The 72,089-nt window shown below is 41.6% G+C and overlaps 1 protein-coding gene and 1 pseudogene across 3 annotated transcripts in view; both read left to right on the top strand.

Annotated features, from left to right (window-relative positions):
• LOC102925554 (fructose-bisphosphate aldolase A pseudogene) overlaps nt 1-2,345 on the top strand; it is a 2,981-nt pseudogene extending 636 nt beyond the window's left edge. Inside the window, exon 1 of the transcript XR_013045179.1 lies at nt 1-2,345. This exon is cut by the window's left edge and continues 636 nt beyond it. The product of XR_013045179.1 is annotated as a fructose-bisphosphate aldolase A pseudogene (transcript).
• Nucleotides 2,346-45,028: 42,683 nt separating this feature from the next.
• Rgmb (repulsive guidance molecule BMP co-receptor b) lies at nt 45,029-71,400 on the top strand. 2 transcript variants are annotated; one of them, XM_042261966.2, is made up of 5 exons: nt 45,029-45,156; nt 46,093-46,168; nt 49,455-49,714; nt 54,960-55,468; nt 68,242-71,400. In XM_042261966.2, the coding sequence occupies exons 2-5, from the start codon at nt 46,164-46,166 to the stop codon at nt 68,899-68,901; spliced, it is 1,434 nt and encodes a 477-aa protein (XP_042117900.1). In that variant the 5' UTR covers nt 45,029-45,156; nt 46,093-46,163; the 3' UTR covers nt 68,902-71,400. The 2 variants fall into 2 exon arrangements, with proteins under 2 accessions (XP_042117900.1, XP_076409106.1); XM_076552991.1 differs by lacking the exons at nt 45,029-45,156; nt 46,093-46,168 and adding an exon at nt 49,144-49,208.
• The last annotated feature ends 689 nt before the right edge of the window (nt 71,401-72,089 follow it).

Raw genomic sequence — 72,089 nt, 5'->3', positions numbered from 1 at the left:
GATGGGCTGGCTGAACGCTGTGCCCAGTATAAGAAGGATGGAGCTGACTTTGCTAAGTGGCGTTGTGTGCTAAAGATTGGGGAACATACTCCCTCAGCCCTTGCTATCATGGAAAACGCCAATGTTCTGGCCCGTTATGCCAGCATCTGCCAGCAGAATGGCATTGTACCCATTGTGGAGCCTGAAATCCTCCCTGATGGGGACCATGACTTAAAGCGCTGTCAGTATGTAACTGAGAAGGTACTGGCTGCTGTCTACAAGGCTCTGAGTGACCACCATATCTATCTGGAAGGCACATTGCTGAAGCCCAACATGGTCACCCCAGGCCAGGCCTGTACCCAGAAATGTTCCAATGAGGAGATTGCCATAGCAACTGTCACAGCGCTTCGTCGCACAGTGCCCCCTGCTGTTCCTGGGGTCACTTTCCTGTCTGGAGGGCAGAGTGAGGAAGAGGCGTCCATCAACCTCAATGCTATCAACAAGTGCCCACTGGTGAAGCCATGGGCCTTGACTTTCTCTTATGGCCGAGCCCTGCAGGCCTCTGCTCTGAAGGCCTGGGGTGGGAAAAAGGAGAACCTGAAGGCTGCCCAGGAGGAATACATCAAACGAGCCCAGGCCAACAGCCTCGCTTGTCAAGGAAAGTATACCCCAAGTGGTCAGTCTGGATCCGCAGCCAGTGAATCTCTCTTCGTCTCTAACCATGCCTACTAAGCAGAGGTGACCTAAGGCTGCCCCATCCACACACACTCCAGCCCCCTGCCTACCCACTTGCTATTGAAGAGGGGGCCTGCAGGCTCTTTTCCATCACTCTTATGCTGCCCTCATGACTGGTGTGTGGTGTTGTCTGTGAATGCTAATTCTGCCATCCCTTCCAGCCCACTGCCAATAAACAACTATTTAAAGGGGGGAAAATGAGAGAAGACATTCCAAAATAAACACAAACTAACACAATTCATGACCAGTAAGCAAAAAATACTAACATATTATACACAGGGGAAGAAGAAAGGTAGTCCCAAACATGAGAGAATAAAAAAGAATAGATATTATAAGAGAAACGCATGAACAAAAAGAACTAGGAAAGAATAAATCATGACCAACTCAGTAACCAAGTAAATGGTTATAAAATTAGGGCAGGGCAAAAAGAACGAGCTCAGAGGACACCGTGCACACAAACTTACCAGAAGCAAACTCCTCTCAATTAATAATCCTAAATGTAAACTGTCTTAACTCAGCAATCAAAAAGCACAGACTACCTGATTGGAGTAAAAAAGAAAAAAAAAACATCTATTCGTTGTCTACAAGAAGCACATCTCACTGGCACAGCGTAAGAACGAAAGGATGGAAGTCAATATGCCAAACTTCGGGGGAGGGCGCCAAATCACATGTGGGGCAATCAGAGGGCAACTTGCTCAAGGTTATTCCCTCCTTCCACCGTGTCTGTCTGGCTACAGCTGAGTCCCAGGTCAGCTATCAGCATCAGAGATCAACGGTAAGCTCCAGCATGGCACCAGTACTGGGGGTGACCAGCCTGCAACCTGGTATTAGTTGTCTACAAAGGATCACTTTTGTCATAGAAAGGACAACCCCTCTTCTTTACAAGAATAGATACTTGTTCTGATCGTGGATTTGCCTTTCCCACATATAATTATTCTGCCCAAACTACCACCCATAGACTTAGAGAATACCTACCCACCATTCTGGTATTATTATACATGGTATTACTTCTGACCAAGGAACTTACTTCATAGTCAAAGAAGGGCAACAGAGGGAAAATAATCAAGAAATTCATTGGTCTTCCATGCTTGACAGAAAAGTGGAGAGACCTCTTCTGAATAAGGAGATGCAATGGTGTATCCAGTTGACAAAGGGTGGACTTTTGATGGCTAATCTTAGTTCTCTACTGGATTGCAACTGGAATCAACTAAAACACAGCTATGGTATATTCTGGGAGGAGCTTGATTGACCCAGTTATTTAAAGCAGGAAGACCCGCACTAAAAGATGGCAGTCCCTTCCAAGCGGCAGCCCAGACAAGGACATGGAAGAAGGGAATCTTGGTTTTGCCTGCTTGCCTTTACTCCTTCTGTCAAGCTCATCTATCTTGTCACTGAGACATTCCATTGACAATGTTAAAACCAGCTACTGCTGTCTTCCAATGTCTACTGAAGACCAGGAGCTCTCCAGGAATCTTCTAGGCCTTCAGCACTAGATTGGGCCTGCTGAGACATCCAGCTTTGTGAACTAAACAACTACTAAGTTCTTGACCTCCCCAGCATGAAACAGGTAGTGTAGGACTAGCTGAACCGTACTGCATGAGCCAATCTAATAAATCCCTTTCTCATACTTATATTCATTCTATCAGTTATGTTCCTTTAGAGAACCCTGACTAATACAATGACACTTTAAGAAACAGGGTCAACGGTGAAAAAAGAAAAAAGAAATGGATACTCTTTTTATTTATGCTTTATTTGGTCTGTATGTAATTACTTAGTTACTTTCTGAGTCCCAACAACTAATGAGAATAAATAAATAAATTTTGGATACACACACACATGCATGGGCAAACACACACACACGTGTAGATATTAACTTGTTTTGGTTTGTAAATTTGAGCAAAGGGAAAACATTAAAGTAGTACAATTTCCTCTATCTTTCCTTTAAAGTGCTAAATCTAGTTATATCATTTAAATATTCAAAAATGGTATATTTAAGCATATAAAAATTAGCAGAAATTTAACTATTTAATAGCATCATTATTTCTTTGTGTCATCTGTTCATTGTACTGCTTTTTTGTACGTGTGTGTAATATTTACACATGTGTGGTGATGTCTGTGAGCAGACACTAGAGCTAATTCTAGGTGTCTATATTGATCATTCTTTTTTGTAGACAGTGTTCTTCACTGATTTATCTAGACTAGCATGCAGCACATCCCAGTGATCCTTCATCCTCAGTCTCCACAGCACTAGATGGATGGGCGGCTTTCCATCCTCAGCATCTTACATGAATGCTGGAATCTGAAGTCTGGCCCTCATACTTGAACCACGACTGCTCTTACCAACGAGTCATCTCCTCAGACCCTGTCCTGCCTCTTGGTTTTATAATCTCCACAGAGTGACTGGAAATCACCATTGCTCTCTGTGACAAAGATCTTCATTAGGCTTCCAAATTAAATATTTTGTTGGCTGAATGAGAATAGATTAAAGGTTTCTTTCCATTATTGTGTTGTGTATGGAAAGGCAAAGTGGCTTATCAGCTAAGTAATAGAATTTTTGTTTTCTCAAACTTTGGAGGAAAAAACTGGTCAGTAAAAAGTTACAAGCAAATCCTTCTGTTATAGGATATATCTAAGTTTTTCTCTCCTCTGAAATCCTCTGATCTTAATGACCCTTGAATAGAAAACACACCCAAAGAATTTCCCACTCTCCCTGTATAACTTCTGAGGGTAAATCATGAAACATAGTAAAAAAGGATGTGTTCTAGTAAGGCTATGACTAAATTTCATACATTGTCATGGTATAAAATGGTATAAAACAAAGGTTATTTTAAACAGTTAACAAAACAAAACAAAGCAGCAACAACAACATTATTTGTCTGCTGCCTGGCAAAGGAAGATGAAATGTTGTCAACTGACAGAATCTCTGTCCCTTGAAGGTAAAATATACATATGTGTCATAAGTAACCCTGGATGTCAATGTCTGCTTTTCCATATATTAAAAGACCAAAATGAAGGTGGGTACCCCATTTTTATTACTAGTATTGTTGCTGATTGATTTTTCACTTAAGTTCATAATAATACCTGCTACCAAAGCTCTCTTGAAAAGCACATTCTTTGTAAGCAAGAAATACAAATTAATGTATCACTACTTCATTGGAGCAATGGCCTTTAGCTTTCTTGCTGGCTTCTACACTGATTTCATCCTTTGAGACTGTTCATTATCATATTTTCCTTTGCTCTAGCTTTGACTTATTTTTAATTATGTCATCTTTGCAACTTATTCTTTACATTTTCTCTATCTTTTCCACTACCTCAGCAAATGTTTTGTCTCCCTTCTTCTAAGGTAGATTAAAGATTTCACAGTGGCTTTATGCTCAAATGTTGTTGCATCAACTATTCCTTTTTTCACATTCATTGAATTGAATTATGTTCATTTCTCTTGGGAGATTTCATCAGACACGGTGGTCTTTAAAACATTGTTATGTTTCACAACCTGGTCTTGAATTTTTCAGTTAATCTTGATAGACAGAAATCCATTCCTATCTTAATACCCAATGTGAAAGTATTATATTACTAATAATTTTGCACCCAAGCATACTGAATTAGCGTGGAATCACACAACCAAACTATGAAATCCTATTAAAGCTTGTCTTCCCTTATTTTCACAAAAATGAAGCAGAATTGACAGCATATTTTGCCAACATTGAATGCTATGGACAAGAGTGCTAAATTACACTTATAAATCCATGGCACCACCTTGAATTCTAGATATTAGGGAAAATAATAGAATGCTATGAACAACGTGTATTTATGAGTAAATCATGGCTGAAGTCTCAGCAACAGCTGTAGCTAGGAAAGGTTTTCTCCTGCTGCCAATAGGGTGGTAACTGACACTCTCCGTGGCCAACCTCCCACACTCATTTCAGCAGGCTGTGAAAAAAAATTTTGCATCATTAAAATGCATTCTAATTAGAGTCCTTCTTAAAGACCACCCAGAAGTTGCACCTGGTACAAAATGCTGCTGACGGATTCAATTTACCTTGTCATGTGGCAGGGGGAGGGACTAGACAGACCCACATGCCTTGGAAGACCTTCCTTAAAATTACTGTTTTGTGACTCAATGTGATAAGCAGAACTTTATCCAAACTACAACATTAGTTAGCATTAAAGAAGATGCCAAAGCTCCTACATCCAATTAAGGAAGTCCATTCAAGGTAAAAGAACAAAGCAAAATGGGATTGTACAAAACCTACATAGATTCTTTGCACATACAATGCTTTGCTCACTATGTTTTGGCATCTATCTGCTGCCATCACGTCTTTATATTTACTAACATCCACAGATTGATAATGCTTGGTTCACAGATGCTGATAAACTTGCTATTAGATATACTTAACATACTTTATGTTAAGCTTTGTCTCCCATGTCATAATTTAGCTAAAAGAATATCATAGGAAAGGATGACTCTTCCTCGTGTATTGCTAGGTTCACAGCTGAAGCACCTATAACAAAAGACACATTAATGAGGAAAAACCTTACAGATCAATTTGATGTAAGCTTTATTTACATGAAATAGGAACCTTCAAAAACAAACAAGAAAAATGTGTGCATGGAATGCTTAGACGTGAAAAATAGCAGCCAAGAGAAAGCACAACTGAAATAAACTGACTGTGATACTGTAATGAGCAGGAAAACCTTGAAACGCCTGTTTGTTTAGATTCTTCCCTGTGGTCCTGACTCTTCAGCTATACAAAGCTTTCTTTCCCTAGGTGGAGAATGTGCACTTCTCTTAGAGGTATTATGTCCTGCTTTAATGTAAGAGAGTCCTGGATGGGGGAAGTGTACACGTGTGTGGTTAGATTTGAGCTTGTGCCAGTCAAAAATTGATGTCACATGTCCTCCTCATTCTCCACCTAATTTGTTTGAGCCATGGTCTCTCACTGAAGTTGGAGCTCACTGATTCTGCCAGATCAGTTGGCCAACAAGGCCAGAAATCCTCCTGCTCTATCTCACCAGTGCTGGGGTCACAGGTGTGCCTGGCTTTTCACATGGGTGCTGGAAATCCTAAGTCAAGTACTCATAACTGCATGTCAATCAATTTACCAAAGGAGCTACCTCTCCAGCCCAAAGAACAGACAATGGTTTTATAAGCTATCTCAGAGACTGGTAACAACAAGGTCACAGTGACCTTCTGATTTTGCTGTTTGCTCAAATTGTGGAGACACACTTTCAAATAGCACATCTTAAACTCCATCAACATGCAATATAAAGATTTTGTTTCCCATCTCAATTTCATATTTTGTTTGCATAGAAGTTCACCTACATTTAAATACTATAAGTACAAAGGATACAAAAGATAAATCTTTCTTTCTTTCCCTGGCTCCTTTTCTACTTGTCTGACATGAAATAATGTGAATTAGCCAAAGGATGTTCTTAAATGGCTTCAGTCTTTTCTCTGTGCCCTTTGCCCCCTTTTATAATGTATCTTCACACACCTCTCTGTTTTTCTTTTACAAATCCAGTGAAAATTAAATTACTAAATTAGGCAATTTAAAATGTCAACAGAAAGCCTTTCCTTCCTCTTCACTGACCCTGAGCTTCCTCAAACCTCGTCTCAAATACATTTGCATATTTCATTCCTATTTCCTGGAATGAAAATGAGTGGACTTCAGTTTGACAGTAACACAGTATAATCTTAACAGAGAAATAAAGCCTAAAACTGTTGACATCGTGGAAAACTTTTTCTTTCGACAGTATCTTGCTCTGATAAAACTCCTAACCTTGTGTTATTGAGGTGTGTTAATCAGTCAAATGTTTATTAAGTAAATAACATGTAAGCTGACTGTGGCTAGGGCCTGACCAATGTGAATACAGTATCTCAGAGTAAGGGGGCAAGTCAGTATGCAAGAGCTCGTGTGGCCTAGTGAAAACCCTTACACATGTGAGGGACCAGGAGCTGCAAAGGGAGATCAGTTACTACAAGAGGAAGTGATCTAATATAAAAGCCAGGTTTCTCATGTATGAAGGGAGCATTGTTAGAAGTGGGAAATACAGAATGAAGGCTGTGTCTGAATTGCAATTAGAAATATCAGTGTAAGCGTGATTTTTTTAAAACATAGATTCAAAAGCAGATGAAAATTGCTAAGGTGGATTTATAATGCATATTCATAAGTAAAGTGTGTACAATACATGTGTTTGTGTTTGTAATCATGTATGTAGTCTCTAACTCTGTCCACTTACAAAGGGACAAGACACCAGCCATAACATATCATAGCCAGTCTTGGTTTCTAATGACCATGGTCTGCTAAAAACAAGCAAGACTCAATGGAGAAATGACAGTCTTGTCCAGCATAGTTGGTAGTGACCCCTCTAACCTCTGAATCCTCAAGCATTTCCTGCCCACTCATGGAATAACGCTGGTCTGTTTGCACTAATGCCCTAGTTCCTCACCACAGACGTGGGCTCCGTATTTTAGATCTTTGGTTCTTACTGAGCAGGTCAGAGGTGTCTCCTGACCAGTTCAGGTTCTCAATGCATAGTAAAGAAGGAAAGAAATAAGACCAATTTTCCACATTCTCATATATATATATATATATATATATATATATATATATATATATATAATAAAATGTGTCCAATACAGTTCTCATAAACAGGAAATCACATTAGAAATACACTATTTTTTGCCAAAAATAGGACAAATTCCCAACAAGTAAATCAGGCTAATCTTCAGCCAGGAGCCCTTCTAGTAGTCTCCCATATGTTATTTACCACTAGCTAGAGAAAGGCCACTATGGGGCATTCTACACTGTTCTGCTTGAGAATTCCACTGCCTGCTTCCCCATCTGCCTACTTTCCATTTCCCACCATATTTCCCTGAAAACAAATTTCAAGTCTTTGTGGAATTAAAACTGACCATTTCTCAAAATGATTACAATTAAAGAAAAAGTTTAATGTCGAAGTCCATCCAAATATATACATCTCATGGGTGATAAGATGATGAGCCCTGGAAGGGAGCACAGAATGGCAGCACACATTCGAGTCATAAAGACCACAGTGTGCACATCGTCTTTCTGCTCGGTGCTGCAATTAGTCATGATTGTATCCAAGATGGTGTTCCCCAAGAATTCAGACAAAACCTTGGGATGGTGTGGGGGCCCACAGAGGTTTCCTAGTGAGATCTGAGCTTGCTTTACCCATCAGGGCTGCATAAGGGTATGTGGAAGGGTCTGCACTTGGCTTTGATCTAACAAGGGGGAGGCCTTTTGCCCCACCCCCTGGCATTGTTATGAAAAGCCCTTTTGAAGAGACAGAAAGGGCCAGTGGATTTTGACCCAGGTCCTCCTGAATCTATCCTGTGTTTTTGTCTGTCTCCTCTCCACTACCTTTCTATCTACAAAACCCTTATTCCTCTCTCCTCCTCATAGGAACCCTGTAAAAGATGGGAGCTGGCCTCCCACAGTTGGTGCCCTGAACAGGAACTTAGGTTCAGGGATTCCCACAGGATGGTAGTCATACATTTTTGTTTATTGATTTTGTCTGTGTGTTATATCCAGTCATTTCTATAAAATGTTAGTACCTTTTACTGAATTCTAATAAGATAATCTGTGTTATACAAATTGTCACAAATATGTACTTCAGAAATAACAGACACAAAATAGATCCGTGTTTGTTCTGGCGTTTTTAGTGCTACAGATTAAACCCAGGGTCTTGTGCATGCCAAGCACATCCTTATACTGACAGCCACAGCCCTGCACAGGTAGTTCAACATCTTCCATTTATGGGTTAAGACCACATAAAGGACTATTTAGTGAATCCTAAGCTATTAGTTACATTTTCTGGCTTTATGCCATACTTATTGTTATGTTTATCAAAGGTCTGTATATATTATAACCTTGTTTTATAGATGGTGAAATATAGTTTAGGGAAGTTTTGTCATCAAAAAATTCATTTAGTGTAGATGTAAAATGAGCCAATTGTTCTTTCCACTATATATAACTCACTATGATGGTAACCATACCTCACAGAAAAATATCAAAGTAATAATCATAAAAATATAACAAGAAATAGGTATTCATCTTAGAGCCATAGTCACCTGAAAACTCCATGTTTCGATAAAAAGAATTAAGAATTAACAGGTCCAGTACATTTCATAGAAAGTCTTTAATAAGTATGTATCAGCCCAGCTATTTAAGATGTGATGTCACTACATGATCCAGGCTGTTACCAGGTTTATTTTTTGCTGGTAGAATGAAAATTAATTGACTCTTTCAGTTTTTAAATACTTAATGAGATTATCATTTGTAGTTTGTGGTGAAATACAAAAGATACTTGACCTTCTAGAAAACAATTTTCTATTTTATTTTAATTATCACTCAAAACTCTTCAAATGTGAATATAAGAAAAGCATGGAAAAATCACCAGGATTTCCTTTTGTTATTGATACATTACACACCAAGAAGTATATGGTGCATCTCCAAACCAATGTGAATAATTAAGTTACATTTAGGTCTTAGAAAAGATAATCATCAAAGATTGTCTTACAAAAAAAAAAAAACAACTGTCTTAGTAGATATTTTGAGATCAGCCTGGTATTGTCCTCTTTGCTTACATACCTTCATCACTTTCCCCCATGAGTAAATAAAAAAGTATGGAGGCAGGCAACTTGCATAGTCTCTTTAGCTCACCTACCAGAATTACTTGGCAAGACCACAAGTACAGCATTTAAACTATGAGGTTGTTCTGAGTACTTCTCAATTACCAAAAGTAGGACACTTTATTTCTTTGTCTTATTAGTGGGAAAATCATAAGGATAATTGAATTAATTATTCATGTCATAAAATATCTGCAGCTATTTTCTTGCTTCAACTTCTTATGACTGTGCTCAAAAGTGAGTTTGAAGACTTGCCTTTTAATTCTTCACTTTCATTTGCTTCTTCTTATCAAAATTCAGTTGAGCATTTTCAGTTCTGTACCTTTTCTAAGCCCACTCCCCAGGCCACAGTAGACACAAAACAGAGTTTACAAAAGAATGCTGTGTTTACCATAGCATTCATAATACTTTTTTAAAGATAGGGTCTTGTGCATCCCAGGCTGTCCTCACTCACTATGTAACCCAGAACAAGCTTCTGTTCCTCCTGCCTCTACCACCTGAGTACAGAGATCACAGGCATGTGGCATTATGTTCCTGTTTATATGCATATTTGTTTAATGCAGTACGTGGGATAGAACTAGCATGATAGGCAAGCACTCTGACTATTGAGCTTCATCCTCACTGTAGTACTCTTGATTATTAGAATATATGTATAAATAGTAGAGTACATATGGAATAAACTCGCAGCCTAAATAGATGGATGAAAGGGTACATGATCGGGTAAACTGTATGAATCATTCATTACTGTAACTATAATAGCCATTTAATATCTGTGTGAGTAATTAGATGTTATAGTTAGAATGTAAATTGGGCAATAATTACTGCATCACCGACAATTTTTTTAAAGGCACAGTTCCATTAAATCAACAGCAAAGTAGTATACGAATGATGAAGAACGGAGGTGATTCACAAGACACAAAGGTCTTTTGTTGGTAAAGTGGTAAGCTACAGCATACTGCTGTTGGCAGAAACACATTACCTAACAAAGCCACAAGACTATCACAATGTAAGTGAGAGGGACAGAGAAAGGCTTAAAGAAATGCGAGGATCAGAAGAAATCATTGTGAAAAAAGCCTTTTAAGGGATTCTTTGATAGCTAATTTTGAAGTTTTTTATACGGTATAGTGGAAACAATGCACAGTGACCACAGTCGCCTCCCACCGCCCTCTCCAACCTTCCTCCCACTCCTATCAACCTCCTTCTGCCCAGATAGTGCCCCTCCTACCCTCAAGTCTCTCCCTCCCTCTCTCTCCCTCTCTTCCTCCCTTTCTCTGCCCCTCTCTCTCCCTCCCTCCCTCCCTCCCTTTCTCTCTCTGCCCCTCTCTCTCTCCCTCTCTCTCTCCCTCTCTCTCTCTCTCCCTCTCTCTCTCTGCCCCTCTCTCTCTCTCCCCTCTCCCTTTCTCTGTCTCCCTCTCTCCCCCCTTTCTCCCTCTCTCTCCCTCTCTCTCCCCCTCTCCCTCCCTCCCTTTCTCTCTCTCTCCCTCTCTCTCCCTCCCTCCCTTTCTCTCTCTGTCCCTCTCTCTCCCCTCTCTCCCTTTCTCTCTCTCTCCCTCTCTCTCTCTCTCCCTCCCTCTCTCTCCCTCTCTGTCTCTCTGCCCCTCTCTCTCCCTCTCTTTCTCTCCCCCCCCTCTCTCCCTTTCTCTCCCTCTCCCTCTCTCTCTCCCTCTCTTTCTCTCTGACTCCATACAGGCAGCTGCTTTGTGTTCATGATTGCAATGTAATATCCAAATGACAGTGTCCCACCGTGTTCCTCCTCATCCTTCACCTCCCCAGTCCTTCCGTCCTGTCTGTTACAATGTTCTCTGGGCCTCTAAAAGTGAAATAGATGTTCAGTTTGGGGCCTAGCACTCAGCAGTCATTGACTCTTAGCACTTTGACAGTTATGAGTTCCCACTTTGACCATCCCCTAACTGCCAAAAGAGGTTTCTCTAAACAAGGCTGAGAACCGCACTATCTATGGGTAGATACGCAAGTATTTAGAAGGCAGTTTATATTTGCCAAATGTCAGTAGTCAATTCCCCACTGTGAGTTCCCTAGCCATATAGTGCTAGACACATATTCCTTCCCACGAAGTGAGCTCAAATCCAATCAAGAAGCAGTTGGTTATTCCTAGAACACTCATGGCACTGTTGCCCTAGTGGCCATATCTTGCCAGGCAGTTCAGAATGATAACATGTAGGGTCTACGGCGGGATGTGATCATTGGTGACGTCTCCAACAGCCTGAATATCACCTTCTAGCACCATGAATGCTAGTCAGCAGAGAGAGAACTTTCAGATCAATTCTAGCTTGGTTCCTCTGGGTCTTGTGTCTGGAATGGCTGTTGTCTTCAGCAATGGAGTCCTACTGGTTTAGCTCTGGGAGGCATCTAAGGGCAAGTAGTATGTTTCTATATAACTCTTGCATATACTTTAGTTTGAGCTGACCCTGCACCATACGTACCTTTCCTTTATGACCCTGCCACCACTGCCCATCAGAGTTTCCTCCTCTAGGATTCCCTGCTTCTGCTTACACATAAGACCTGTTTTACAGCTTCTCAAACCTCTTTCCAGCTCACAGGTGTTCATGTGTGTGTGCATACACACACCTCATGGCTCCTTATTACTTTTTTAAATTCATTCAGGTATTTATTCATGCCCTCTGAATTCTTTGAACATTGTCATAATTGTTCTTTTGAATTCTTTATTTTTAATTTCACCTAAATTGTTCTCACTGAGACCATTACTAAGGAACTGATGACCTTTGAAGATGACACATTGACTTTAATTTTTCTGGTGCATGTATATTTAGAATTGAATATCTTTTGTTAGTTGTGATTTTTAGTAAGTTTCTGACCTACTTTTTTGCATGGCTGTCTGGATGAGTGTCTGTGTGTTGTTACCCTTGTTGGGCTGGTTTAGAATCTAGTAGGTGATGCTTAGATTTCATTCGTGGGTCACTCAGTACTGATTTGGGGGTGATGGATCTTAGTTTGCACCAGCTTGGTGATGGGAAGGCGTGGCCTCTGACCTCACTATCAGGCACTCTGTGTAAGTTGACAGAGACAGGAGAGGATAGCCAAGATTGGCTTCTGACCTGAGGAGCAGGCAAATGCTCCCAAGAGGACTAAGATGCTGGGAACTGGGGAATTGCAACAGCCTGGCTTGAAGATGAGGCAGATGTACCACACAGGTCCATGCACACTAGTAATTAGGATGCCAAAGGAGGGTGGGAGTGTGTCATGTGAGCTGCGATGCTAGGAGTCTGGGTGCTAGAAAGCAGGAGATTCGGCTTCAGACCTGGAGACGAATCTGTGCTCTGGTCCTAAGACGGCAGCGTTAGAGTGTCTAAATGTGAGAGAGATGGCCTCTGACTGGGGAGAAAATTCCATTTGGGTCCTGAAGCACTGGGGAATGAGATTCATTTGGGGTATGAGATTCATATCAGGGTTTGGGGTGCCGTTTGGCACCTGACATGCTGGAAAAGATCAGGCTCTGTGCAGGTCCTGAGGTGCTGGGGTTAGAGTGCCAGCATGCAGCAGACAGGGTCCCTGACCTTGGAAGTGAGCTGCACTTAGGCCCTAAGACACTGGTCATTGGGGTGTTGGGGCAGATGTAACCTCTAACTTGGGGAGTAAGCTCTACATGGGTCCAGCGGTGATGGGGATTCAGGTGTCAGAAAGCGGCCTCTGACCTGTGGAATGAGCTCCATGTGAGCTCCTAGGGCTCTAGAGAGCAACTGCATGGGGACCCTGAGACTCGGGAGGTTGGAGTATAAGGCCTCTGACCTGAGAAGCCAGTTCCACTCAGGTCTCAACAGGTATTTTTAAGCTCCAGTTTTCTTTTTTCAAAAAACAATAAATTTTGATATAATAAACAATTAGTAATTCTGTGGTATTTACTTTGTTACCATTTGATTTTGCCTTCTAAATACCTATGATTCTTAACCCTTGAGATGTTGAAATGGGAGCATTACTGATGTCTTTTGGGGGGGAAGTTCTAAAAAGTAAGGTGGGTTTTGAAAATCAATTCTCATGCCATTAGTAACATATAGATGGTCCTGGTAATAGAGCAATTTTTTTCTTGCTGTTAGCTAGGACGATTTTGAACTTCTTACCTGATATCATGAAAAGTAGACAAGACTTTATTATTAATTTGTCTAATATTAGATTTAAGAGCTAAACCTTTTTAAAGAATTTTGATGAACACTTGATTACAATATTTAAAGATAGGTTGTGAAAACTTGTATTAGCTTTAAATCTCTTAAGTTTCTTAGACATCAACTTTTTTAAGGGTCTTGTAGTTTCTTCATTTTCTGTTGTGGTTTTGTGGTATTAGGATCAAACCCTGACTTTACTCATGCAAAGCAGGTGTTTTACCACTGGGCCATATCCGTAGCCCTTCGTGTCTGAATACAGTGTCTTCTTAGGTATCCCATGATGGTTTCAAACTCGTGGTTTTTCTGCCTCAGCCTCACAAGTGTGCACCACCATGCCTGGCTTTACTTACAAATTTTTGGAACTCCACATTGCCTTAGTCCCTTGGAAGACAAATAAATGTAATTTAATTTAATCTGTTGTGGGGAGATTGTTATTGTTTGTTTGTTTGTTTGTTTTATGTTCCAAGCCATCAGAGTTAAGCTTCACTCCACAACAATAACTTTGTTGATTTGATTGTTTCCCAGCAAAGGTCACATTTTCAAACTTCTAATCATTAAACTGTATCCAGGTAAAGCCAATAGGAAAGTATAAGCATGCTTAAACCTGGACTATTTCAGTCACACTTTACTAAAGTGATTTGGGGGGGGACTTTCAAATTAGGATAATTATCAGGCAATATCTCTAAAGATTCTGTAAATTAAATATTCAGAAAGTAAAAAAATTATCCTACGTAAATTGTTAAGAATAAACCAGCTGACTCTTTCAAAGAGATATATACAACAGAAAATATCATGCAACAAGTTATATATGACATGCAGATCACTTCTAGCTAAAATTCTATCATTCAGGGCATAGCACAATTTTTACCTATGTCAAAATATAGTCTGTAAATTTAAATTTATTCCCTGTGTTATAGAGAAGGGACACCTTGTTTAACATTATAGCCTCCAGCATCACCTGGTCCTATCCCAGCTTCTGCCTTCCTCCTTCCCCTCATATGTGCATAGCTCAGCTTGACCTGCCTTGAAGTCCATGGCAGCTCTGCACACTCAAGCCTTTGTCACCAACATTCATTCACAACAGGGAAGAGCTGAGAGGACAGGAGCATAGCACAGCAGTGAAAGGAAGAAGCTATAATTTCAAAACTATGTGCAAAATGTGATAGATCAGCCTGATTCCATATTCGGCATACAGTTATCCTAAGTCATTATGGAAAAGATATTGAACTCAAGGCATTTTAATAAGTTTCTACTGTTAACTTATGCTGAACCACCCTGGAGAAAATACTCAGAAAGGTCTCCTTTTCTGCTTGCCCAGATACTTGGGTTGAAGAAAAAAATCAGCTTCATCAATAAACATGTTTGTAGGCGCCAACACTTCTAGATTTCTCTAATCTGCACAAAAACAACAGAGTCAGGACCAGATTGGGATTTCTAGCAGTCTGAATTTGGCACACTGAGGTTCTTTTACTAACAAGAAGCTATGATTTGTGTTACCGAAAAAAAAAATGTCAGCTCCATGGATGAAGCTAAAATGAATTGTGCCCAGGTCTTTAGAAGTGGTGTGGTCTACAGTGAATGAATAATCTCAGCAAAATCCAGCCATTGACATGCTTAGTGCTTTGAATAAGTCAGTCAGCAAACCTCAATGTAGGCATTTAACACGTGGAGGTGTATAGAGAACTAATTATTAATATATTCTTGTAAATTGTTTAAAGTTACTTTAGTAAAAACATAAAAAGAGAGCAAATATTCCTGTTAACCTAGAATAACTATCATTTAACTTAGTACTAAGCCAAAATACAGACATTTTTCCCTCAGTTTTCCTGGTTCTCTGAGTCGTCATTGCTAGCTGTTCATCATTGGTTTGTCTTCTTTTTTTTTTTTTTTTTTTTTTTTTTTTTTTTTTTTGGTTTTTCGAGACAGGGTTTCTCTGTGTAGCTTTGCGCCTTTCCTGAAACTCACTTGGTAGCCCAGGCTGGCCTCGAACTCACAGAGATCCGCCTGGCTCTGCCTCCCGAGTGCTGGGATTAAAGGCGTGCGCCACCACCGCCCGGCTGGTTTGTCTTCTAAATAATAACTTTTAATGATCTCACAGAAAATATTTTTGCACTATTCCCTACATATTCCATGAAATAGGAAGTTCTAGTTTAGGAGAACACAAAGCTTCCCTTTCAGGGACATCCATGGCAAAGGGAAGAGATCATTCCCCAATCTTCACAAGAATTCTATAGCTACCATTGATATTAAATGTTGATAAACTTCTCAATATATAAAGCATTGGATTCCCACAGTCTAGAGTTGAGACTAGGAATACAGAAAGAAATATCCAAAGCAGTGTAAATGCATGAGACAGCTAAGATCAGAAATATCCAAGTATCAAGAGTTCTTTAATTTTATGTTGAGGAACACTGATATAGAACAGAATTATTTGATGAATACTGGAATTACTATGTTACATGGACCAGCTATCTAACAAATACACTGCATTGGTAGCAGAGATGTGGAGCTAAAAAAAAAATTAATGTCACCCATTTTATTAAAATATGTCATCTACCCCAGGAAGCAGTTCTACATACGCTGTCAGTATATTACGCAAAATAGGTGAGTTTTTGTATAATACGGATCAGCAATGATGTGAGCACCCTCGACGTGAAAGCCATACCTATACTTGCATTATCTGGATGTCACCATCAGAAAACTTCGAGAGGACCTTAGGACTGATGAGATGGCTCCGTGGGTAGAGGCACTTGCTGCCAGGCGTGGTGAGCTGAGTTCAACCCCTGGGACCCAGCTGGTGGTAGGAAAAGAGAACTGAATGCTGCACATTATCTTCGGTCTGACTTCCACATAGGAGCCACAGCATATACATTCTCTCCCAAATAAATAAATAAATGGAAAAAAATAAGAGAACGTTGTATCAAAAAAGCAAAAGCATCAGAATCAACATTACTGAAGAGATTTTAGTAGTGAGGTCCAAAAAGCAGAGAAATTTTATATGTGCCACAAAAGAAAAACATGGCAAATAAAATTTTCAAACGGAAGTCTATTTGCCTTTGACATGTGGCACATGGAAAACATCAAACAAGTTTTTTAATACTGATACTTTACATTTTTGAGGATATACAACCATCATAAACATCAAAACAAGTCCGTTTAAATTTTTGTTTTCCTTCATCCTTATAGCAACAGAAAAACTGAGCAGGAAGAAACATAATTGCCAAAAATAGATCATTTATTCTTGCCTAAGTTTCAGCATGAAATATCAGCACTATAGAAAACTAAAACACACAAGTCATATGTGTAGAGGATTTGGTCAAGAATAAGCAGCTGCTAACTATTCGAGCTACCACCACAATTGAAATTACCCAACTTACCCAATTCTGAATATTCTCATCTCCGACAAACCCCACAGAATACCAGCTGTCATTGTCTTGGCACAGACGGTATTGCCTTTTCTCCTGCCCAGCCCACACATCTCCTTTGCCTCCCGCGGCTGTTTATACAAGCCAACCAGCCTTCCCCACAGTTCTCCCCGCTGTCTACGGGGTAAAATTCTTATAAATATTCCCACCTAACTTGCCTGTACTTAAGTGAAAATAAGCTAAAATTATCCCTAAATTGGGCATTACTCTCCACACCCTTAATTCTAAAAATAATATAAAAGAGATTCTACAGCAGGGAAGGACTTCTTGCACACTACAGAGCAGCTTCAGCCCCAGGGATGACACACATATGAACTGGGGAGGTATGTCATCTCCAGGCAAGAAATGCAACAGCTCTCTTCTCTGTCCATAGAAGCACCAGGTGTCAAAGCCACACAAAATTCTTCTTTCTTCTCAAATATCTCCATGGGGCTCTTCTTTTCAATGAGTGTATGATTTTATTTTCAAGTTGTATAGAGAATTTCTGTAGACTACAATTCCATGTTTTCTACTGACATGTTATTAAAAGGAACTAAAGAGGAAAGAAAATTTAAATATCTAAATTTCCTTGGCAAACGAAAGCATTTCCGATAGGAGGGAAGTGTAGGGTTTCTTTTGTTAGCTTGTTCTGTTTGTCAGCTGGGATGTTCAGAAGTTGAGTATTTTTAATGTGCAAACGGACACATTTCATTTTCTGAGAACATTTTTACTTTGTAAATATTCTCCAATACATAATTAAGATCAATTATCAATTTTGTTTTAAATTAATTTCAAAGTCTAAATGGCTCAATTCACATCTTCTAATATTAAGGGAGGGGGGACGAGTGATCCTCTTTGCTGCATTTTGATTGCCCTTTCCCAATCAAATTCATCATGGATCAATTGTTCAGACAGTTGTTATAAGTTGGAAAATATTCACTTTAACAAGAATCTATATTTAAGAATACAAGGACCTTTCTCATTTTCTCACTCCCTCATGCAATGTTGAAAAGTAGTCACAGATATCAGAAAAGCCATGCTGGCATGCTCCAATCTGAAGGCAGAATCTGACCTGCAGGAAAGCGAGTTGCCAACAGGAAGTAGGTACAGAAAGCCCTAGGTTGCTAATTCCACAACAGCAACCCTAGCACATTAGAAGCCAGAAGAACCACCTCAGTTACCACCTTATTTTTCTCTCTCTCAAAAGGAAGCAAAGACCTATGAAGTGATTTCCCTAAAATAATTCCATCCCACCACCACAAATGCTGTTGGAACTGAAAAACAAAATAAGAGGAAATCAAAATCACACCAAGATGCCAGTGAATACCAGGCAAAAGAAAACTGAGCATGCTAATTGAAGACCACTCACTTTGTTACAAGTAAATTGCACCAGAATCACCCAGAGAATTTCTTAAAATTGGCCTCCACTCTCACCCTCACAGACCAAGGAAAGCAGGCTTCTAGGTGAATAGAGAGTAAATGAAGGAGGGCTTCTGGATATGAGTGCAGTAGAACTGGACCTGGTAAGCCTGCTCTGACAGAGCAACAATTTGGAAACCAGTAACATTTCCCAATAAATGGGTAAGGGCGGGTACCTTGGTGGTCAACTTGATTGCATCTGGAATCAGCAAAGAAGCAGGCCTCTGAGCAGGTCTGTAAAGTAGTTCCTGGAAGAGCTAAATGAGGGGGAAGACTCTACCCCAAAATGCATGACACTTTCTGGTCCCAACCTAGAGGTAAAGAGGTCCAAGGAAAAAGTCCTTGCTCTTCACCTGCTAGCCTGCATACCCTGTTGGTAAATGCATCACTCTGTTGCTGCTGCTACTGTTGCTCCTTCACTAACAGTAACCCATATTCTTCAGCCTTCCAATGTGGGTGGGAGACCAGCAGATCTCCAGGAGTTTACCAGGCCTTCTTTCCATCTATCTCATAGGCTGAGCAGCTACCAAGTTGTCCAGACAGCCATTGTTAGTTACCCAGTGTATCATGTAAGCCAACAAATAAATTCCCTTTGTAATATATATTTACTGGTTCTGTTCTTCTAAAGAACCCTGACTAATACAGTATCTAAATGCCACTACCTTTATGTAATACACTTTCGTGATCCACAGTCTTCTGCTAGGTTTCCCCTGCTACATCCCTCAGCTCTATTGGCATGAACTTTGAAAAACCTTAAACCTCTCCATCTTTCTCATGTGTCCACTTGGCCCAAAGGAAGACTCCTGGTGTATCACTTCTACCACCTTACAGAATTAAGTTTAACTGCTCCCACACATCCCCAATGCCTGCTTTACCAGAGAGAACACAAACCTTATCCAACTGCTCACACACATCTCAATGCCTGCTTTACCAGAGAGAACATACACCTTAACCAACTGCTCACACATAATTCAATGCCTACTTTATCAGAGAGAACACACACTTTAACCAACTGCTCACACACATCCCAGTACCTGCTTTATACCAGAGACAACATACACCTTTACCAATTGCTAACATATATCTCAATGCCTGCTTTACCAGAGAAAACACACACCTCTTATCTCTTGTCCACTTTAAGGCTTATCCAGCATTCTAAAGTATAAGGGATGTTCTATGTTGCTGTGGGATGTTAATGTATGTCCTGTGAGAGCCCTTCTTGGGTTCCTTGTGGTGTTACCCAGCAGGTCTGCATAGAGGATGATTAGGACCATGGGCCTGAGTGCAGGTGTCTGAGATGGTCTGCACTTGGCTGTACTGGGGGATGGTCTGTATGTCAAGTTGCTCTGATTGGTCAATAAATAAAACCTGATTGGTCGTGGCTAGGCAGGAAGTATAGGCGGGACTAACAGAGAGGAGAAATAAAAGAACAGGAAGGCAGAGAGAGACGCTGCAGCCGCTGCCATGACCAGCAGCATGTGAAGACGCCAGTAAGCCACCAACCACGTGGCAAGGTATAAATTTATGGAAATGCGTTACTTTAAGATAAAAGAACAGTTAGCAAGAAGCCTGCCACGGCCATACAGTTTGTAAGCAATATAAGTCTCTGTGTTTACTTGGTTGGGTCTGAGCGGCTGTGGGACTGGCGGGTGACAGAGATTTGTCCTGACTGTGGGCAAGGCAGGAAAACTCTAGCTACACTATGTACTTTGTGTTATATAAAATTTGGAATAACTATATTTAAAACATTTGTTTGCATTCATAACTTTGGATTGTTCTAATTAACATTTGATAAATTAAACAGTCTTTCTTCAAATATTAAGAATAAAAGAAAGAATAGCACAGTATCCAACTCTGCTATATTCTCACAGAAATGTCATGTATTTGAGTATTTTGGTTTAATGGTTTATGCAAATTTCAAACATGAAGTTCACTTTTTTATTAGTTAAAACAGACAATTGTTGCTAAGTCATTGAATTTTTTGCACAGGAACTGAGTCTTCTCTCAAGAGTGCTGGTTTTCTTTCAAAATACCAAAAGGGGTAAATATTGTTAGTTCTATTAAATGTATCTTCTTTACTTTTTTATTTTATTACACTATGTATGATGTGTGTATGAGTATGGTCATGCATGCTGTGGTGTACATGTTGAGGACAAAAGACAACTTGTGGAAGATGGCTCCTCCTTCCACCTATGCATGGGCTCTGAGGTGTGATCTCAGATCATCAGGCTTGTAGCATCAACAAGTATCTTACTGCTGAGCCATCTTTTTGACCCACTTCTTAATGCCATGTTTTACTTTGAGAAGTAAATATAACTTACATCAAACAAAGTGTGGCTCTTCATAGCCACAGTTTGCAGTGAATTTTGAGGGCAAAACCTGACTTCATCTTTTTGTAGAAAAAGAAATCCAACGGTGTGACTTTGAGGAAGGCGCATTATTTCTCTAGACCTCACTGAAACCCACCCTTCCATCTCCTTTTAGGAGCAGATGTAAGCTGCATTTACCCGTGCTCCTTGCAATTAAATATACCCATGTGGCTAGGTTCTAATCAATAGAATGTGAGCAAAAGTGATATGTGCTTTGCATGCTTATCCCATGAAAACCTAGAGTATATGCTCCTCTGTGTTCTCTCTTCTGTCTGCTGGAATAGAGATGACTCTCAGGAAGACCTTGACAGTACTCATTGCTGGACAAAAACCATGTGCCTTCCAACAAAGTCCCAGCATCCTTTCTTCTCTTCAAAGACACCAAATACTGCCTAGGCAATTATAGCTCTGCCATTGTTGGTACCCCTAATGAGAATCCTAAGACATCCAGATCATCAGGAACATTACCATGCCTGTATGCCTTCCTGACTACTCTAGGGCAGTTTTTTACATTTGCATGAAGTACCACACTGTACTGGGTCTTGTTGTTTGAGTAGTTATTGCAGGAAGAATTCTATGTGCTGAGTCAGAACTCTAGAGGATGAAACTTAATCTCATTCCACAGTTACTGACTTCAAATTACCAGAGGTAAAACATCAATCTATCTCTGTGTGAGTATGTGTGGTATGTGCGCATGGTGTGTGTGTGTGTGTGTGTGTGTGTGTGTGTGTGTGTGTGTGTGTGTGTGTGTACATGATGGGGGCTGTATATATGCCATAGCATGCTTGAGGAAACAAGACGACTACTTTGTGAAGTCAGTTCTCTCCTTCTATCTTTATTTGTGTTGTGGAAATTCAATTCATTTGCCAATTTTGTGCAGCAAGGACCTTGACCCTCTAAGCCATCTCACTAACCAGTGACGTTTGTAATCAACTAATACATCATTTCATAATGTTTTGCTTTGTCTCTTAGCCTCTACTAGAGATAATTTTAAAGAGATCTTTTGGAGAGAAATTCTATGCATGTGATTCTTCAAACCTAAATGCCGTTTCAAGACCAAATTTGCTTTCTTCATACACACTATGACCTTAGCTACTAAAATGGCTCTGTGCCTTAAGATCCCTGTCTGTTAGATTCTTTTTCTTCTCTTGTGTCTGCAATTGCCCAAGGAAGTGTTCCTTCTAAGTCCAGCTGCCTTATGTGCTTTCTCCTTATCTATTGATTTTAATGTTCTTTGTTACTCTGCTTTTGTCTGGTTTTGGTTTTAGATTCTGGCCTATTTGATAAGAGTATGGTAAAAGTATGGGTTACTTGTAGCTAGAGTTTTCCTGCCTTGCCCACAGTCAGGACAAATCTCTATCACCCGCCAGTCCCACAGTCACTCAGACCCGACCAAGTAAACACAGAGACTTATATTGCTTACAAACTGTATGGCCATGGCAGGCTTCTTGCTAACTGTTTTTATATCTTAAATTAATCCATTTTTATAAATCTATACCTTGCCACGTGGCTTGTGCCTTACCGGCATCTTCACATGCTTCTTGTCATGGCGGCGGCTGGCAGTGTCTCCCTCTGTCTTCCTGTTCCCTCCTTTCTCCTCTCTGTTAGTCCCGCCTATACTTCCTGCCTGGTCACTGGCCAATCAGTGTTTTATTTATTGACCAATCAGAGTAATTTGACATACAGACCATCCCACAGCAGTTCCTTCTACTCCAGAGTGGACACACACCATGTCATGCATCCACACCATAAATAGAAGTATGTCACAACACAGTACATATTATTTACCATGAGTTAACTTCCTTTGGAGAGAAACAATGCTTCACAGTAATATGATAGAGAATATATTTTTCTGTTTACTCAGAATATTTGAAGTAGAAAAAAATGTGATAATAACTCTAGGTCTATAACTTTTAAAAATTGAAGTTTTGATGAGGAAAAAAATTTTCCCTGGTGTGAGAAGGGATTTAGCTTAGTAAAAAGAACAAGCCATGACTGCTTGTGCTGTGACCAACCTTCCCAAGGTCCCATCTCCAAAGGGAAATAAAGCATCCTTTGCCCTCTGCTTTCTCCTAACCCTACTAACTTTTGTTTAATTTTTATTTATTTATTGGTAGTAGTAATACGATATGTGTGTGTGTTTGAGAGAGAGCACTTTTGTGTGTCAGAGGACAACTTCAGGACTCCTTCCATAATGGGTTCTGAGGTTTGAACTCAGGTTGTTAGGCTTGCAAAGCATGTCAAGAGCTTTTTTTTTTTTTTTTTTTTTTTTTGGTTTTTCGAGACAGGGTTTCTCTGTGTAGCTTTGCGCCTTTCCTAGAACTCGCTATGGAGACCAGGCTGGCCTCGAACTCACAGAGATCCACCTGGCTCTGCCTCCCAAGTGCTGGGATTAAAGGCGTGCGCCACCACCACCCAGCTCATGTCAAGAGCTTTTATCTACCGAACCATCATGTTGGCCAATCCTAGATGATGATGATGATGATGATGATGATGATGATGATGATGATTCACATCTTGAAATTATTTCTTTCCATTTTTGAGATTATAAGATAATTATGTCATTTCCTTTCCCTTTTCTCCCTCTAATTCCTCTATATGCCCCACTTGCTCTATTTCAAATTCATTTCCTCTTTTTCATAATTGCTACACACCTATATGTATATACTATATATTCCTAAATACCGCCTGCTCAGTCTGCATAATGTTATTTGTATGGGTATGTTTTCAGGGTTGACCATATGGTATTAGATAACCCACTGGTGTGCTCTTCCCTGGGGACTATTTCTCTCACTCTCAGCATTCCTTAGCATTCCTGTGTAGCTAGAGTTTTCCTGCCTTGCCCACAGTCAGGACAAATCTCTGTCACCCGCCAGTCCCGCAGCAGCTCAGACCCAACCAAGTAAACACAGATTTATATTGCTTACAAACTGTATGGCTGTGGCAGGCTTCTTGCTAACTGTTCTTATAGCTTAAATTAATCCATTTCCATAAATCTATACCTTGCCACATGGCTTGTGGCTTACCGGCATCTTTACATGCTTCTTGTCCTGGTGGCGGCTGGCAGTTTCTCTGACTCAGCCTTCCACTTCCCAGAATTCTTTTCCTCCTTGTCCCGCCTATACTTCCTCCTGCCTGGCTACTGGCCAATCAGTGTTTTATTTATTGACCAATCAGAGCAACAGATTTGACATACAGACCATCCCACAGCATACCTGTGGTTCTTTGTGTAGGGCTGAGCTTTCCTCAACCACTCTAACATGTTTATTGTTGTCATCCCATGAACAAGGACAAGCTCGTGTTTAGGCAACCATGTTGGTGAGACTTTACAGTTGTAGCTTCTGACATGACTAGAAGACTCCATCTCACCACAGACTCCCTTATCCTTCCACTCTTACAATCTTTTTGAACCCTCTTCAGAGAGGTCCCCTGAGCCTTAGGTGTGGAAGTTATTTTATAGATGTATCCATCCGTTTGGACTGGGCTCCATAGCTCTGCCTTTTGATTGGTTGTGATTTTGTGTGACGGTTCCCATCTGATGCAAAGAGGTTTCCTTGATGAGAGCTATAGACTACACTTTCTGTGGATAGAAAAAATATTTAGCATGTCGTTTTAGGCATCAGGCTGCTTTGGCCAAGCAGTGGTTGTAGGTTCTCCTCCAAGACCCATGATGTCACTACCCCTGAGTAGTTGGCTAGACTTCCAGTACCAGGTATGATTTCCCTCTAGTTGAGAGAGTCTTGAGTCCAACTTAGAAAGCTGTTTTCTGCCATGGTATGCATGCCACTACCACACCCTTAGTAGCAAGCTGATTGATGCTGTGGTTCATAGGTGTCATAGCCAAGTAGCACTGTTAGTTGCCTTCCTTCTTTGGAACCTTACATGGCACCTTCTAGCACCATGAAATGTATATCTATTACATGGCACTTTCTAGTACCTCAAGGAGGAGGTATTCAGATTGTTTCCGGTCTCTGGATCCTAGCCATTCTCAGTGTCATGCTGAGTCTAAATGCATTGTCCATCAATACTATATATATATATATATATATATATATATATATATATATATATATATATATATAAAATTTGGGGCAAATAATACATACTTTCTGAGTTTCAGCTTTTCACTATAAAGTTATTTCTACTGCCACAAATTGTCTAGATAATGTGTTTAGAATATTCAAATATACAATCTATCAGATGAATAACACTTAGTGAGGCAGTATGACATTCCCTTCCCTTTTCTGATTTTCATCTTTCTACAGATAACTGAAAGTGAGTCACATCTAAGCATGATCAAGAAAAATAGATCATATCCAACTGCAAGTAAGAAGGTTAAGCTGTTCTCGCCATTTGTGTGTAAGTTATGAAACAGGACATGGGGTCTACTATATGAGTAACTGGACCACTTACAAATCTCCGCTTTGATAATTCCAGTGTTTTTGTTATAAAATCAAGTCCCACATTAATGAGTTTGCCTTTCTTTCTGTATAGGGAAGTATATACTCTTGCCTAGAAGTTTTCTATTCTTTTAAGATCATTAGAATTCCTGCATCCATTTGTCAAAGTCCAAGCAGAGCCCAGGGAACTGGAAAGCAAACTACCGCAAGGTGCTTTCTCTTTATTGACAACTAAATAGATACTGAAATGACACAAGAAGGTAATTTTGTCAAATAATATGGATGTGAATAACATTATAAGCAATCTCTAAGCATCTCAAAACATATATTTTACTGTTTTTTTAACCACCTCTAGGTTCCTTGGCCCAGTTCTCATAGGCTCCAACTAGAATCCATCAAAATAAACAGAAGCCACTGTGTAGACCAGAAACAGAGTATTTGGGATCTTTTAGTATTTAAGCTACTTTAAGGTAAAAGGAGTTATTTACAACTTTAGGTAAAAGAATTAGTCATATACTTTTGTATATTTTCTCTCTGATTTCATTTGCCATAGATGTGTCAAAGTTGGTCTCTATGGCATACTGTAGATATACATCCTTGTATGTGTATTTCTACCTCTAAAGTGGAATCATCTCATCATAATAATTTTTTAAAACCCTCAAAGACTTTGCAGTATATGATCCCAACTCTAGTAGGCCAAGCAGTGCTAAGAGAATGCATGCCTTACCTACTTATTATAGCTCATGCACTTTGGCCACCCTCTCTAACATTTAATGAGCCAAAATGTGTAAAGTAAACAAAAGCCAAATAGCTAGATTCTTTTTTAATCTAAGAGACTGTGTCTTTTTCAATTTAGTTCATAGCAGTAAGCACTGAATTACATTGAATTCTTATCATGTACAAGACAGAGTGTTAGGGGCTATAACTACATAATTTATCAGGTTAAACATGATACTAGTGAATTCAAGTTTAGGAAATTAAGCTCCAGAATCATTCAATTAATACAGCTCTATTATCTTATCACACCATGCTTATCTAATCCTAGGACTTGAACATTAAAGATATCCATTCCTCAGAGGAAAGGAAAGCTAAGCAAGAATACAGACCCATTAGAAAATTCCATCACATCCTCCCCAGCCCCCACATCTGATAGAAAAACTCAGGTTGCAAATTAAGTGCCTATAATTCTGAGCTTCTTAAAGCTTCATGAGCTTTAAAGTGTTTCTGTTTGTTAACACATTTTCACAGTAGTCCCCATGATACAACCTCTCAGATCTTCTTTCCCAATCTTTATTTTATTTTATTTTATTTTTGATTTTTCAAGACAGGGTCTCTCTGTGTACTTTTGGTGCCTGTCCTGGATCTTGCTCTGTAGACCAGGCTAGCCTCGAACTCATAGAGATCTACCTGGCTCTGCCTTCCCAGTGCTGGGATTAAAGATGTATGCCACCACCGCCAGGCTTTCCCCAACCTTTAAAAGGCAGTTAACATTCTAGTTCCATGTTTTACTTACTCTTATTCCAGTGCTTTATAACCCTTACTTGTCTCAGAACCTCTAATAATGAATGTCATATATAAATGTTATTTATTATTTTTCTATTGTCTTTCCATTCTGGGATCAAACTCTAGGCTTTGTACATACTAGGCAAGAGTTATATCACTGAGCCTCACCCCAGCAAAATCCTTTTTTTCATTGGAAAATTTTAAAACCAACTAGATATCTTGGGATGTGAAGCCTGCATTTTGAACTATATTGAACTATAGGTTTTTCTACAGCTTTTCTTCAGATAGAAAGAACTAGTAGGCAGGTGAAATGGATCAGAAGGGATAGGTACCTGCCTCCAAGCCTGATGAGCTGAGTTCAATTCTGTGGAGTCACATGGTGAAAGCAGAGACCACATTCCAGGTGTTGTCTGGCCACCAGGAGTCAACAGTGGCACACACACATATACAAACACTCACAGAAACACACACACACACACACACACACACACACACACAATCAATCAATCAATCAATCAATAATAAATAAATAAATAACTGTTCTTAGAGAAAGAACAACTAAGGCTGGACAACTGAGCTCTGAGTTTTTAGTGACTTCTTCCTCTAGCTCTCTGCTAAACCTACAGATACATGTTTGCAGTTATGAAATCAAAACTACAAGAGGGAGTTCCAGAAGTGGTCTTCTTTTCTCTAACATTGTGTCAAGTAGAAGTATTTAAAGGTTATGTTTTACACTTTTTCCTTTTCATTTGCAACACTGGAAACACAGATGAAGATTCTACAGGGACTTCCAAGTCCTAAGTACACATTGATGTCTATTAGGGTGAGGGTACAGTTGAGCATCATCGTCTAGGGATTCTACATTTATGAATTTGTCTACTTGCTAAAATTTATCTGTAACTCTAAATCAGCATTTGTTGTGCATTTGTGGCCATTTTCCCAGATGTAGAGAAGGAAAACATTTGAGACAGTGTTGTGTCTGTTCCAAGCTAGTGTTCCAAGGCACTAATTGGCAGGTAAAACTCTGCCATCTCATTTCAGCTTACTTTTGTGAGCTACAGCAATTAGGGTTTTTTTTTCCCTTGATGTACTTAATGCCACATTTTTTTTAATTTAATAATTTTTTCCCGTGGTGACTTTGCTGTTTGAACTGTCCTTCAAATGAAGAGCTGAAGAACTATCTATCATTCTTGAATACAAGAAGACTGTGGTAGGTCTTACAAAGAAAATACATATGTCAGATAAGCATAATTCAAACCTGAGTTATAATGCTGACAGCCAGGTCCTCGGTGTTAATCAATCAACAATATGTATTGAGTAAGGTGTTATTAAACAGAAACACACAATTAACAAAGATATGTATTGATTGGTTGATGAAAATTTTGTGACAACACAGGAGGACTAGGCCCTGTATTTTCCTTTGTTAAATATTCATTAGCCCAGTGTTTGCTGTAGCTTTATAAAAGGCAATTACTAATAACTATTAATAATGAGAATTAACTCTGAAAGCATGTGGCCAGAATACATAGGCGACCAGGTAATGGCAACAGACCCTTAAGGTGCTCTTGATCATGACCCCATCGTTGTTGAACGTTGATGTAAACACCGCTGCGCACACACACACACACACACACACACACACACACACACACACACACTCAGTCAAGAGCACTCCTTGCATTTCTTTCCCCATAGTCGAATTCATTTTTGTAACTATTTGTGGTAGGATCAGCTTTCATGAAAGACTCAAATCCCTATAGAATCTTGGGCCTCTCCTTAGAATTTCTTCAAATTCCCAAACATTATATGATTTCTTCACTCTCCTCTGGCTCACTCTCCAGCTCTGCTGAATTCATTCAGTTTATGAACTTTCTAACTATTCCATCCCACTAAAACCATACAAACTGGGGGCAGAAGTCACTCCCACTACTTGAAATTGGGGCCTGATATGAGCTTCCTCATATACAAAAGATGGGGGGGTTGGCAGAGAAGCTGCTAGTGGAGACTTTGACTTTTGTGATAGCTGAAAACCTAAGAATGTAAAGATAAAACACAACCCTGGCACTAGAAGCTAAGCTAATCTCTGCAATGGGTCTTCAGTGTTCCCACTCCTCTTTGGACCATATTCTAAAGGCAGGTTGCTGAGTGGAGGTTCAGAGAACTTAAGTGGAAGCAGTTATGACTCAAAGAACCTATAACATTCTAAAAATGCAGTCCTGCAAAGACAGTTACCACACATTTTCTTCCATAAGCAATCTCTGGATTTAAAAAAAAAATTAAGGAGGAGGACCTTAGGGAGCAGAATGAGAACATCAGGAGATGGGATGAGACAAAGAGAGCATGTCACGCAAATATAAACATAGTGCATTATATCCATGCTCGATCTTACTAATGTGCCTCTTCCTCTTTTCTTTGCTTTCCTGTGAATAACAACTATCTTTATTCTATCCTGTGAATTTGCTTATTTTTCCCATTTCTAAATGTACAGATGTTACAGAGTTCTTATTTGTGTGGGCCTGTCTCCTCTCTGAAATAGGAGCTGTACAAAGAAGAGGAGTATGTCTCACTCACTTCAGATCCATGGAGCCTGTCTTAATTTGGGGAATGTAGTAGATACACTAACTATAGAACAGATAACTAGAGAGAGAACTCAGGAGCAAGCACAGGGAGGTTCAAACTAGCCACTTGTTATATTACAGACATGTTGACACCTCAATATCCTCATACAAAAAATAAGCATAATGATGCATCATCCATAACTGCTGAGAAATTAAACCACGCTTGCAACAAGTCTATAGAATGGCTATCAAAGAAAATTCTCAACAATTTTTAGGGTTTTTTCTATGCTATTCCCTACAAACATTATATAGTTTGATAAATTATATAACAGGTAATACAACCAGACTATAGAAGTGTGCTTACAAGCAACAAGGAAGACAAAATTGAGTAAATTATAGGTATCTAAAAACAAAAATTTTAGCAAAATACTAACTAGAGTGAAAAAAATTAAATGTAGCAGAAAATTAGAAGCATAGGGGACATCAGTGATGATTTTCACTATAGAACAGAAAATAAGCACAGGCCGTATTATTCACCTGTTAAAAATCTTTCTTCCAAAGTTCCAGCAATGTAAGTAACTGACGGTAGCAATGGTAAACTATAATTTAACTACCGTTAAGTTGTTAATTAGTCAGACACTTATGATCTGTTAGGACTTCATCAGCAATTCCAGTGAGTAATCACCCAAATGAGTTGTAAGCACTGAGCTCATTCCTAAACAATTTAACGATAACACTCAGCAGAGGGCATCAGCACAAGAAGAAATTGCTAAAACCCAAAGTGAGCTAGAAATCGCCTTAGTACTTAGTTAATTACCACTCTTTCACTAGTTACTTGCAGCCCTAGGCTTTCGCATGAAATGTCCACTGAACCCTTTTGATGAGGTCTGAGGACCGGAAATACCAGGAGCTGATCTAAGTAAGATCATAGTGACGTGGAGGATGAAACATCTACTCAGATGTTTCTCATTGTACACAGATACTACAGTAAGAGAAACATCTTAGCCACTAATCTTTCTCAGTGCTAGAGAAGGAGTACAACTTCATGGCAATACTATTCTACTGCTGATGGGAACGATGCTGGCAAAGCTCGTTGTAGGTTGGCTGTAGTGTTAACTACAGCCAACACAATCTATTGTGTGCAGATTTAGACAAAGAATGTAATCCTCTCTTGCCATGGAAGCCTTGATAGATGGATTTTTCTGAGTGTATGTATATACATAAGCACTTTTGTTTTAATTTTCTTAGGTGGAAAAAAATTAAAACTTCTTTTTATTAGCATATGTAAAGTATAGAAAATAAATGACTTCATGTGATTATTTTCATACATATAACATACTTTCACCATACTCACACTCATACCATTACATACTCTTTTCTACTCTTAGGAATAATTTTTTTTTTTCAAATGAATTACTTATGTGATTCTTCAGTGAAAAATGTTTTCCATTTATCAATATAAATAATGATTATTAAATCCTTAAATATTTGAACAAGAAGATTCCTTTACATCCAACTTAACTTCTGAAGAAGATAATGAACATACTTGGGTTTTTCTACTCTCTTTTCCAGAAAGGAGCTAAGAACTAGAGAGAAGATTGAGTGTGGTCTAATCATTTACAGTAATCTGAAATAATCATCTCTTAGCTAGATTGTCCCTCACTTAACAAGATTATGATTCCCTTTGGAAAAAAGGGGTGCGGGGTAAGGACTCATGGTGGAGATATACCTCTGCGGGAGAGCATTTGCCTAGTATGTGAGAGGCCCTAGTTTCAACCCTAGCGCCAGACGTAACGACAGCAAGATGCTTCTTAAGCTTGTTGGGGACAAAAATAAACTGCCTGGCAGTCTAGGCATAGTGACTCTCAGCTTTCCCTGCCAGTCAGAGAGACCTGTAGAACTTTTTTCCCCACCCCTGCCCATGTGCAGCTAATATTTTAGAATCATTAAAGCAGAATCTCTGAGGATATTATTTTAAAACTGTCCCTGGTAATTCATTATGCACCCACAAGGCCAAACACTTACAACAAAATGGCTAACCATGTGCTACCCAAACTTTGATGTACCAAGGACTAGCTAAGGATAGGTTAATCAGAAGCATACTAAGGAACCAGTGAGATGTTTCAGCTGATAAAGGCACTTGCCAAAAAGCCTGACAACCTAAGTTATATCCTCAGTAGAGGGCTGAAACACACACACACACACACACACACACACACACACACACACACTCAAGTAAACATAAAAACGTAATTAGCATCTCTAAAGCACATTCTGATTTAGTAGATCTTATAGATCCCAATGGTCTGAATTTCTCAATCTCTTCCAGGTGGTACTTCTGTGGCTGATTTGCATACCAAACTGAATAGCTATAAGGTTTTCATGAAGATTCACTGAGTTACACAGGAATCCTCTAGAGAATTTCTTAAAATGCAGCCTGACATGGTGGCGCACACCTTTAATCCCAGCATTCGGGAGGCAGAGGCAGGCAGACCTCTGTGAGTTTAAGACCAGCCTGGTCTACAGACGGAGTTCCAGGACAGCCGGGCTACACAGACCTTGCAATTAAAAAAAAAAAAAAAAAAAGTAGATTTTTTTTAAAATGCAGGTTGTTATCTGATCTTCAGTATGTTCTCAGGCAATTCTAGTGCTGTAGATATCCACTGAAATCCAGGAGCCTATCCAGACAGGAAACGAATATAAACTGCATGCAAGAAACTATCCAGACAGGAAGTGCCCATGAACCACATACAGGAGAACGGCCCAGACAGGAAGTGTGAATGAACTATATCCAGGAGGCTACCCAGACAGGAAATGAACTCTAAAATAAGAACACAGATTTTGTAATTTTCACTTTCATTTCCCAGAAGGATTTTCATCTCTTTTCATTCCCATTCCCTACTCAAGTTCTATCTACAAAGAGTATGATTGCAAAGCTCTTCCAGAAAAGGCTAGCTTCAAGGCACTGTAAAAGGAGGGGCAACACTATGTGGCAGGACAGCAAATGTGCTTTGGGAGAAGAGACAGAAATGAGCACGAGGTACGTGACTAGCAGAGACTTAGGCTAGATTTTGAATGACCTCTTTCTCATAGATTTTAGGTGTAGCACATAACCTATTTCCCTATTTGGGCGAAATTTTAATGTTCTGAATTCTTGTTTCCATTGTATATGTACTTTCTAGTGTGTTTTGCTCCAAAACACATTCGTGCCTTTTGTGAGCATACTGTATAATGTAAAGTGGGAATAACATAAACTATTAAAGTGTCAAGAGTTGAGTTCTGTATGTAGAAAATATTTTTCAGTAAAATTCTCAGAATAATCATTCCACCAGGCTATTTTCATATAAAAAGGTGACATATATTTCATGTCTCCTATATATTTCTGAAGATATATCACTCATTCTTTTTCTCTGGATATTATTCCAGAACAATTACTTAAATTATTCTATTAATAAAAATATATTTAAAGCTAGGGGAATAGGGATATAATTTTGATTTTTATTTTCCCCCAAGGCTTTTCATTTCTTTTCATTCCTCACCTTGAATTCCAACTACAATTACATAAATACACCCAGAAGACCTGGGTACAATTCCCAGCACAAAATAATAAAACATGTTCAAAATAATAAACTAAGAAATATTGCTTTTCCCTATATAAACACATTTCAATCTAATAAATAATTGGGGTTTTGTTGATGACCAGGATCTTGAAGATAACATTTAATTAGCTGTTTGTAAAGAAGAAATAAAAAGGAAGGAAGCAGATAAGACTAACTGCAGATCTTCACCTTTATTTACCTTGAGCTCTGCAGCAGACCAGCTGCTGTGCCCCACCCCCACCCTGTGCTCCCATCTCCAGTGGATTGCACAGATCTTCTCTTCCAACCTTCCTGCCCCCCCTCATCCCTTCATCCTAGTCCCCATTCCAACGGGCATTCTCAGGGAGTACACAGGCCAGGAAAGCAGGTGTTTCCGGAATCCTGAAATAAGTATTCTTACACCAATGAGAGTAGTGGAGAGGCAATGTCATCAGTGAACCTAAGCCAGAATGTCTCCTGAGAGGCTTCAATGCCAGGTCTAGTTTGTATTCTCATTTTATACTCTAAAACCACAAGGTAGGTCAGGCAAGCAAGCAAGCGTTTACAGAAGCCTACATGGCAGTTGTTCAGGGCAAAGGCCCATTGTTTCAACTATTCTCTAGGTCATTCTGTTCCAGGTAACAAGTGAAGTCACAACTGGCAGATAGACAGTACAAGCAGTGCTTTTAGTAAATCAACAAAGCAATATCTAATAATAGGTTTTCTCTACACCTTATTCTACTTCACAAGTAGGATAACTGTAGATCTTCATCTCTCCCTCTTCTCCTCCAAATCCAATCCCCCAGTCTCACCTCCAGCTCTGCAGGAGACCACCAGCTGTGGCCTTCCATTTCTCTCTGCCAGTGGATCATGCAGATGTTCTCCAGCCTTCTTCTCCACTTAGCCCATTGCCCAAGCCTCCAACTCCAGCAGGCATTCCCTAGTAACCCATCAGCCTCGCCTCTCAGAGAAGCAAGGAGGACAGCAAGACAGGAGGCGAGCTTCAGAGCTTCACTCTCCTGCCTCTCCTCCAAGTCCAGTGCCAAGCTTTTTCTTCTAGGCCACAACCAGCTCCCAAATCATGACACCGAGACTTCTTATTAGTTATGAATGCTCGGCCTACCTTAGGCTCGATTCTGGCTAGCTCTTTTAACTTAAATTAACCTAAATTCTCTTTAACTGCATTTTGCCTCGGGGCTTTTTACCTTCTTTTCTTCTCTGTATAGCTTACTTTCCTGCTGTCTCTGGCTAGCTGGCCACTGCCTGGCTTCTGGCCCCAGGTGTTTTCCTCTCTCTCCTCATTCCCTTCTTTCTCTCTTGAGTCTAAATTTTACTTATTTTCTCTGCCCACCCGCCTCACCAATCCCTCTCTGCCTAGCTATTGACCCTTCAGCTCTTTATTAGACCAATCAGGAGCCTTAGGCAGGCAAGGTGAAACAAATGCAACATATCTTTGCACAATCAAACAAATGCAACACATCCTTACATCATTAAACAAATGCAGCATAAACAAATGTAACACACCTTCACATAGTTAAAGTAATAGTCCACAACAGGCATATGCCCCATTGTTAACCTGATAACCGCTTGCAAATGAAAATTTAGTTTTCTTCAAGGGAATCTCTCCAGAGAAACAAACTACTCTTAAGGGTAGGCCCCATACCCAGCTACACATGGCCGATAGAAAATAAATTCAAGGGCATCTTTAGAAGTTTCTTGTTTTATAATGTCATGCCAGGGCCTTTTCTTTTTTAATATTACCTTTTTCATTTCATATTTATTTATTTACCCCATAGGTCCTTTGCATATGCATTATGGCTTCCAGTTTTCTGTTTTTATAGGATCCTGATTGTGCAAAGAGTGCGTCTGAGTCTACATCTGTTTGGTTGTATCTTTTCTTGGGCTCTTTTTCTTCTGTTTATTTTGTCCTATTCCAATATTGCTTTTGTTGTATCTTGTATTTTATTTTATCTTATTATTATCCCTTAGATGCCTGGTTGTTTTCTAATGAGAAACAGAAAGGGTGAGATAGGAAGAGGAACTGTGAGGAGTAGAGGAAGGGGAAACCTTAATCAGAATACATTGTATGAAAAAAATCTATTCTCAATAAAAAGAAAAGTACCCAGCACTCTACTATAAATCAGTTAAGAATTCATACAGTGATAATAGAATCAGTCATTTTTTTAAATTCATGAAACCAGTGTGGATTTATAGGTTTCTGAATTATAGCATGAAAATGCTAACTTTATATTTGTCAGATCAGAGGCCAAAGGATGGATGATTGCAAAGCTCCAAATGTTCTGTCAATTACCTGTTATTCTCAGAACAATGAATAGCAAGGAAAGCTGTAACAAGAAAGGTATAGCAGTTTTCTTCTACTTAATTTAAAATGTATCACATAATTTTTAATCCTCCTGACTAGTAATATCCTCTAATAAATAACAGAAAGAGAGGAAAGAGAGAAAATAATAAAACTTCAAGTTACATTTTGTTGAGATGGTTAATTGTTTGCTTGCACATGTATTGGCTTGTTTACAGTGTATCATTATGTCACATAGTCTGGCTTTGAACTTTCAAGACTCCTGCTTTTTAAGTGCTTGGGCTACAGGTATACATCATCATAGTCCCAGCTCTGGCATTTTTAAAATAGCAAAGGCATGACTTTTAAGATATGTTATAATAAGTCTGAATCCCAAACAGACCTAGAAATTATACATCAGAAAGTGAGATTTGATTGATATCAGACTTTGCAGCTAAAGAAAATCACCCTAAAATGCCATAAGAAGCAGCACAATAAAGCTTAGGGATACACAAAGACTCAGATAAATGTTAGAAAGGAATTTTTTTTTCTGTTTTTGTTTTTGGTTTGTTTGTTTCTTTGAGATAGGTTCTCTTTATGGGCTGCATAATTTGTTTCACAAGTACTGGGATTATAGGCCTATGCCATCACATCTGGGTCCAGAAGGGTGAATTTTAAACATTGAGTCCAGCAATACTTTGACTTTACAATCTCACCTATTCATACTCCGTAATACTGACCAGTTATCAAAGCCATGGCTAGAAACCCATTCTCACAGGATTTCAAATATTGTGAGTGCACACACATTCTGATTATTTGCTTGTTTTCCTTTAGAACAACTCTAGAGGACAATTAGAATTCTAGCAGCCTAGAGGGAATATGACTGTGGTAGTTTGAATGTATTTGGTCCCCATAAGCTCATAGGGAGTGGCACTATTAGGAGGCATGGCTTTGTTGGAGTGGGCATGGCCTTGTTAGAGGAAGTGCGCCACTGTGGGAGTGGGATTTGAAGTTTCCTATGTTCAGGATACTACCCAGTGTCTCAGTAGATTTCCTGTTGCCTGAAAGATGTAGGACTCTCAGCTACTGCTCCAGCATCACATCTACCTGAACACCACCATGCTTCCCACCATGATAATGGACTGAACCTCTGAAACTGTAATCGAGCAACCCCAATTAAATGTTTTCATTTATAAGAGTTGCCATGGTCATGGTGTCTCTTCACAGCAATAGAAACCCGAAGACAATGACCAAAGTCAGTTGCATCCTAAATAAACTTAATTGGAAATTGCTGCCAGGAATTATTACTAAAGCCATTGTTTCTAATGAAGTATAATTTCTTTCATGTCTCAGATCCTGGAAGTAAAAGAAACTAAAATTAAATTATTGGTTAGGTGTGTTCCAGCACTTCAGAGTCTAAATCAGGAGGATTACCACAAATTCAAGGCCAGCCTGGCCTACTGTTAATCCCAAAGATGGGAGGAGAAAGACCACTGACCCAAATCATCATGGCCAAATTAATTAAAGCAAGCTTTTTATTCATGTACACCAGCTGCCTTCCCCTCAGGTGGGGTTGTAGAGGTCAACATTGGATGTGAGGAAGACAAGGCTTTTATAGCTCAACTGTAGGGGATTTCGAGATGGAGGATTTGGCGGGCAATGAAGGCAGAGTTAACAAAAGCAGAAATGAGCATAACAAGTTAGTCTTAACAACCTCCTGAAACAAAGACACGATTACAAGGTGTTTGCAACATCAGGTAGCTATAACAAGGTAGCCATAGCAATGCTTTTGAAACAGGTAGGGTTGTAAGATGGTTATAAACTTTTTGAAACATTTAACAGATCCTTTCTTTCACAGGGAGCAAGTATGAAAGATGTGAAATCCTTTCCAGGAAAGTTTTTGGTTCCTCATCTCTCCAGCCAGTCCCACTCCTTAAGGGTCCTGAAGAAAGGAAAATTTCTGTTTCAAGTGGAAGCCCTCACCAATCATACATTCCTCACATTCTCCAGTGATGGACAGTTCCAGCTGTGACAGCTGAAGAGCACATTAACAACTGTTAATTCCAGCTGTGATAGCAAGAACCCAAACCTCTGACAAGCCCTTCTGGCTCCCAAGCTATATCATCTTTTGAACCAAGCTCTACTCCTAAATTCAGGCAGATTTCTTTGTAAAAGTCTTATTCGCACACATTATTTTCACTATATTCATTATCAATTTGGTTCTGGCACTAAATACTACCTGAGGCTTCTGTGTGGCTGAAACAGCTTGTAAGGATGAAATAGAAGAAGAAAAGGGAGAATACTTAACAATTTTATATCTGTAATAATTTGAAAACTGGTTTCACTATATTTAGTACAATTTATCAAATTGGACTTAAAATATACTTGCATTTTTTTCTAGTATTGGTCTAAGTTCATTTCATCTGTACATTAAAATATACTCAATACTTTTCCTAATTTAAACTTATAATGGATGTAATAGGCTCTTGGAATAAAAGGTATCCAATTTTCTATTTCACAAAGATTACATGTATTTTAAACACTGACTGTAGTATATTCCATTTTGTCATTTTTTTTTTTTTAGTGTTCTTGCCATAATGAATATAGGTGAATGTGGGGATAAAGACTTTGTCTCTAAACAAAGTTATGAAGTATGTTAATTGGTCTAAATTGTTTCATATCTGAGCAACTTCACCATTATTTACTTCTCTACAAAGGTTCTTTATCAGTGTCTTGAAGTTCATTTGTTATAGAAAAAAATGCAATGTGTGAATGCCTTTGGGACACATTTTCCTCAAGACTTATAAGATCTAAAAATATTCTGCATGTGAAAGTCTAATTAAAGTCTGCAATTGTACTATGCAAATACAACAGACACAGCTTCTAATATTTCTCTTCTACTATTTTTCTAATGAGCTGGATGGCTAAAGAGCACATCAAGTTTTTCTAGTAGTAGGAGAACCAAAAAAAAATTCTTCTGATAATTCAAAGAAATTATTGTCAATTTTCTCCTTATTCACATATTCTCTCATGAATAATGACTTTATTATTTTAATATGCACCCATTTACCTAATTCACTATGTACCTCTGTAGGAATATGTTAGCATGGCAGGATTTCCCTTGAAAATCAGGGAGGAGAAGGAGGAAAAGGAGGAGAAAGAGGAAGAGGAGAAAGGGGGAGGGGAAGGAGGAGAAGGAGAAGAAGAAGAGACTTATAATACTAATAGAATTTTATTATTTATTTGCTTAATAATTTATTTTTCTGCTGGGGAAATCAAACTTGGGGCCTCATACATGCTAGACAAATCCATTCCCACAGAGCTGCCCTCAACACACCTTCCCTTTGGTCATTATCTCTATGACTAGAAGTTTCATATTTCACATATACAATTTTCTGGGATTCCATACTTTAACCATAATATTAAAAGGTGACTCAAGAAAGCTGTTTCAGCTCCAGAGAAGCTAGGCAACAAGGAGGATCCTAAGAGCGATGCATGGATAACCCTGGGAAGGGGAAATAGATGAGATCTCCATGAGTAAACTGGGGGTGAGGTGGGAGGAGAATAGAGGGGAGAGGATGGGGGATGAGAACATGAGGGAATGGGATGGTTGAGCTGGAGGTGGGATGGAGCAATGAAAAAGGTATCTTAATAGAGGGAGACATTATGGGGTTAGGGGGAAACCTGGTACTAGGGAAATTCCCAGGAATCCACAAGGATGACCACAGCTTAGACTACTAGCAATAGTGGAGACGTTACCTGAACTGACCTACCCCAGTAATCAGATTGGTCAATACCCTAACTGTCATCATAGAGCCTACATCCAGTAACTGATGGAAGCAGATACAGAGATCCACAGTCAACCACCAGACTGAGATCTGGGAGTACAATCAAAGAGAGGTAAGAGAGATTATATGAGCAAGGGAACATCAAGATCATGATGAGGAAATCTACAGAGACAAATGAACCAAGCTCATAGGAACTTACGAACCTTAGACAGACAGCTATGGAGCCTGCATGGACCAAGCCCTCTGCATACGGGAGACAGTTGTGTAATTTGGTCTGTTTGAGGGACCCCTGGCAGTGGGACCAGGGTCTATCCCTGGTGCGTGAGATGGCTTTCTGGAGTCCATTACCTATTGTCGGATGCCTCGTTCACCCTTGATGCAGTGGAGAGAGGCTTGGTCCTGCCTCAACTGAATGTACCAGGCTTTGCCGACACCCCATGGGAGCCCTTACCCTTTTGGAAGAGGGGATGGAGGGTGAATTGGGGGGTGGGAGCTGGGGGGGATTGGAAGGAGGGATGGGGGGATATATGGTGATATGTAGACTGAGTGGAAATTTTTCTTTAAAAAAAAGAAAGAAAGAAATCTGTTTCTGCTCCTTGTACAGTATGATAAAAATCAAAGTAAATTTTTACCATTTTAAATTTAAAGGAAAGTCTATCTTGGAGAAGAAATGGAAATGAGCTTGTTCCTTGGGAGGTTACTTAACTCATTTGCCTCCAGGAAGACCCCAGTGCCTTTTTACAGTGGCCAGGTTTCCTCTACTTCCCTCCATTCCCTCCCAAAGGAAACTCACTCCAATGCTCGCCTTTCCCCTGGAGTCCTAGAAGGGGAATGGGATTCTGCTTCACACTGTGGTCCTTTATAACCTCAGGTCTGTAATGTGATCACTTTCCAGTTTGAAAGATGAGTGGAAATATTTTTTGCAGCGCTTGTAACCTGCAGAACCTGACTTCCTCGCAGCTCTTTCCATGTCTGCCAATTGGGTTCCATTCCTCTAATAATACCCATCCAATTTTGTGAGGGGTGGGCTGGGATACTGTGTGGCTTTTGTACAGGTATGTTTCTCAGTATGGAATTTTTTGTTTTGTTTTGTTTCTAAATGAGGGAAGGGAGTTTTGAGAGTTTGAGGAGAAAATGAATGAAAGTGGTTTAATTTCCCTCTTTTTCATTAAATAAATGATAAACATTTAAAAAAAAAGGAAAGTCTACCTTTTTCGTTCAGTTTGAACAGTGAGCCCATAAAACAAAAATGTTATAAACTTCAACAAGATTTAATAAAACATTTATTAAATCATACTTCAAGTAGCATTTTATCCATTATTTATAAATATTATATGCCTTACTAATCATATTATTAGAACTGCTACTATTTAGCACAGCATAATTTGTTAGCAGTAACAATTCTTAAATATTATGAGTAAATAACTGAATTTCTGAGTTGGGCATCAATCTGAAAATTGTTCAAAGATTTTCAACAAAACATGCAAGCAAAGAAAGGCAAGAAAGATATCTAGAGAGACTGTTTAGAAGGTAAAGCACTTGCTATGTAAATGCTTGCTAGAGGACCTAAATTAAATCCTCACAACACACATTTAAAAGGTTAACCATGCCAGTGTGCACTTCTAACCACAGAGCTCCATAGGGAGACACACAGACCCCTAGAACCCACTGACCAGCTAGATTATGTAGACTAATTGTTAAGATCCTGTCTCCAAAACAAGAAGAGAAAAGAAAAAGGTAGATATTGTAGAAAAATGAAGCAGAGAGGAAGCAGACAGACTTGATGTCAGCAGGCTGAGACTTCTTTATTGGAACAGTAAGGGGCTCCACGCTTTCCACAGGATAAAGGTTGAGCCCATTTACAGGGGCTGGGGGATACATCTTTATATATATAGGTAGCTACCAGGAAGTTACAGCTATTTTTTTGTGGTTTGACTAGGAGCAGGGTGGGTTGTTTTTCATACCCAGGCATATTGTTTCTGCAGGTGGAGCAGATGGGTCAGGCTGAGGCCAAGCAATTCTTTATGTCAAGGGGCTATTGCCCAAGACAGCCTGATTCAATTCCTCTTGACTGGAGGCTATTACCCAATAGATGACACCTGAGGAACAACACCTGAATTTGACCTCTGGCCTGCACACACAGGTAAACACATGTGCAAGCACGCACACACAAACAACATACATATGAAAAGAAATGCAAGAAAACCAAAAAGATCCATGTATTTTTTTATGTGTATGCCACATGTGTACAAGGGCCCACAAAGGCCAGAAAAGGGCATCAGATCCGCAGGAACTAGGAGGTTGTGAGCCACCTGACATGGGTGCTGGGAACAGAACTTTGGGTCCTCTGGAAGAGCAGAAAACAATTTTAACTATTGAGCTGTGGAATAATCCTTTTGCACACTGTAAAGACTTGTTACTCGAATTAGCTTAATAAAATGCTGAGTGGCCAGTAGCCAGGCAGGAAGTCTAGGCAGGGCAACCAATTAAGAATGCTGGGAAGAGGAAGGGTGGAGTCAGGAGTCGCTAGCCAGATGAGAATGTCATACTGAGAAAAGGTACCAAGCCACATGGCTAAACATAGATATGAATTATGGGTTAGCTTAAGTGTAAGAGCTAGTTAGTAATAAGCCTGAGCTACTGGCCAAGCATTTATAAGTAATATCAAGCCTCTAAGCCATTTGGGAAACGGCTGGTGGATATTTGGGAGTTGCTGGTAGGACAGAAACTTCTGCTTACAGAGCCATCTCTCCAGCTCCTTATATGTTTCTTGATTAATAGAGAAGATGCCCACATTTTACAAAAAGGAAATTGTAAAAAGAAAAAATCAAAACAAGTAAGCTAAGGCATTTACAACTGGAGAACTGGATGTATTAGCTGAGCTAAAATTTTATTCTGTCACCTTTAAAAATGGATATTTTTAAAACTGTATCAGTAAAAGTTTCTTAAGAGTCACTAGAGAGCCAATACATGAATTTTACTGAAAAAATGACTCTTACTCTGTGTGTGTGTGTGTGTGTGTGTGTGTGTGTGTGTGTGTGTCTGTGTCTGTGTCTGTGTCTGTGTTTATGTAGATTTTGAGGATCCAACCCGGGTCCTTATGCTTACAACTCAAACATAGATGTGAATTATTATCTCCTCGGCATTCTTATTCCTTTCTACTCCTATCTTCAATTTATTTGAGTTGGTTTAAGGGGGTGGAGGAGTCAGAATGAGTTGAAAGTGTAAGGATCATAACTTTAAGCAAGATAAAGAATTTGGGGGGAGAAAAACACAAGTTATATCCTGTTATTAATGGAACATCCAAGGTCTAATTAAACATTTAAATATTTTAGTCTACATGAATGAGACAGTGGTAGTTTTGAAGTTGATACTGTTATACAATATAATTGACTATAGCTAATAACAACCTGAAGGAACTCTTAAAAATCCCTGAGAATGGATGGTAAGTGTTCTCACCCCCTCCAAAAAAAAAAAAAAAAAGTCCCCTAAGCATATCAGGTACATATTCATTTCGGCGTTCTACAATGTATACCTATTTCAAAGCACTTTGTTGTCATGATAAATATATGTAATTGTAATTTAAAAGTTAACATTTTTACACAATAGCAACAGAATTTTAAAAGTTCACCACAGTTCTCATTACAATTATTCAAGAACATTTTTATTTTCTAACAAAAGAAGTACTTAGACACAAAGTAATGATGAGATGGAAACTAATTACCCTGATTTGATCAGTACATGTTGCATTCCTGTATTGAAATATCATGCTTTAATCCATGAATATGTACAAATATTTCATGTTAACTAACCAAAGATACTTGTTAGGAGAAAAGGAAATGTCAACTACCCTGATTAATCATTAAACAATGTATACATGAATCAAGTTGTTATGGTTCTTTCCTAGAAATTTGATCAACTAAAAGAAATTCTCTGCAATAGCTAGATCTCTTTTAAAAGTAAGCATTGCTAGTAAAAACAGGCAGGGTTTTAAGTTTTGTTTTTAAAGTAGGAGACAAGAAATGTAGCCTCAAAGTAGCACTTCATAATGAAATGCCAGTCTTTTGTGCACTAATTTCCAAGATTCTACAAGGAAACAAGACAGCGGACCACAGAAGGAACAGAAGCTCAAGGTTCCAAAGTGGGACTGAAAACTATCATGGGGCTAAGGAAAAGTAAAATGTAGGGTTTAAATAAATGTACGCTGGAGTAATCCACATAACAATTGACATCCAGTTTGCCTTGACCAGCATTTGTGGACACGGGGATTGTGATGGCTTGTGTCCATGTTTACGTGCCTTCCAAAGATACCTAGCTATACAGAGGACTGAAGGACTCTGGGGCTGCACTGGACGATGTCTTCTGTGCTGGCCCCTGGATTTCCTTTGAGCTTTTTTTTTCATCATTACTTTATGCAGAAGTTTGTCTTTGTGTTGGTAGAAGGGAAAGGAAAAACACAGGAAACCAGCCTTTCGTTTCTAAATTAAAACTCTGCTATGCTGATTGCCCAAGTGGCTTCAGCGGCAAAACAAGTGTGGACATTAAAATTCCTTGTTTCTATAGACCACGAACTGGGCCCACCACACCACCACCACCTTTTTTGTTGTTGTTGTTTTGTTTTGTTTTAATTCTCAGTAGTAAATGGAGCAGTTTTCAGTTTATCTTACAGATACCTTAAATCAGTGGTTCCCAACCTGTGGGCCAAGACCCCTCCGGGGCAAGCAACTCTTTTTGGAGGGGCGGCCTAACACCATCAGAAAACACAGATATTTACATTATGATTTGTAACAGTAGCAAAATTACAGTTATGAAGTAACAACCAAAATAATTTTATGGTTAGGGGGTCAACAGCAACATGAGGAACTGTATTAAAGGGTTGCAGCATGAGGAAGGTTGAGAACCACTGCCTTAAACGGTCTCCGGGTTTTGTTTTGTTTGTTGTTTCCCAGTTCCATCGGCATTTAGAGAAGATAACAGAAGACGAAAAGCAAAAATGCAGGCAAAGGATGCGATGAGGGGTCTATTGTCATTTCTGAACCTGGAGGAGTTGAGTCCTCAGCCTTCCACATTTTTCTTGACTGCGAACCCAAGGTTAAACACACCGAAGTCCCGCCCTTTTCACACTGCCCCATGCTGCCTCTACCGTTACATGGGGGAACTGCAGGGAAAGGGTAGAGGAGAGAAGGCTGAGTTAGGTAAGTAAGGTTAACTACCTGCGTCCAGCTGCTTGAAGTTTTGTTTTAACTAAAAAGAAAAGAGAAGAAAAAAAATCAATTTTTTTTTAGCACTCTTGTTCTAAAACGAGGGAGCTAAGTAGCCGCCGCTGAGTACCTACGAAGCTCAAGAACCCCTCTGGAGAACGTAGCTCCATCTCCCCTCCCCCGTCTCGTTGCGCTGGAGGGAAGGGACTGTCGGCCTGAAACATTTCCTGAGCCGGTTCTTTTACACCACACCTTCTCATCTGGGTCTGGGAGGGTTTCTGTCTGCCCTTTCTCCCAAGTTACCACTGGCAACCTCAGGTGGCCAGGAACGACAGCACTCTCATGCTCGCACACGTCCACAGGACCATCCCTGCCACCCCCTTCGTAGCTCCACACAGTAGGAAGACCCTCGAGGACAGTTGGGGGGACGTGCCTTTGAGGGCGCTGGTGGATAGCTATAGAAAGCGAGGAGCAAATCGAGAGGAGAGTATCTGCTGCCCTCGAGGCGGCGCTTGTGCGAACCCCGCACGCGTCTGCCGCTGCCCCGTCCCGGCGACAACTGGCGGAGTCCCCACCGGGACCGCGATGCTGCGGGTGGGTAAAGGCAGCGCTGCGGGCCGGGAGGGCGGCGCAGAGGGCGGCGCTGCCGGCGTGAAAGGCGCCTTTGTGCAAGCCCGGGTGTAGGACCCGGGGAGAGGAGAGAGCCGACCGAAACCTGGAATCAGCGGGCAGAGGCGTCCCACACTCCCAGCCGTCGGGTCTCCAGCAGGACAGCCGGGGAGCGCGGTGGAGCGCGCGCACGGGGCCCTGCAGAGATTGTCCGAGGCGGTGGCCCGGGGGCCGGGAGTGGGAAGCAAGCAGTTGCGAGGAAGTTGGGGAGAGGGACTTGTCTCCCCGCCCTCGCCCCCTAGGTGGCAGGGGCCCCCGCTTGGCTCCGGGGTGCCACCGCTGCCCCGGAGCTCGCTCCGGAACCGGCATCTGGAGAGCGGCCCCCGGGTGGAGCCGCCCGCCTGCCGCCCACCTGGGGCAGAGTGGCGGGCGCGGCGAGGCCTCCCTTCTGCGCCCCGGCCGCGTGGCTTGCGGCTTATTTTCCCAGCTGGCAAGCGTCGCGCTGCAGACAAGGGAATGCCTGTGGTGAGTTGTTTATTTTGTTGAAGTTTGCGGTGGGCCAGGAGGACGTGGGGGGCGAGCGGCAGGCAGCGGCCGGGACTGTTTTGTTTAGGTCTCCGTCCACCTGTGTGGTATAAATCTGCCAGGCTCGGGGCGGTGGGGCCCAGGGTGAGGAAGCCCCAGCGTTCCAAAAGCTCCTGGCCACGTTTAATTCGCAATGCCTGGAACTGACTACAGTTTAACGGAGGCTGTCCCCGACCCCCAGCTTTCCATGGACGCTTCCCTAGGGACAGTCGTCGCCCATGACCCGGGGACAGCTGGCCACTGAAGTTTTCACAGCTTTCCTTCCCTGTTCCTTGAGAGCAATGGAGCTGGGGGGGGGGGGGGGTTGATGAGAAAGGGGCCCAAGAAAAGAGGGAAAACTTGTCTGGGGTTTGGGGGGTGTGAAGTTCGTTCAGGGGTGTCGGATCGCCCTGTTTCTACAAACTGGGGTCCTGGGTTGGCCAGTTTCCCAGGCTAGGCTGGTGAAAGGCTAGAGGCTGGCTCCTGAGGGAGCCCATTGGAACCCCTGGGGCTGATGTTAGTCACAGCCTCGGCTTCGTTTGCCTGGAAGAAGAGCCTAAATACATTAGCGAGAGGGTAAAGCTTTTAAGGCCTTCTTGGGAGTGAGTGGCTGGCTAATGAGAGGTTAATTTTGTTTCGAAGGGAAGGCTGCGCTGGTTTCCTGAGATAAATGGACAGGAAGCGCATTACCTCCAAGCACTGGCAAGCGGCTCCCAAATGCTTTTTGCACCTGCTGCTTCTAGCCTTGCGAGCCAGAGGCGAGCCGCACTGGAGTCTGTAGGGATCAAGGGGCCCCGGCTGTAAGCGCGGGTTATGAACCTCCAGCGCTATCTGCGGTCTCTCTCTCCTGGGGCTCAGCGCTCACACGGAACCCTGGGGCTCTTCTCTTACACCTAGGTCCTGCGTGTTCCGGAGCTCGGGGGCATCCTGATCCCGTTGAGCCCCTTCCAGGTGCGGAAGGGTTAAGAATGATGTAAGTACAAGCCAGGAGCTACATGCCTTGGGGCTCCTGGACTCTGGGCTATTCCAGCCCCTGATTTTCAAACACTGTGGAGCAGCGAGCAGCAGGGGAGCCCTTATTCCAGAATGGGTTCCACAAATCTCTTACTGAAGGCTTCTCGGTCCTAGGTGAGCTGTTAAGTACAGATCCTCATGTTAGGTTTCTGGATGTGGAGATACAGTACCTGGGGAACAGTTGAGGCACTATATAAGGGTTCAGGAAATGAAACTGAATCATGTTTAAAATCTATTATCGTTTCTGGCATCCCATTTGTATGTCCATGGCGTGGTATGCTTTGCTGGCTCTTCTGGATGTACTGTTCTGGTCTCATAATTCCTTCTTGAAAACAAAGGAAGAGAGAAAGAACGTAAGTGGTAAGCCCCAGGGTGGATTTTGGGGTTGCTCAAGTTGCCAATCGATTCATTTTTTTCTAATTAAAATGTAAAACTTTTATAATCATCAATTTTGTTCTAGCTTCCTCCCTGGGTTTTTCTTTGTACAGTCCCAAATTCTACTTAAACTTGACACACACGAGCTTGAAAAGTGGCTGCCTTATAAATCATCATCCAACATGCCCTTGATTTCCAAGCTGATTTCAAATCTTGCTAAGCGTCCAGATTCACCCCCAGAGTGTGTCAAACGACCTAATGTCATAAAAACAGGACCCACCTTGTGATTTAATTGTAAAAAAAGAAAAGAAAAGAAAGCATTTTCCTATAGCAGCTGAACACTTACGCAGTAATAAAAAGTGAATTGTTAGGCATACATGTCTTAAGCTTGTCAAATTTTACAACAGAGGAGCAATAAAACACCTTAGAGATGAATTTTTTCCTCTGAACAGTTTTTTCTTGACATGAGGATTCTCAGCAACTCAAGGGTGCCCTCTACTGATAAGAATATCTAAAGCCCCATGTATTTAAAATAACATGATAGTGCCTAGTGAAGTCATCAGCAGAAAGACCCAAACCAAATTGAATGTATTGATCTTTAACTTTTTGGTTATATGAAGTCTGATAACAACATAAGTTACCTTATAGGATATAATTAAAAACTGAGGTAAGAAAACTACATTTTGCTGTTAGTCATCTAGCTAAAAGCACTTAAAAATCTCTATGCGTAAGAATGTTTTGCCTGCATGTATGTCTGTACACCATGTGTGTGTCTGATGCCCATGAAGGTGAAGGGAATTTGGATCCCCTGGAACTGAAGTTACAGACTGTTGTGAGCTGCCAGTAGTCACTGAGAACTATATGCAGGTCCTCTGGAAGGAACCAATGAACTATCTCTCCAGCCCCAAGCTAAAAGGACTTTTAACAAGAGAGTCATGTGATCACTCTTTAAAAGATATTAATTAGTATTTTCTAAACTGTATTTCATGGATTATATGTAGTAACTGCAAGATGATAAAAATTTTTGCTCTGATAACATTTAGTATACACCCTTATGTAAAATTGTCAGATACATTCCACCCCTCCCCCCATGAAAAGTCATTTCTCCAGGCAACTCTGGAGCTATTATTAAGCATATTAAAGATAGACATAAGGCTTGGATTATATCTTGGGTAGCGAAAGGTGTGTTTACCACTTGAGTCATCACAGCATGTAATAAGTAATGAAAAATTACAGTAAAAACAGATAGGTCTCCTTCATTAGGGACCTAGTGGTTTGAAGAATTCACAATGTGTCTAATGAGTGAGATAGTGAGACCTAAGGCTTGCCCCCCCCCCAATTATCCTGGTCCATTGATTAGCACATTGTAAACATGTGGAATATTAATGTGTCTGTGGTTGATAGGAGATTCCTAATTAGAGATTCTGAGTAATGTAGCAGGTAAAGTTGCAAACTGTAATTTAGATTGCAGTAAGTGCATTTTAAATGGCAATCCTAAACAGTTTGTGGAATGGCCAGGGGAGGTAATGTGGCTCCTAGCACTGACGCCATTCTCCAAAGGACATACCACTTCACACTAACTGATAACAAATTAGTGCCTGTCCTCAACGCCACAAGTGCTTTCCTAACCCTTGGCGACTGTTTGTGAGGTTTGCCCTTGGTTTGGGAGGACACTCAAGTAGAAACAGACCTACCATTGGATTAATTTAATAGGCTGAATATTTGTGGAAAAGCCACTGAGCAACAAGAAATCGTGGCAATAATTACACTGCATAAAAACTCACCACTCTCATTACTCTAATTACCTTGTAACCGAACACGTTGAAGTTCGCCCAATCCCTGACTCCCGCTCTCAGCTTTGAAGCAGGGAAAATGTCAAAGAAACCAAAACACCAGAGCCTCCTACAGCTGCCAGCGAATTCCGCCGGGAGCTCGCAGGTCCTTTCTCATTCCATCCATCTGCTACGGACCTCGGGTGTCATTTGAGTGCCTAGGGCGGCTCGGCTGGACTCTTCTTTTACCTAGAGACCCCGACAAGTTATATACGAGGTCCTGCAGATGTGATTGGCTGAATGTGTTGGGGGGAACCTGCTATACGGAGCTCGGGGAAAGTGCTGGCTTCCTGCAAGCCGCTGGCCAGCCGGGCCGGGAAGGAGGAGGAGGGGTGGTGGTCATTAAAAAACCAACAACGAACAAAAAAAACTAGGAGGAAGCTGAACCTGAGCTCATTAATTCAAGGAGAGGTTAAAGGCCGGTTCTCCTGGAACGCGGGCCAAGCGAAAGTCGCTGTCGCCCATTTCTATTGGGTACCAGAAAACCGTGATCGCGGAAAGGGGTGGGGGAGAAAAAAAAAAGCACAAGGAAGCCGGTAGGAGGCGGGGCCCTAGCGAAGCTGCCCCACCCGCGGGCGGCGGACGCGGAACTTGAGTGAGACGCAGAAGGGAGGTGCGAGGGCGGGAGGCACGCTTGCAGCCAATGGGAAGGGGGGAGGAGTGCGGCCGGGGGCGGGGCCTCCCCGGATTGGTGGGAATTCGGCAGGGGCGGGGCGAAAGTGCGGGACTGAGATTGATTGACCGCGCAGGCCACGGGTGCGGAGCTCTCCGGGCCGCTGCCTGCCACGGCTGGTGAGGTTCCCCGGGTTCCACGCGCGTCGAGCCCACGCTTCGCCGGGGCCCGGCCGCCGGTGCGCCCGGGGCTGTTCTGGGCGCTCGCTCACGGTCTTTGTATCTTTTTCTCCCGCCTCTCTCTCTCTCTGCCTGCCGCGTCCGGCCGCCGCGATGTCTCTGCGCCCTGTTTCCACCTCCCTCCGCCCGCGACGCCCTGTTCGTTGCGGCGGCGGCGGCGGCTGGTCTCGGACGCTGGCCTGAAAGGAAGAAGAGGAGGAAGCGAGGCGCGCCCCCCGGCCCATGCCGCAGCCAGAGGCCCGGCCCAGCCGCTGCGCCCGCGCCGCCGCCCTCGCCGGAGCGCACGAGACCTGCATGGACGGGCATGGGCGTGAGAGCAGCACCTTCCTGCGCCGCCGCCCCCGCCGCCGCCGGGGCTGAGCAGAACCGCCGCCCCGGGCTCTGGCCGACGTCTCCCCCGCCGCTGTTGCTGCTGCTGCTGCTCAGCCTCGGGCTGCTCCACGCAGGTAGGCGCAGGCCGGGTGGGGAGCGGGCCGCGCGGGCTTTGTTCTGGGTTCCGGAACGCCACGGCCCTAGCGGGCGAGCACGGCGCTCACCGTCGCGGGCTCACGGCTCTAACTGGCGCCCCGCCGCCGCGCCGGGTCCTGCCCGCCGCCGCCTCCGGCCTCCGCCCGCGACAGCCGCTTCGCCGATCCCGGCGTGCGGGGGCCGCGTGCAGGACCAACGCTCCGGGGCTTTATTGCTCTCCACAGGGGTGTTTACTGGAGCCGCTGCGGATCGGGTTTCCGCTGCCTTAGCCGCCTGCGAGCGGAGACTAGAGCCTTGTGCTGCTGCTGCTGCTCTACAGCTGCGGGTGGCGGCGAGGCCGGGAATCGCACCGGGTGCAAAGATTTTTTACCCAACTTTGGGGTGGATTCCGAAGGAACTTAAAGTTATCCGGGATTTCTTTCGGTTTTGCCAAGGCCGCTTTGGGAGCAGAGTTTGGCGGATTGAAGAGGTGTTTGAGGCTAGCCTCGTGTTTTCGGTTCCTAGCGGGCTTGACAGATAGATGTGTGCTGCCGTGTGGAGGTCGGCAGGGCTCCTGGCGACGCAGCACTGAGGAATGTGCTCTTCGGATAATAAGCCTGAACCTGAACCTTGTGACATGTGATGCCTACTTTTGTGTTCTTTACAAATAAGTATCATTTCTTTCTAAGACTTTGCCTAGACCATGAATTTCCCTCTAATACAAAAGTCAAAAGAATCATTGTCCTTCTGCTTGAAAACCAAAGCATTACATAGCTTTCCTTGGAGGCCTTTTCCCCCTGTGTTTATGATGACACTCACAACGCTCTGATCACTCAACTGTACTAAAAACTTTTTACTTGTAAAGGCATATCAACCGTGCTAAAATAGCCGGGAGGTCTTTTAAGTAATGGAATAAAGTGACATTGAAGAGACAACTCTTCGAGGTGGTATAACATTTTGACACTGTCACTTGGAAACATGGACTGGTCGCACTAAAAATGTAATAGACAGTTGTGGAATAATTAAGGCTTTAAATTAGTAGCTTTAGAACCTCAGGAAAAAAATGTCTGCCTGTGGTTTCATGGAAACTTTTTGTTAATGTGCCAGTATTCAGGAGTGTTGGGGAGAAAAATCCATTGTGTCAAACTGCGTTTCATGAAAGGGAAGTTGAAATGCTAGGTTGAGAGCTCTGTTCTCTTTGGCAGCTTGGATATTTGTTGCTCTAGGGTCCTGACAGGACTGGGGAGTAGTTCCTGGAGATTTCCTTCCTGCCTTGTGTAAGGCCTAAGAAACTGGACTAAAGCTTTCCAAAATTAAGGTGCTTTGGTGAATTTGGAACACGAGGTTCCTTTCAGAAACTCAATATATGCTCACCCTTAGATTGGACCCAATGGACTTGCAAGACTCGCATTACTGTGAACTTGTTGGAGTGGAGTTCTTTTGAGATAGCTCTTTGAAGACCGGTGCTGTTGAAATGCAGGGGTGGGGGTGGGGGGTTGGAGGGGGTTCTTTTCCAGACCAGGGAACCTAGCAAGTGCTTCTTGCAGATGGACTACCATATGTTTTACGTCTGAGTCCATATCATTTGCCTCGGTGCCCCATATGGCTCTACAGTTCACTCAAATCAGCTTCCTATCTCATTTCCTTTATTATAAACCGGTGACTGTGCTGCAGATTCACGGTAATGGCGTGAAGGAAGCTGTCTTGCATGGTCAGTCTTTTATGTCTGATTCATTAAAAAATGATGAAAGCTCTAGACCACGGATCCTTTAGCACTTACAGTAACCGGCATGAAAATACACCACATCACACCAATTGTAGATGATCTGACCCCAAAATAGAAAAATTTTCTTTGTAAGGGCATCTTTTGAATTCTGCCCTTGGAAAATGGCATTTCTTTATTCTCGTATATGTTTTATTTTATCTTAAGACCATTGCAGTTCCTGAGTGGATATCAAATAGGGGAGTTCTTGCTTACTCATACACTTCATGGCTTCCTTGGCTACATCCTGGAGCGTGTTTCTACTCAGCATTGTCTTGGCATTTTGACAGGAGGCTTACTTTAGCGCTTCTAACAGGCAAAGTGTGCATTGTCATTATAAATTCATGAAGCCTGGATATTTCTGGGTTTATGCTGCAAATTAGTCATTATACAGGAGCCTGCAATGGAGCTAAAAATTCTAACCTCTAAGCATTTTCTTTTCAGTTAGCCCTCCTCCCGCTGATCCTATCTACAGCCAAGGGTTGTTAGGACCCTTATCCAGGGCCAAAGAGCTGCTTTGTGTGTGATTTCTCAAAGTGATCAGCACCTTCCTACTGTAAAGAATGGAACCGAATGAGGGACTGTGGACAAAGGAGCCCACTGGGAATAAGAGTGCTGCGTCTTCTCCCTCTTCAGCACTTACATTCTGTGCTTTTCTCCATGCTTTTCTTACTTTTGATATTTTATGACTATTTGAAATAATTATAAGTAACTGTATGCTCGGATGGATTTTATAGACCATAAAAAGAACAAATAGGCCCCACAAGTTTAGCGGAAAGCTCTGGTGCTGTCATTGTTTCTAGTCCAGGAGCTGTTCATTAGTGAGGGATCTTGGCCCTGCATTTGCTTCCCGTTCTGTGCCTGCTGTGTGTCTGATTTTAAAAGAAGAGTGGTATAATTGTCACCCCACTGTTTGTGTTTTTCAGCTGTCGGTGATGACTGTGTTAGTCAGGAATGTAAAGGAGAATGGCCTTCACGCTAGTTAGTTGTGTACAATCCCACCAGGACAAGGCAAGGTCTTGAGTATGCCTTTCCCTTGACAAACGGCTCAAAGGCTTCTAGAAGAGTGATTTTTTTTTTATTGCTTTTGTTGTTTTGTCTTGTTGTTCACTAAAAGTAGTTGAAAGTGAATAAATCTGGGAGAAAGGAGTCCTGTGAATCGACTTCCTTGGTCAGCGTTGCACTGAACAAGCCTTAAATGGACCAAACACATGAAGGCGATTATTTTATTTTGTTTTTTAAAGTGGTCTAGTGGTTGCTATAAGTCCATAGCTCCAAAATAGTAAAATAATTTTAATCTCCTTTATTCTGGTAAAAGTGACAGTGGAGGCTCAACTGGTCCTTTTCCTTCTCAGGGCCTTTGAAATTTCACAGTGATGACAGATTGTTATCTCCCACACTTCTCTACAACTAAAGCCAAAACAAAAACAGTTTACCATTTAATTAAAATTTTAAAACATCCGTTCTAAATTACCTATCTAAATCAATATAGGGTTTACTACTACATGATGTCTTTTATCAGATGAAGTTTTAGGTATCAGTATCCTAAGGATTAGTGTATCCACATATTGAAATAAATATATATTTAAAAATAACCCACTGATTTTAATTAGGCATAGTGGCATACACCTGTATCCCAACATTCTGGAAGCTGATGCAGAAAGATTGCAAGTTCAAGGTCAGCCTGGGGTACAATTCAATGAGACCTGCCTTGTCTCAGAAAAAAAAACAGAAGTAGGTGCTGGAGAGATTTCTCATCAGTTAAGAGCACTGGCTGCTCTTCCAGAGGACCCCAGTTGGATTCCCAGCATCCACATGATGGCTCAGTCATCTGTAACTCTAGTTCCAAGAGATTCAACACCATCATCTGGCCTCCGAGAGCACTAGGCATGCATATGCACAGGCATGCATGCAAGCAAAACACTCATACACATAATATAATAAACACACACACAGACTAGCTAAAATCAATGAATGACCCAGTGATGATGACGATGCCCCCCCCCCAATACAAAATGTGAGATATTTTATGCCTGGAAAAGCCCACAAAGCTGCTATAACAACTTCCTCATTTTTCAGAAGAAGAAGCTGCTAAAATGTGGAGAAATCAATAAGACTTCTTCCATAGGTTAAATGCCTCTAAGGAATTTCAAGTAACAAATACATGCTACAGTTCATTTTATACAACTTAAGATACATGAGCAATGTTTCTTTCAGTAAATCTATTCTCACTTTTTGAAACAATATAAAATTGATTGGTGCATATGACTGAACTAGTGTTTTTTGTTATTTTTGTCCTTTTCTCTTGTTGCTTTGAGAAGTTTCATGAATTGTTGTATGAGAGACAAGCTGTGACAAAAAAAGACAATTTGGAAATTTCTTTAATGCGGGGCATTAATCCTTGGGTTTTCATTTTAACTTTTTCTTCAGACAGTTAACTGAAGAGGGAAGGGAAGGTGTGTATGTTCACACACACACTGGGAATTCTTGGTTTTATAGCTCTCTGATTCATGTTTTGAAATACAGTTTTGATGTTGCATACTTTTTTAGGGTTGTGTGTGTGTGTGTGTGTGTGTGTGTGTGTGTATGTGTGTGTGTGTGTGTGCTTGTGGTTTGTTTGAGATCTGTGTGACAGACGTGTTGGGAGAACTAAAATTGGATCATGGTCAAGTGAATCACATTTTTTAGCAGTGTGCTTAGATTTTATAGAAGTGAGGGCATTGTGGATGTAGTTTGTTAGTAATGTACCTCAGGAAAGATAGAATGACTTACTGCTTGGATTTTTTTTGCCCTTGATTTTCTTTTTCTTTTTTTTTTTTTTTTGGTTTTTCGAGACAGGGTTTCTCTGTGTAGCTTTGCGCCTTTTCCTGGAACTCACTTGGTAGTCCAGGCTGGCCTCGAACTCACAGAGATCCACCTGGCTCTGCCTCCCAAATACTGGGATTAAAGGCGTGCGCCACCACCGCCCGGCCAATTTTCATACCCTATAGCCATACAAATATCAGGTAAATATACTTTAAACATACTATAATTAAGAATTTTAGTCCTTCTTTGGGTGTGTAAGCTTTAATCATAGCTTTGTGCATAGTGTATCTCTCCCAGTGCTTTCCAAAGCAAATAATTCACACAGCTTTAAAAGTCAAAACAGTCCATGTCTTTGGCTTTGCTTTGGAACAGAGGAATCTTTGTCAAAATCTGTAAATAAATAGCAAACAAGAAACAATATTTCATTTGCAATTTTAACCTGGAGACATTCCTAGACTAGACTCGTGTTCAGTTACCAAAGCCCAAGCTTTAAAGTTTCAGTTAACTGTATCCAGTTTTTCTCCCAGTGGCTTTATATGATAGTTGTGATAACTCAGTACCACCTTAAGTAGGAGTCTGAGATAGAATAGACAGTTCCCAGGGGAGAACAGCATCTTCTTATGATGCTCAGAAGTGATGAAGCATTTACATGCATGGTCCTGTCTTCTTTTCCGTAGGTGATTGCCAACAGCCAGCTCAATGTCGAATCCAGAAATGTACCACAGATTTCGTGTCCCTCACTTCACACCTGAACTCTGCCTCCGATGGCTTTGACTCTGAGTTTTGCAAGGCACTCCGTGCCTATGCCGGCTGCACCCAGCAAACTTCAAAAGCCTGCCGTGGCAACCTGGTGTACCATTCTGCTGTGTTGGGTATCAGTGACCTCATGAGCCAGAGGAACTGTTCAAAGGATGGACCCACATCTTCTACCAACCCAGAAGTGACCCATGACCCTTGTAACTACCACAGCCACGGGGGAGTCAGAGACCACAGGGGAGGGGACCAGAGCCCTCCCAATTACCTTTTCTGCGGCTTGTTTGGAGACCCTCACCTTAGAACTTTCAAGGATCACTTCCAGACATGCAAAGTGGAAGGGGCCTGGCCACTCATAGACAATAATTACCTTTCGGTCCAAGTGACGAATGTTCCTGTGGTCCCCGGATCCAGTGCAACCGCTACTAACAAGGCAAGTGTACTTCCTTGTCTCTCTTTCCACTCACGACTTTGAGGTGCTTGGTCCTTCAAACAACTTTGGGGTGTGTTATGAAGGCCTCATTCAGAGGGACTGTATATCTTCTTGGAAAGTCATTAACGGGGTTGGTAAATGTTTGGGATTACTTAATAAGGATTTTTTTTTTCTGGCATGCAAAATGTGGATCTTAACTTAAATAGTCAGTGATATGAAGAATAAAACGTAAACAGTGAAATCAAGTTCTCCAGGGAGAAAAGGCAGCCCTGTTTAATGAGAAAAATGTGTGCCTTCTCTAGTGCTGTCTTGTGAGTGCTTACGTGTGTGACTCTTCTCAAAAAAAAAAAAAAATCCCCAGTCAGCTTTATCAAGTGAGTAAAGTGGGTGTTCTGAATGAAGAAAGCTGTGGAGCCTGGGGCGGTGGCCCATCAGGAAGCTTCTTTATTGGAGGTTTAGAAACTATAGTCAATGTAATGGCTGTAAGCCAGGCTTCCCAGTGGCAAACCCACAATGGTGCTTTAGTTACTAACCTTTTGGTAACCAAGGAAGTTAAGGATTGGCTATTGCAGAACAGGGCCATATAACCCCCATGTAATCTCACACCCTCGTGGTAACAGTTTAAACCAGAAGCCGAGGGGAAAGTCGGCAAAATTAAGTTACGTTTACCTTGGTCCAGTGTCTGTGCTCTGTGTTTATTTTGAAGAAAATGATGCCAACTGCAAGGCACCAGTGTCTTAGTACAAGGCAGGAGAGCGTCGAGTGGGTTTCCAGTCAGTGCTAAGTAACGTATGTTAGTAAATAAAGGAGTTTCTCCTAGTGTCCCAGCCACAGTGCCTCCTTCCCTGTCGTCCTCAGCTACAAACCCCACAAACTGTCTCATCTTGCTTTAATTTCCTGTATTTATTAATCTGTTCCTTAGTTGTCATAGACTAAATACAATTGACAAGAATCAGGCTTTTGAAGTCTTGACTGTTCATTTGATCCCCCCCCTTGCCTTCAAATGTGAGGCATATTTTTAAGTGAGTTTAAATTATTTTCCTTGGCATTTTGTGAAGGGAATTTTACAGCACCTCAGGAGATATCTGGAGACACCCAGGAGTGTCACAAATCTAAAAATAGAAGCCATTGCTCTTGAGCAAAGAAGACTGGTGCACTGAACCAGACATTTTAGGGGATCTCCGAAATGTTTATACTTCAACCCAGTAAAATCTCAGGCTTGCCTTTTGCCTTGGCAAATTCTACATCTCAAAATAAACGTTTCTTTCCCTGGCTCTTCTTTGTTTATAGATAACTTTTCTTATGTGGATCTCAGGATATGTATTTGGTAAAAGTTAGGTTATAAAGATACATAATTATGGGGCTAGTGATATGGCTCAGCGGTTAAGAACACCTACTGCTCTTGTAGAGGTTTGGTTATCAGCACCAACTTGGCAGCTCACAACCATCTGTGACTGGTTCCTTGATCTGATCCTCTTCTGGATTCTGAAGGCACTTGAATGTGTCTACATGCTCATGATTACCCATGCACTCAGGGTGTGTGTGTGTGTGTGTGTGTAAAATAAATGATTGTGAAGTTGTAAGGTAGACCATTGCCAAAAATCCAGGATTACAACAGTCATCGGACACCTGAAACTTGGGAATAGTTCCTGGATAACTGAAGATTCCATGAGGATTCGATGAGGCGTTACATTGGGAATGTGAAAGTTATTCATTGTTCAGAGTTGAGGATTTGGAAGACTCTTGGTCAAATTAAACTATTAGTAATATATATGTATATATAAATAGTAATATATTTAGAACAATTTACAGTGTACGTAAGATTAGCAAATTAATAAAAAACACAGGTCTGTTTTCTCCATCTGGTGAAAGCCAAAGATTTTGTTCTTTCAAAATGGAGAAAAAAGTGGTCCTCTGAGTTCAAGAGGAGAGGAGAGTGACATTAGTGTTTTGCTCATCTGGTTGGCCATGCCGCTCAGCAAGTTACTCTAAGGACTGCTTCCATCCCCAGCAGCCACTGTGCTCTTTATTTTTTTGTTTGTGTTCTCCGGGTGCCCAAGGATCTGAAAGGCTGTTTTTGATGGCCTGTCTCGAGACCTATATGATATGTGTTGCTGAAATCGGCAAAGGCCTAACATTGCTACACAATATTACCTTTAAGGACTTTAACCATTAATAAAAATAAAAATAGTTGCTGGGTGTGGTGGCGCACACCTTTAATCCCAGCACTCGGGAGTTTGAGGACAGCTAGGACTGTTACACAGAGAAACCCTCGCTCGAAAAACCAATAGTTAAAAAAAAAAAACACTGAGGCACAGTGTCCTTACAAAATTCATTCTAAATAAAACCTGAATTTTTTCTAATTCTATTTTACAATATTTTCTCTTTAAAAAAAATTTTTTTTTGGAAAGGTTTTCTTCATGTGAATTTTACCTCATGTTAATCAGCCATCTTACCTTTTTATCTCTGTGACAAATACCTGAGGAGAGACAGTTGAAAGGAGGAAAGTGTTTTTGGGTTTCAGTTCTAGCTTGACAGGATTGCTGCTTTGAGCCTCAGGCAAGACGGGATGCCGGAAGCCTGTGAAAAGGGGTGCTTACCTCGGGTAAGCCAGAAAGAGGCAAAGAGAAGAGACTACAAGGGGGGGACTAGAGACAAGGTGTAACTTTCTGGGGAGGTGACCCTCCATCCAGGTCCCCAAATGTTATCCTGTTATAAATCCATCAAGTCTTTCTGAGGTGTACTTCACTTTCTTACTGAGAATTTCTGGATTTGCCTAGACCAGCATCAGATAACTCAGCACTGTACGTTGCTGATATTGAACCTTGCTTGTGTGGTCACTCGTTTCCAATGTGCTATGGGCTGCTGTATGTAAAGACTAACTGATGTGGAAGGCCAGCTGTGGTGCAGAAACACCCATGCATTTCACTGCTGAAGAGAAATGCTAGATTCTGGGTAGTTTTCTCAGTAAGGTCACTAAGACAACTGGGCTCTAGGAGCCTGGCTTCTTGAGCCAGCCTCCTGCAAGCTTAGCTTAGTGAGGTCTCCCTTCCAAAAGTACCTCCCACCTGTCACCAAAGCATGATGCCTAAAGAGAATAAAACCAGATGAAGTCACTGACTCAAGGGGCACTTATTAACTAAACTTTTTTCCACATATGAGCAGTGAGTGAGTTAGGACAGACAGGCCTGTAGTGTGATTTATCTCCTCTTCCATTGTTCTCTCCACACACTGGCCCTCCTCTCCACATGCGAAAGAAGGACATGGTCACAGGGAGCACAGTATGCTTTCTCAGGACCTCCTTGTTTGTGTCTATACCCTTCACCTGCCATTCTCTTCCTCTCTGGAAAAGTCTGTACTAGTTGGCCAGCTTGCCAGGTAGATATCTTATTGAAGGTGAGAAGCTAGGGCAAGTTTTTCATCTCCACCCTGGGGCTGCAAGAGTTTCTGGCACACCTACACACCTCACCTCATCTCAGATACAATCTTCCCCACCTTCGGCAGTGAGAGGCACATGTAGGCATACCGACTCTGAACGTGAAATGAGGGGACAGTATTAGAACTGGCAGTGTTAGGGACACAGAGAAAAAGCAGTTTTCCTATTGGGGAGGAGGTAGTCACACCCTGTTGGCCCCCGAGAAGCATGTGGCAGTGGCTGTCCTGTACCTCACATGTTCCAGAGGAGCCAGGTCACCTGTCTGTGAGGGTGGCTGGCTGAGTGCCTTTGCTTGTACATTTTCTTTGTCACTTTCAGTCACCTCATGCAGTTACTGGGATGTGCTTTTAAATAAAGGTCCTTAGAGAGGATATTTAAATGCATGATCACAAAAGGTCCTGAAGAGTAGAGTTCTTGGGCCTTTGATGTGTTTCCAGTAGCATGTGTTACAGTTGCTGAGACCATAGTACAGATGAGTGGGAGAGGGCTGCCTAGCATGAGCAGGGCACCTGAGTTACCTCCTCAGACCTACGAAACCATGAAGATGAAAGTGAACCGTTTTTAAGTCATCAATCCCCAGCCAGCAAATGCTCAGCTGGCAAAGCACCCGAGGCCAGGCCTTACAACCTGAGGTTAAATCCTGGAACTCATGTGGTAGGGGAGAGCTGACTACAGATTGTGCTTTGACCGCCACACGAGCTCTCTTACACACAAACACACAATACATAGAAAAAATGTAGTTTTAAAAATTAAAAGTAAGTCAGTCTCAAGTACGTTCTCCATAACTTTTCAAAATACTTTCAGTTTTAAACTTTCATGTTACCTACCTAGCAATGGCTGTATTTGTAATCATGGCTTTCACAAGTATCTTTTTGCTTTATGTTCCCTGTAATTTTTTTTTTTTTTTTTTTATTTTTTTTTTGGTTTTTTTCGAGACAGGGTTTCTCTGTGTAGCTTTGCGCCTTTCCTGGAGCTCACTTGGTAGCCCAGGCTGGCCTCGAACTCACAGAGATCCGCCTGCCTCTGCCTCCCGAGTGCTGGGATTAAAGGCGTGCGCCACCAACGCCCGGCTTATGTTCCCTGTAATTTTTATGTAAAATATTTTCCCCACCACTTTCCTATACAATACTTAAATCTCATGAAAACAAAGTGGAAGTCGGGAATTGGGAACCTCACATCCTGGTCTCCCTCCTTGAGTGAGAGGAGGAAGAGTCAGCTTGCCCAAACCAGATGACTTGTACTGGCCAGCTGAGAGTGGCCACCATCTCCTGTCACCCTTTGGGTAGCACCCAGTGCCTATCCAAAGTATAACAGGATGCCAGGCCCACCGGGGTTGTTTGTGTGTATCATTTTATATTCCATAATATAATTCTCTAAGTTTCAAATTCTGTAACTCCTTCCTTGGAGTTCCTGAGAGGTTCCACCAGACCTGGAGACAGCTTGATTTTCTTCCTTTTGGTTAATGTCCTCCTTCAGCTGTATATTCTAATGAAACCCACCAGTCCTTGTAAGCACGAGAGCATGTTGTGGTCACTTTTTTCTGATAGCCCTTCAATACTTGTACAGCAGCAGTGAACATGTAAATCACTCTGTCATTATCTGTTGTCTAGATAGACTTAGAGCTGGAGCTGGGCACGTCTGCATTACAAAGACTTTCGGCTGTTATTTTAAGTGCATCTGTGGATCAAGGTTTGGAAACCTGTCCTCTCCTGACCTCATGCCTAGTACATTTTTTTTTTCTTGCAGCCAGGTTTTTATAGCACTTTGTTTTAGTAACTGTGGATACCTGTGAGCTACACAGTAGTAATCTTTTATTTTTATCAATGAAGACATTCTTCCTTCCCTTTGGTTGAATTGTGTTTAGGTGTATGGACCCTGTTCCTGCTTGTGGTGGCAAGGACCTGTTGTCTGGAGAAGTTTCTAATCCTTAAAATCTGAGATTTACTTTCGTTGGGATTTTATATATATATATAGTGTAGACAATTCCAGCCATTTCTTTGAGATTTGTTCCTTATGATCCTTTGCTACAAAGTTGTAAGAGTCGTCGGTATTCGGTCATACTGGGAACAGATAGGAATGAAGTTTATAGTTATAACTCCCTTGGTGTAGTAATTTCTAATTAAATGTCATAAATTTGGTGCTGCTGCATTTAAAAAAAAAAAAACTACATGTCAGAGATGTAGGGATGAATGTAGCCTCTGCATTCAGCTGGGCACACACCTGAAATGTACAGTCGTGGGAAAGTATGGGATTTGTGTGTAGATCCGACATCTTCAAAGCCTCTTGGTAGATGCATTGGTTCCCAGAGACGTTAGTTCCCGAGATGACAGGTGTCAGGAAGTAATACAGAGAGGACAGATGATGTGAAAGCCTGTCACAGGCTACACCCAAGACATGCTGTTCCTGCCTTGCTTGCCCCTGGGATTTGGCTTCCCACCTCCCACAGTCAATGTGCCGCTCACCTGCATCTGTATTTCCACGGTCACCAGTCTTAATTAATCCTTCAGGGTCCCATCTCCTTTTTAAAACCCTCATTGAGTCCTCTGTTAGACATTTTTTGTCATTCCTGAATTTATTTCAGAACTAGCACTGAAATGTTAAAGAAATCAGCTCTGCTCCTGGGTGGGACTGGGTGTGTTGTCTTTTTCAATTTCCTGCAAGGCTGTTGTTTGTACTGGATTATAAAGTGTTAGGCCCAGGAACTACTGTGTGGTGTAGTTTCAGTAAATTGCCTGGAGGTAGATTTCCAAGTGCATGTTGGGAGAGAAAGGGGAATCTTCACTGGATGATCGATTTGTACTGTAAAAGCATTTTGTAAGATGGGCAGGCTCCTTGGTTATTCTTTATGCTGTGCTTTTCAGATAAAGTATCCCTTTGTTTTTTCCACTGTGTTAAAACACCCTGGGTAAAAAAATTCTTTACCATCTTGTAATCTTCCTGACACTGCCCATTCCCTGAATCCTAGATGTCCTTGGAAGGAGGAGACCTTCCAAAAATCCCCCTTGGTAAGTGAGATAACCAGAGGCTTGTCTAACCAGGCAGGATTCCTTGGGTGGTGTAGGCCTCTGGTGCTTCAGAACACATCCACACTCCTCCGTAGTTTAAGGCAGCAAGCGGCAGGAAGCCAAAAGTCAGACACACAGCTGAGAGTCAGAACTTGTTTCTCTGTCACGTTTCCAAATGTCTCTCTGCCCTGTTCAGTTTTCTTTGAGTCGACGTTTTGAGGGGAAGGGGTAAGAAGGAAACTTTTGTTGTTGTTGTCGTTGGCTTCAGTTAATGCTAGCCAGACACTTTCTGCCTCTGTGGAATGTGGCCTGCGAGAGTTACCTACAGTGTACAACAATGAGAAATGCTCCCTTTCCCATTTTGTCTTTGTTTGTTTTGACTGCAGTAAAACTCGCTCTTCCAGGGTTTGGATTTTGTGTTCTTGTGGGTGGGGCGACTTAACACAGTGCTCAGCCTGTCTGAGTGGTAAGCAGCGAAAGCTAGCACACTCAGAAGGATTTTATTTTAACCAGACAAACTTGGAGTAAACCTATGGTACTGTTGGATCCTAGCTAGAACTCAAGTGAAACCACTCTGCTGGAGGATGGGAGCTCTTTCTGCTCCAGCTTTGCTGGTTATTTCAATACTTGGGGCGTGAGTAGGGGTGGGGTTGGGGTCCAGCTAATTCTGGTAGACTTCACTCATGTTGGCACTCGGTCTCTTCACTGTGGATGGAGTGGGTACCACAGCATTTAAACATGAATTTCTCATCTCCTGGGCAAGTGCTGCTGAGATGGATTCGGGGTTCAATCTGGACCTTCAGACACTTGGCAGGTACAGATGTCTTCCCCTTTTCCTGCCTAGGCAGAAGGATATTTTTGGCCAGTTACTGGCTTTTTAAAACATGTGGTCACCATGTTTTAAATTCTGACCATCTCGATCCTTTTCTTTCTTTCTTTTTTTTTTTTTTTTGTAACTTTGAGAACTTGAAATTGAATGTAGAGCTGGCAAGATCTGTGTGTACTGTAAAGAAGTTGAAGCTTTTTCTTCCCTTCCTAATGCTAAGAAGTAGCCAGAGAGGCTGTGGCTTCCTCTTCCCCATCAGTTTAGGAAACAACAGTGGAACCATTACCCTGAGCTCCGGAAGGGTCTGTAGCCCTGCCCACTACTTTATCCAGAGGGAATGCCCCTGGAAACCAGGACTTTCTATGGCAGATTCTGCCTGGCTCAGGGCCACTGCCCCCACCACTTTCAACTTTTGACGTCCTGTCGGCCTCAGATCTGAAACACAGTGGCAGCTTATGTCTGTATACTTCAGGCATTTACTTTCTCATCTAAAAAACATGGTGATATTTGCCTCCTCACACTACAAAATCTGAACCCTAACTGAAGGAGACATGCAAAATCTGAACCCAGAGTTTTAGAGGTTTCGGAGTTGCTGAGGGGTACAGGCCTGGAGGGCTTGCCTCCTCATGCTCAGCATGGCGTTACGCTGGTGTGGAGAAGGAAGTTGGCTAACTTCCCCGTCTCTGTGCCTGTTTATGCTTCCCGCCTTCCTTTTTTTAATTATGTAGAAACTGGTTTTTGAGAGTTGGCATTTCTGTGCTTGTCCCTTTCTGTGTTATCCCTGGGCCAGATTGCTTTCATTCTCGGTGCTTTTTCCAGCCATTGGGCCGAGTGCTTCTCTGGACCACCCTCGCAGCCTTCAGCTGTGGGTGTCCTTCCCCTCTGGTTTGGCTTCTTAATTCTCTATCTGCTGCCAAGTACCCCTTCAACAGCCAAAACAGCCCCTGCTCTTGCTTGTGTTCATCACCTAGGGCAACACTGAAGACTGAGCGTGAGCCATTCCAGTTCTCTGCATCCTGTAAATGCTCTGAAGGCAGAACTCTGTAGAAGGAAACTTGGGGGTAGAGCAGCATACATACTTGATAACTGTTTTGAAGGCAGTGTTTCTTAGTCTCATCTAAACCCTAAAAGGAGTCTAGGGTAAGATTTTTAATATGCTGCTCACCTTGTAAGTGTGCTGTCTTAACTATTAGTACATTGTCCTAGTCCAATAAAATCATTCAACATCTTGCACTTCTTATAATATTTGATGTAAGCTGAATAATGATTGTAAAATTGCTTCCCAGTTTATTAAGTTTACAGCTTCCTAACAGATCATTTCCCTGATGCTTTTGGGAAAATTGTCAGTGACAGCATGTATCCCCAGCCCATCCTGTAATATACTACATATAAAATCGTGTCTAGGTTTTGTGTGAAATTGTTCAGACAAAAAAGGTAACCTAATGAGGGTGTGTGAATTTCCTCCCTGTTTCACAAAAGGGAGAGAGTTACTCTCACTTTTAGTTACTAAAGGTCAGTTTCCTCCTTGCCTGTATAAAGGGGGTGGCTCCAGCTACAATCCACACTCTGGTGGCCCTGGAGATGAAGTAAGGTATGTTTCAGAGCTTCCTTGGCCAGCATTTCAAAAATTCAGAAACGCTGGCCCTCCAGAATAGAATTTGGGTGTGTTAGGGATGGAGACAAAGCCAGTGTAGTGGAAGCATGTGCTGTTGTTGGAACGGTCTTGTTATTCCGTCTGGAGGACTGAGTGTCAGGGCTGTATTGCACCTACCTGTGCAGACATGAAAGGGCTCTGAGCCCAGTCCTGGTGTCCTTGAGGGTCTGCTGTTTTTCCATCATAACCACACCCAGACAATGTGACACTGTGGACACATCAGCTAATTATATGAAGTAAAATTTATTTTAACTTCCTTGTACATGGGCAGAATTTTAACCAGATACAAATCAAATTGCCTTTCAAGCTCATTTCTTTGCTTCTGTTTTGTTTCCAGTCCCATGATGAGCTCTAAAAGTCTGGTTCTCTTGTTGAGGATTCATTCCAGAAAGTTCTTTGCACTTGCAGCGCTAAGTGATCTGACTGAACACTGGTAAATGTTTCTTCCACAGTACATGCAGAGCTGCAGTGCACACTGCAAAGCCTTAGGGGAGTTGTATTTTAAAACCTGTGTGTAGTGTTTTACAGGCTGTTCTGCCTTGGCAAGATTTCTCTGTATCCGGTAAGGCAGGACCTGGATTTTCCTCATGGACTTGTTCAATTTCATTTCATACATTTCATTTTCTTGCTGGTGGGAAGGAGAAGCAGGCAGGTGCCTCTTAATCAGTGGTTCTCAACCTGTGTGTAATGACCCCTCCAGTGGTCAAATGACCCTTTTGCAGGGAAACACAGATATTTATATTGTGATTCATAACAATAGCAAAATTACAGTTAGGAAGTAGTAACAAAATAACGTTATGGTTGGGGGTCACCACAACATGAGGAACTGTATTTATTAAAGGGTTGCAGCATTAGGAAGGTTCAGAACCACTGCTCTTGATTTTACAACAAACCTTAAGTTCTCGTTGCAGAAGTGGACCTGTTGTAACTGCGATCTTCCTCCTCCTCGTAGACCTTGTGGGTGGTAGAGATCTCAGGAGTGAGATTAAAAATGAATGAGGAGAGCTAGAGTAGTTTGTCTAAGGTGGGATTGAGAGGGACTAGATGGGGGAGGTTTAACAAAAGGCATTGATGTTTTAAATGCACAGAAATGCCACCCATCAATAATAAATGATGTGGCATTGAACAGATGTGCCAAATTGAGTTATTACTGCATATGGATCAGTTAGTGGAGGGAAGCAAGCTGCACAGCAGTGTTTTATGATTTTTAAATGCAGAGTAAAAACCTCTATACAGATTAGAATACCCATTCTAGGCTCTTGGCGCCACCATTTAAAAAATGGAAATTTTTTTAAAGTTTGGAATTTGCAAAAATTCCAATGAAATTTTGTGTATTTTTGAAGTAAGAATTATTATGGATGAATGAGTTTGCTTTTCTGAAAAGGTAGACGATCTGAAATGGATTTCATGCTGTTCACGGCTGAGTGGTCGCTTGTTGAGAGCTTGTGCTGTCCCGAGGAATGACATTGCATTACAGAACTCAAGTCATGTGAAACTCTTACCCAGAGTTTTTTCTACATTGCAATGATTACATATCTAGATACCTGTTCCATACATACTTACTACAGAGGGCCCTCTCAGGAATTGTTACTCATGCTTTGAGATTGTTTTATCTCAGCATGTTGATTCAGTAGATAGCCAAGTGAGAAATACTATAGTTTTATCAAAGAGAAAATCAACTTCAAGCAAAATGAGTAAACAAAAATCTGTGAGGTAGAGGACAATATTTAATAGGTACGGATCCTAGAGAATGCTAGTTTTCCATGTGCCTTGCCTAGCAAAGGATAAGTGTGTGAGGTTATTTAAATGAGTCCTGAGTTGCAGAATTAGAATTGCTGTGCCTAATGAAAAAAACCAGACTTGGTTAAACATGAAACTACTCCACTCATCTTAATGCTGACCCCCGTTGTCTTTTTTTGGTAACTTGTTTGCAATTGAACATGTCTGCTTTGTTGCCCCAACAAAAATGAATTCCTTTTCACTCTTCATAATGTGAAAATTCACAGTTCTTGCATGCAATGCCAAGTGGGCTTAAACTTGAAGTTTGTTAGACTAGAAAGACACATTACTGAGTTGTTAAATCTTCTGTTTTTGAACAAGGATTGAGACTGTAAAAATGGTATTATTGGCTCTTATTTTAGCTGTCTGTATTGTTAACCTTCAGTGCTCTCTAGTCTTCCTCCCATGTTTTCGGGAGCAGAATTGACCTGAATTAATCTTTTCACTTCCTAGCAGTCCCAGCATGTCTTAAACGGGGACTTGTCAAACTGACTTTAGAGCCACCAAATAAATCTATTTTATAGTCTCCTTAGATACCCACCGCACAACCCCTCACAGTGGAAGGTTCCGTGGTTGGAATCCACAGTCCTCCTGAAGTCATCTCTTTCTGGTCACCTTCTCAGGGTTGTTAAGAAGGTGTTGAAATGTGAGAAGGGCTGGTAGTGAAATCAAGTTGTGGCTCTGGGTAATTAGGAGAGAAAGCCCAGGGTTTTCACAGCACATTGTCTGGCTTTCGGTTGCAGCTGCAAACAACGGATATGAACTTAACCAGCTGCTGTAGTGCGGCTGGCTCCGATCTGGCTTTGTAACTGGCTGAAGTAAAATGAAATGGCTGGAAAATTCCAGTCAAGTTAACACCAGTGGGAACGTGCGGAATTAAATAGTGTGAGCAAATGCTGGCTGGATCGGGGAAAAACTTCAGACATAAGCTTGAGGGTGGTAGTGAGGATTTGGGGGGCATTTCTGACCTTTCTAACAAGGGTCCATTGTTTTGACTAGTTCTCTTGCAGGAGCTTAGAGGTTCTTGCCGTCAGAATGACTTAGAGAATGTGCGGCTTGTCTGTCTGCCTTCTTGACTCAAATCACTCAATTCTTTATTCAGTTTTTTTGTTTTATTTTTTTGTTTTTTTTTTTTTTACTAAAAAGCAAAACAAAAACCCAAAACTGTTACCACATAACTGACAATTAGCCAAATCTCAGATGCTCCTTCAGTTGGGGAAGTATTCCTGCTTTGGGTGGCACACAGGGAACTCCTGTCCCTTCCTAGTTGGCCTCTCTCATCACATGTGGGCTGCAAAAATGGGAGCAGGTTCATTTGTTTCAGTGGTTTTTATAACTGTTATAATGAAAGGATTCTGCAAGAAAGGAAATGGTCTTTCAGAGGGAAGGTTTTGTATTAGCAATAGATATTTTTTTCTCCCTGAACTGCTTGCTTCATTTGGAAAATTGAGAGCTAACTGGGAAGAGATGTGAAGAGTCAAAGGCCCCTGGTGCTGTTTGGGGAAAACATCTTCTGTTACTTGGGGCATGTTATCTCTGCCAGTGCTTGGGAGCTATATGCTTGCCAAATAATTCCCTGTCACAGGGATTAACCAGTGATGCGAAACATTTGATTAAGAGACTTAGAGAAATCTCTCAAGAGGCACATGATTGGTAGTTGTTGCAGATGTCCCCCAAAAAGCCTGTTTCATCTCTCAGTATTTATATTAAGTTTATAGTGATGAGTCATGTGAAATGGAGATAGTCCAATGTAGGATCTCTTTAGAGGCAAGACTCTAAAGATACATTGTTAATTAAGTCCCTCAAAGCTTCTGTATATCTTAAAAAGAAACCTCCACCCCCACCCCAGCTGTGCCATGCCTGGGTAATTTTTAGGAGACAAATAAAAATTACCAATAAAAATGGACTGTTTCCCAACAGGGGCACTATGTCAGGAAAGCTGAGTAACAGCTTTTGCATTGCATTTGGAGCCTCTGCTCCAACGTGGTGGTGGGGAGAGTTCCCTAGTACTGTGGAGTGTTACTGTTCAGCTCCCCTCCAGTTGTATTAACCTGTACGTCTTCCATCCCACAGATCACCATTATCTTCAAAGCACACCATGAGTGTACAGATCAGAAAGTCTACCAAGCTGTGACAGATGACCTGCCAGCTGCCTTTGTGGATGGCACCACCAGTGGGGGTGGGGGTGACATTAAGAGCCTTCACATCGTGGAGAGGGAGAGTGGCCGCTACGTAGAGATGCATGCCCGCTACATAGGCACCACGGTGTTTGTGCGACAGCTGGGTCGCTACCTAACCCTCGCCATCCGGATGCCTGAAGACTTGGCCATGTCCTATGAGGAGAGCCAGGACCTGCAGCTGTGTGTGAACGGCTGCCCTTTGAGTGAATGCATTGATGATGGACAAGGCCAGGTGTCTGCTATCCTGGGGCACAGCCTGCCACGCACCACCTCAGCGCAGGCCTGGCCTGGCTACACACTGGAGACTGCCAGCACCCAATGCCACGAGAAGATGCCAGTGAAGGACATCTATTTCCAGTCTTGTGTCTTTGACCTGCTCACCACTGGTGACGCCAACTTCACTGCTGCAGCCCACAGTGCCTTGGAGGATGTGGAGGCGCTGCACCCCAGGAAGGAACGCTGGCATATCTTCCCCAGCAGCAGCAGTGGAGGGGGCAGAGATTTGTCTGTTGGTCTTGGACTCACATGCTTGATCCTTATTGTGTTTTTGTAGGGGTTGTTTCTTTTTTCTTTTTTGTTTGTTTGTTTTTTTTTCTGGGTTTTTTTCTTTGTCTATAACAAAATTTTAAATATATATTGTCATAATATATTGAGTGAAAGAGTATATATGTATATACCGTGTATATGACAGATGTTTGTCCTGGAACACCAGATTGTACATTATGTGTTTGGCTGTTTTCACATATGTTGGTTGTAGTATTTTTTGATTGTATCAATTTTGTTTTGCAGTTTTGTGAAATGTTTTATAATGTCCCTACCTAGGGACCTCTTAGAAAGCACTTTATTTTTTATATATTAAATATTTATGTGTGTACCTGGCTAATATGTACAGTGCATATACACAGACACCGCAGCAATCCATTTGAAGGTGACCAGTTTGTAGCTACTCTGGGTGTTCTTCCTGCACTTCCCATTGCTACTGATTTGCCAAGGTACACGGTTCCTGATGGAGCTGTCTCCCTTCCTTTGAAGTGTCAATTTGAGAGGAAAGTTGCCGGCTCCCTTGTAAGTACCTTTGATTCTTAATACTCGGATCTCACTTAAGAGCCCCATTTCTAACTCACTTTTTCAGAACATGGGGACAGTATTGCTACAACTCAGTCCTTGTTACTCTGACTGTGGCATTTGAGCACATGTGGCCTATGAGGTTAACCCTTCTGAAGCTGCTGTTTGTTAAGTACGAGTTTGGTGATGGCTTTCAGGTAGACACCAGGCATCTTGCTACACCTGAGCTAGTCCCCATCCCTGTTTAAATTGTAGTTTTCCCCTTCTTTAACTCCTTAAGCAAAACAAAATCATCAACTCAGTAGAGTTCATGCCTTGCTCTTCCTCTCTGCAATTTGTAGAAATCATGTTCTTAACTTTCTCTTCCTTGGCTGCTTGGAATCCTAACAGTGCTCTCTGGCTCCACCCCAAAGTCTCCTTCCCCTCACCTCAGGATTCCAAACTCTGGCTGTTTGTCTTCCTATGATATTGAGGTCCAGGTGTAGGGCCTTAAGAACAGAAAATCTTCCTTGGTGTGTATTAGTACGCACTTGCCTGTGGATGCTGTTGAGTCCCGATGTTCATAACTAGGCATTGCGCTGCCCAAGGCGTATCTGTCTTTTCAGCTCTCTTCCATCTTAACACCTGTAGTTGAATATTAGGCGGTTGTTCCTGTCACTTAGTGAAATCCCCATAAGGTAAAGTCTCTCCTTGTCTCTTCCATCCCATTGTTGGTACCAACAATAAAAGGGAATTAACAAAAGGCCGTGAGAGTAGCAGAGTTAACTCCTAAATAGATAGATTTGTATTGTTATATCTAAATGTGAGTGTTTGTTTGGTTCCAAGAAGTAATACAATTTGTGTTTCAATATTTAAGGTTTACATTAATGAAAGCAAGAGATATGAACTTTAAATACTGTAGTTATTTAGGCCAAGGTGATGCCTTTTGCCATGTCCTATTGGCCAGTGGCACTGACAGACTCAGGCTGGCAGCAGAAAAGGGTATCATTTTGTAAAGTTGTGTTTCTTAGAGAAGTGATATCATCACAGGGTAGGATTGTGTGTTCATCTGGAGGTGGCAAACCCTCACCTAGGGGGAAATTATGAAGGCATCCTTAAAAGCTGAACCCCAGAGAGCTGTGATCTAACCCTGTAAAAGAAGGTCCTTTTAAGAAAGCTGGATTAGAACCAACTAACCCTGAGCTCTGAAGCATGGCCACTTTTGTTCATCTGTGGAGCCATGCGCCAAGTTTAGAAGCTGTCACTAGCTAGTAACTAGTAATTGAATAGAACAAGGAAGGAAAAACGTTGGATACTTTTAACCACTATTTTTGTGCAAATAGTATAAAGGTAAAGTAAAAACAATAGGAGTTTCTACAGTGTCTGGCTTTAGAGTGTGTGATTGATACACCTTCATCCTTTTGGAGGGAGAAGAGAACTACCACCTCTACTAACAGTTTGGAAAAGGACGTTTGTTTAGCTGGGAAGGGTCCCTGTGAGATGTACTACATCAGTAGTATTAGTTATATAGTGTGGTGGGTTGTTCTCCCTCATAAACAGTGTCCCTGTACAACTTTACAGTCCCCACAGATAACTTTTAGAAATGAAATATTTCTGTAGAGAATGGCCAGGCTTTCTTTGGGGTTTCTAAGGAACATACTGCTTACACTTGTTTCTTGAGGTCCTTAGCCAGAAGAATTTCAGACCATGCCAGCATATGAATAGGCTATCGCTCTTCTCAGGTCTCCTGGGAGAGGAGCTTAAAACTTGGGCCAAAACACTGATTTTCACAGAGCCGTGTGGCTCTTTTAGAGAAGACTCAAAACACTTTTTGCCCTCTTCACCGTGCTTGGAAACCCCCACATTGTGCTGAGTCTTTACAGAGAAACCTGTAGATGTGGTTCATAGGTATATGAGTAAGTGTCTGTGTAAAAACAGTGAGTGTGCAGTATGTAAATACTTTAAATTATTATGCTAGAAAAATAAAGTTACAGACCATGCTGTTGAATGTTTGTTCTGTGATTATGGTGACACCTGCTGGAAGAGCTGAGGAACCTCTGCAGAAGAAAAGGAGAAAGGGACTTAATAAAATCCTAGTCGTTTTGGGCAAGATGTGCTCCTTGTCCCCTAGCTTGTTTGACTGCTTCTGTAGTTTTCCCTTTATAACCTTGAAACAATTACAAATAAAGCAGTGTCTGTGAGACTGGCTGCCGGCCCTAAAGTTCTGTCTTTAATGAGTAGCTCTGCCCCCTTGAGGACACTGCACTCTGGGTCTTTTGAAGACCTACTGGAATGCAGCAACTCACCACGATGGAAAGATGTGGGAGGAAAGATTGTTTTTTTTCCTTGAAAACCCTCACTACCTGGGTGTTTTTAAAGGGGATGTCATATATTATAAGTTGTTTGTGTTAAAGAAATAGAGGATAGAGGAGTTTGGGAAAGAAACAGGATCAGGAAAGCACCTGCTCTCACCAGGTGCCATCCTAAGTGGAGTAAACCTGGGGGGTGGGACTCACATAATTCTTGAATAGAAACATTTCTCTGTGTAGCAGTTCAGAGCACATAAACGAGGAATCTTAGGTCAACTGGATCATGTGAGCTACAGAAACCAGGGATACAGTTCCTGGGTCCTGAGTAGATGCCATGTGTGTAACAAAGGAGTCTATACTTTCACATTTCATTCACGTCTGACCTCCA

Source organism: Peromyscus maniculatus, chromosome 16 (genome assembly GCF_049852395.1).
Source record: "Peromyscus maniculatus bairdii isolate BWxNUB_F1_BW_parent chromosome 16, HU_Pman_BW_mat_3.1, whole genome shotgun sequence".
Taxonomy (NCBI): Eukaryota; Metazoa; Chordata; class Mammalia; order Rodentia; family Cricetidae; genus Peromyscus; species Peromyscus maniculatus.
Note: the sequence above shows the minus strand (reverse complement) of the source record. Positions and strands in the feature narration are given on the sequence as shown.

Bases quoted from the DNA above. Each gene is read 5' to 3' on its own strand.
- Rgmb (XM_042261966.2), top strand. The intron at 49,715-54,959 runs GTAGGCGCAGGC...TCTTTTCCGTAG, and splicing joins CCTCGGGCTGCTCCACGCAG to GTGATTGCCAACAGCCAGCT. The intron at 55,469-68,241 runs GCAAGTGTACTT...TCCATCCCACAG, and splicing joins GTGCAACCGCTACTAACAAG to ATCACCATTATCTTCAAAGC.